This window comes from Theropithecus gelada, chromosome 2 (genome assembly GCF_003255815.1).
Source record: "Theropithecus gelada isolate Dixy chromosome 2, Tgel_1.0, whole genome shotgun sequence".
Taxonomy (NCBI): domain Eukaryota; kingdom Metazoa; phylum Chordata; class Mammalia; order Primates; family Cercopithecidae; genus Theropithecus; species Theropithecus gelada.
Window position 1 is genome coordinate 103,626,398 of NC_037669.1, and position 72,089 is coordinate 103,698,486.

At 42.1% G+C, this 72,089-nt stretch overlaps 1 protein-coding gene across 1 annotated transcript; it reads left to right on the plus strand.

The window, feature by feature from the left end:
• The first annotated feature begins 7,949 nt into the window (after window positions 1–7,949).
• On the plus strand, window positions 7,950–33,214 carry DCLK3 (doublecortin like kinase 3). Its single transcript, XM_025377060.1, has 5 exons — window positions 7,950–8,013; window positions 8,724–10,600; window positions 26,393–26,525; window positions 29,938–30,105; window positions 32,624–33,214. The coding sequence occupies exons 2-5, from the start codon at window positions 9,149–9,151 to the stop codon at window positions 32,815–32,817; spliced, it is 1,947 nt and encodes a 648-aa protein (XP_025232845.1). The 5' UTR covers window positions 7,950–8,013; window positions 8,724–9,148; the 3' UTR covers window positions 32,818–33,214.
• The last annotated feature ends 38,875 nt before the right edge of the window (window positions 33,215–72,089 follow it).

Below are 72,089 nucleotides of genomic sequence, written 5' to 3' on the forward strand. Positions count from 1 at the left end.
GGAAACAGCAGCCTGGCCTGGGAGCCATGCCCTCTTGGAATTTTACTGAGTGAGCAATGAAGCCCCAGGGATGCGATCATGGGTGAGTTGGGAGAGTTGGGAGGAAACATGAAACCCGGGGTGAGACTGAAAGAGAAGCTGTCTCTAAGGAGAGCTCTGGTCAAAGCCAACCAGCATCAGATGTCTCAGAGAAGGACAATGCAGGGGACAGGGTGGCGGCATCTGGAGAAGCTCCCCATGCATTGGCACAAAGAGCTGCAGGTGAAGAGAATCCTGTTGGAAAAGGAAAGAGGGCCAACCTGCTTCAGAATTTATGGAAGAAAAGAAAAACCCAAAGGCAGCATGTGAAAAAATGACTGGAAAGCAGAAGAGTTCACCTGTAGGAAAAGTGGTCAGGTGGTTAGAGAGAAAGGTTATTGTTATGGTTGCTGGCAGGTCTGAGGCCTCACCAGCCTTGGGAGCAAATGAGGCCATGTTAATATTAATGCCTGGTGTGCCCTCTGCCAGTGTCCTCAGAGTCCCCAGGGCAGGATGTTACCTGTGCTCATGTACACTGTGGCTACTGTTCCGAATCCTTCCTCCTGTTCCCTGCCCCTGTGGCCCTCCTGCTGTTGCTATCTCCCCAAGGCCCCGCATCACCCTCCTCTGAAAGAAAGATTTTTTGCCTGTCAATCTGTCTTTTGTCAGTTTATTTGGCAGGGCCTCAATCATTTAACCTAAAGAGTAGAGGAAAAAAGGTTTGTTCCCCTCTAACAGTGGGCAAATTCTAGATCATTTCCTTTGCCACTTCCATTTGCTGTACTCAAAATCTTTTGTCAAGGGAACCATGGCTGGATTTTGTGTTTCACTGCACTGATGCCATGTTTTTATAACATATCACAAATTACTTATTAACTTTATGAAAATAACTACTTACAGGCAACTTGCACTCCCAAAAGGATACTCTGGAATTTCACTATATATCCTTGGTGCTCAGAGTGTGTCCAGGCCCAACAGCATCAGCATCACCTGGGACCTGGTTAGCAATACAGACTGTCAGGCCCCACCTAGACCGACTGAATCAGGACCTGCACTTCAACAAGATTTACAAGTGATTTGTGTGCACATGAACATTTGAGAAGCTCTGCTCTGTAGAACATAGTAAATTGGAAATGGAAGCTTCCAGTTTAACCACTTCAGTAGGATCCTCTAAGGAGACATGTCGGTGACAGCAGGGAAAAATTCAGACCTTGTCTGTCAGTCCTCTTTGTTGTCATGGGGTGTCTGTAGGGTATAACCCAATGTTCTGGGATCTCTGGAAAGAGAGGAAAATGCTTTCTGGTTTGCATGAAGCATGAGGATTTTTCAGACATAATAAAGCCAGCAGAGGAGGAAGTGGTAACTGTGATACAATGATGAGATGGGTGGCCTGTACTAGACAAGGGTGAGTAGGAAAACCGAGGGATGCGGGATGAGGATTATCGAGGGGGTCAGGGATAATCTTTAAAAGTGAGAAAAGGAATGTCCACTTAAAAACACTCTTGTAAACAACTGATGCAGTACATAAAACTCATGATAACCCCAAAGTTATCATGAGATGGAGCAGTCAATCACATCTTTAAATTTGCGAGTAGCTTAGAAAAAAGTATCAGGCATCTGTTAGGTGGGTTAGAACAAGGCCTGGCAAATATCTCTCAGTCAGAGACCATACAGGGTTCTGTGCCAGTATACTGGGGCGACTAAAATCAGGAGATAAAAGCCAACCCTGGACAGAGGCACTTCTGAGATAAGAGCAGGAGGAAGTCTCTTAAATTACTCTGTTTCTGATGTCTCAGTCAATGTCATGTTGGTAATAAAGAGGATAGGTAGTGAGGATGTTAATTAGAGATTGGAGTGTCATCGGTGATGACAGTCAATAAACAGCATGGCAGTTTCATTTTATAACCTCGCTCTTATTAATTTCTACAGCTTTGATCAATATAGACATGGGCCAGGCTTCTGAGTTACAAAACAGTAGCATTTTTGAGGCTTAGTGAGAGAGGCTTCATTCCAATTTTTTATTCGTTTACAAAACCTTCCTTGGGGTGTTGGCATAATCAAATGTAAGTTCACAAATGTTTCTCCGGCCTCATCTCTGCATATGAGCAAAATGAGTTTATTCCCAAACAGCCCCTGGAAAATGCCCAGGACAAATGATTATGCAGTGAAAAGTAAAATTATTTCAGCCAGTCTTTCTCTATCTTCCACAGAAGAAGAGACATGAATAGTCTCTCAGCACTGCATACTGAGGCCACAAGTGATTAATCTGGTGAAACCACAAAGAAATAAAAAGTTGATAAAAGGGAAAGTATTTTCAGGGGCACCTTTCTGCTAGGAAGAGGGCATTAATAATGTGGTGTTAGATGCATTGACCTTTCTTTTTTAGTCATCTTTTTGTTGTATTGAATATTACCAGATAGTTTAAAACACTTAATTCATTTCGTTTAGTACACATAATTTGTAAATGTTTACAGAGAGAGTATGTGTTACTTGGGTCCTATAGCAATTTTGATGATCTCTCATTTATTTTTCTTGTGTTATTATAGCTTTTTAGGAGCCAAGATGAAAATTCTGAAGTTAATACTGACCACAGACATAGGTTTCTTTGCGTTTTAATTAGACACGTGAGTTATTTTAAAATGACTTGGAAAAGGTAAAATCTCTTTAATTGTGATTTAAAAAGACAATATAAAAGAGAAATCTTTAATTTTTTTCTTGATGCTAAACTTGATTAGCAGCTAATCTTATAACAGAGAAAAATAATTATAAGTAATTAGACAGGAAACTGGGTTAATGTGACTTACAGTCACTCTGGTAGCCTTTCTAGCATAATTAAGTGGAGAGCTGATCATCATGGAATCAGGTTATGTTACTTTATCTAAATTGTGGCAGCAGATAAAAGACCCACTTTCTGAGCATCAAACCTATTAGAGGCAATAACGGAATGCCATGCTGGTGCAGTTACTGAGTTTATTGGCTCACCCCAGAATCAGAGCATCCTAGGATCGACGAGCAGAAATTCTGTTTATCTCCCCAGCAGACCTGTTTGCTTAGGTTTGCTGGAGTGTTTCTTTTATTATCCCATCCCTACTGGTTTTTCATTTCAGCCACTATGTGAATGACAAATTCATCCTGCCGAGTCACATTTAGCATCATATTCTCTTTGGCCTTGAGATGTACATCTACTTGGAGGAAATTCAAGGTTACAGGACTTATTTTCTTTATGAACAGGTGAAAAATAAGCACAAGTTGAGTGCTCACTCTAGGCAGAGCAATGCACTGGACATCCTCAGCAATGAGTAAGGCATTAATGCCATTTGGCAGGTGGTGAAACTGAGGTTCATAGGGATTAATTAACTTTCCCATGGTCACACAGCTAATAACAGCTTGTCAGAAGTCCTCTGGCCCATGGTCAGTGTTCTTTGCGCTAAAATGAAGCTTTCTCAACCTGAAGCAATGTACTGCTGTCCCCTACCTGTATTAGCCATTCTTCAGAAATGCTACTTTGTCAAATTTCCTGTGGTAGATGGATGTTTGTGATTATATTTTCTTTTCACCTCACTTATCTAATGTATTTAGGAGGTCTTTTGTGTGACGTTTACTGGTGCTGCAATTAGCAATGCTGTTATTTACAGTGAGAACTGGAAGACTGAAGCTAGATATTTGTGTTTGATGTTAGGGTTGGGAATTTGTTCCCCAAATCTTGTGTGCTTGCTCTCTGTATTGGGGCAGAGTTGGGAGGTTTGCATAAACCCTGGTCTCTGCTTTTGGAGAGCCTACAGTTTAGTTGAGAGGGAGAATGTTTACACCTACTAAGATGAAGTAACAATTAGCTGAGATGTGCAGCAGGCAAAACCACATCTTCCATATTCTGTGGTAGGTGTTGGTCTCAGGCATTCATGCTAAATTTTGCCTTAATGAATGAACAGGTCTTCAGAGGAGGGAGCTATCACTGCGAACTTATGAGGACAGAGAAAGTTTGGGAGTAGAGATGGGTCTTAGGCTTTACAAGATGGTGAGGCTTGGATGGGTGGGGAAATGGAGGTGGAGTGGGTTGGAATTGTGAAGGGCCTTATGTGTCAAGCAGAGGAATTTGGGTTTGGACCTCAAGGAGGCTAATAAGGAGCTACTGTAGGTTATTGAGCAGATGGATGGCTTATCAAAAGCAGTGCTTGCTCTTCTGTATGTGTGGGCTTAGGCATTGAGGAGAGACCCTATAAACATTTATATCTTGGTGTATTGAAGTAGAAGCAGCAGTTTTGTCAAGTCCAGGCCAATTTATGTTGCTGTAGGAAGTTAACAGAAAAATAAGGTGTTAATAAGAACATATTTTCCCTGTGTTACTTCCTGGGACGTGGCTGGCTTGGTGGCTGAAGACAGAATTAGCATGTTTAATTTTTACTATCTACGGCTTCATAAACAATTTACTGTTGATATAGGGACAGAATACAGATTATTATCCTAGATTATACAGGTCAAGTGAGTCTCCCTTATCTAAAATGCTTGGGACCAAAAGTGGTTTTTTACTTTTTTATTTCAAGGAGTTTTTTTTGGATCTTGAAATATTTGCATTATACTTACCAGTTGAGCATCCCAGATCTGAAAATCTGAAGTCTGAAATGCTCCAATGATCATTTCCTTTGGTAGGTATGTCAGTGCTCAAAAAGTTTGCAGGCTTTGGAGCATTTTAGATTTTGTATTTTTGGTTTTCGGATGCTCAACTGGTATGAGGGTGAGCCACATGAAATTTGTTTTTGATGGTTCAAAATTGGTAGAACTACCAGCAATTTCGTATGGTTCCATTTTACTGATTTTGTAAGTAAAGGTATCGCTGGAACTGAGTGGACTCGGGCAGGCCTGTGGCTTTCTAGTAAGGTTGATTGGGGTAGGTTCTGGACAGTGGCGCTTAGTGGGAGACTGAAAGTACTCTGTGCAGTTGTCCTGGGGCATGAGCATGTTCCTGGAGACTGAGCCCCAGGCCTAAAGGATATGCTGTGCTCTCCCTAATGTTCGTTCTCCCTGCCCATGGACCAGGCATTCAGAGTCTTCTTCTTTTTCTCTCTTACCTGTAAAGACTATTTTAAAAGAGGAAAGAGGTCTTGTGGAAGAGAAGATAAAAATCAGTGCATCCCAAGGTTGCATTTTCCTGGTGCTTCCCAGTAGCTTGAAGCAGTCATAGCTAGAAGAAGTGCAATTTCAGTAGGTCCCAGTTATGCTAAGGAGGTGGAGACCGAATTCCCACTTTTGCTGCAGACCAAGGAGCTTTTGAATGAGCTTGTGAATGCCTGGGCAGTGGAATGAGCATGTCTGATGCTGGTGTGGTGGAGGCTGAGCTGTTCTCTCTTTACATCCTTTTACAACATGCCCTGGGGTGGAGGCTGCTCTTATGGAGCCCATTCTTTGTTCAGGGATGGGGTGTTCCCAGGTTGCTCTCTTAACCACTAGGGATCAGGGCAAGCTTTGAGTTAGGGTCTGCTGAGATTGACTGAGCACAGAAATCCCAGAGAGCACATCCCCTCTTCTCCCTACCCAGCTCTGGGTACCATTGTGCCAAGTCATCCATTACCACACTCAGACTCTGTAATTCCAATGTTTGGGAACTTGAGCCTACTGGTCCTATTGTAATTTGGCCTCTTTGTCACTCTATGTCAACACTCAATACATAAAGCCCATTACTGTCAGTCCTGTTCCATGAGCACTGCTTTATGCCTCCCTGACATCCCATCTTGGACCTTTTAGGAGAGTTCAGGGGCTCTTCTGAACCTCATTCTATGCTAAATGTTCAAACATCCTTAAGGTATTCACTGAATGTTCCTTTGTCCTATTGGTTCTCCCCTGAGGATCCCTCTCCTATTTCTTCCCTGTAATGGATAATTCTTCTTTTCCAGGACTATAGATTTTGAAGGTAGAGCTCAGAATTTAGCTCCCCAGGTCTGCTTCAGAACTATGACTTTTCTTCCCTCCTATAACACCTTTCCTTAGCTGAGGCTTATATCATCCGGTGATACAATATACACCCTTGCTTTGCCACTGTCATATAGTGGCTGGCCATTCATTTCTCCATGTTACCAGTGTCTTCATCTCCACGTTGAGTCTTACCTTCATCTGTACTGACCTCAGTGGCCATGTGGACAACTGGTCCAGCCCTATGTCTTGGTTCCTTTGCTATGTACTGGGTGGCCTCCACCTCATCAGGTGTTGAAAGCCCAACTCAAATCTTGTCTTCCTACCACTCTTGGTTGCTCATTCTCCTGGTACTTCATTGGATTTCATTACATCCTCTTTATGCCTCTAGGTTTTCCTGGTAGGTCTGCCCTCTTGTGACCACAGCCAGTAGTTGATCCTTTGGGCCTCCCTATGCTTTTCCCACATCTGCTTGGAAAAAGCTCTGTCCAGGATATAGGCTAAAATCTCTTTCTCTGTCCCTATACTGAGTCTTCTGAGAAAATAATCAGGACTTCATTTACTTAGTCTGACAGTATGTATCAAGGATCCTACTGTGTGTGAAGCACATAAGAAAAACCAACAAGAACACCAGCCCTTTTGTGCACATGAGTTTGACGGTCACCTTCCTTGACACCCTTCCTCAGTTCCCCAACGCAGGAAATACAAGCTAGTATTCCTTCTGTAGCTCTCTTTCTTTCTCTCAACATCGGCTATCTCAGACAAAAATGGAGGCAGATTAATTAAAGAGGCTGTGAGAAGAAAGGGGATAACAGATGTCCATATACAGTTTAACTATAAATGTGATTGTTAAGCTCATAAATTTGTGGCGTGTGGGAAGATCAGTATCAGCCGCTACCTTGTCATCTCATCTGACACCTGCATCTAGATGGAAATCATCTCAGAACAGATTGTACATTATAATTAAAAAACAAAAAACATTCTGTGTAGATTTGCTGGGCCAAAATCCCATCCTGGCACAACTGGAGTTTCTGCTACAGTTGATTCAAGTACACTTATAAATGATTATCTTAAATTTCTTTTTAAAGGAAGCATAAACAGCAGATTCTTCCATGTAGGATATGACATATAGGTCCTGTAGGGTAACTTTAATAATTGTCATCCCACCCTTGTGGCTTAACTGAGTGACACATTCTGTTCTTTTCCAATTTCTCTTCCTGACCTGGATAGAAACTGAGGAAATTAAACCACTCCTGCCTCAGCTGCTTTACTCTGGCTGGGCATAGTCAATCAGGAAATACAAAAGTCTTGTTTTATTCATGTACATTCTCATTATTTAAGCTCTGAACCTTGGTTTCTTTACATTTTTTTTATAAGAAGAGGGAAAGCCATCTGGACAAGGAAATTTTTACACCTAGATTGAAACCTCCTTCAATTTTCCTATACTAACTCTAATGCAAGTGGATCTCAGTCAGAGCTTTAAGAAATAACTACCATATCATGTTGGCCCATGAGTTCTTGTGATGCCAGGTGAAGCTGTGCACAGTAGACTTCTACTTTATTGATAGATTATACTACTAATAAAGTGAAATTATAATATAAAATAGATATTAAAATCATAAGGATGGTGTTAATAACTAGCAACTATTGTGTCCTTACCATGTGTCAGACACTCTCTTAGGTAAGTTGTAATTTGATCATTTATTCTTCACAAAAACCCTGGGAGAGAGGTGTAGCATTCTTACTTTATAAATGAAAAAAAAAATTGAAATACAAATAATTTGCCCAAGTTCGCACAAGTAGTCTGTGTCCGTGCCGGGATTAAAATCCAGATCTGTCTTAAACCCTGTGACCATAACCTCTTCGCATACTACTCAACCTTGCGTGAGTTCAAAATCAAGCTGAAAAAAAACTGTTCTTGGCAAGGAGATGGGTAAGATTGGGTTTTTCAAAGTTCTGGAATGTTCCTGCCTCTTGTTGGTATTTCATGGGCAGCAAACCTGGCCTTTCAAAGTTCTAGAATGTTCCTCTTGTTGGTGTTTCATGGGCAGCACAACTGGCCCTTTTTATCTCAGTTGTAGATCCTTGAAGGTCAGTTCACTTTGGGGTAGCTGGAGTTGTGTTTACAGAGTCAGCCCTCACGTTGAGAGGGCGCCTGTATTAGCCCCTTTTCATGCTGCTGATAAAGACATACCTGAGACTGGGCAATTTACAGGGAAAGGTTTTCTTGGACTCACAGTTAGTTCCACATGGCTGGGGAAGCCTCACAATCATGGCGGAAGGCAAGGAAGGGCAAGTCCCACCTTACATGGATGGCAGCAGGCAAAGAGAGAATGAGGAAGACGCAAAAGCAGAAGCCCCTGATGTAACCATCAGATCTCGTGAGACTTATTCACTACCATGAGAACAGTATGGGGGAAACTGCCCCCATGATTCAATTGTCTCCCACCGGGTCTCTCCCACAATATATGGGAATTATGGGAGTACAATTCAAGATGAGATTTGGGTGGGGACATAGAGCCAAACTGTATCAGCTCCCGAGGTGTGGCCCATCCTGGGGGCCTCTATGAGGCCTACAGGAATCACTGCAGGCCCGACGCTGACTCTGTTCTGCACTGTTGGTGTAGAGGAGACTGGGAATTAGACCTAAGAATAAAGGCTCCGTCATTTCTAAGACTCTCGGGAACCATACTTATAAACTGTAATACTAGAATCAGTCATCTTTAGTAAAGTTTCGGTGAAGGCTGAGGGCTCTCTGAACCCATCTTAACTAACACTCTGTTGTCCTTTTCCTGTTGCAGGACAGCAAGGCCTATGTGACCATTCTCTAAAATATTTAAGCTCGAGAATCACAGAGCGGAAGCTGCAAGGCTCCTGGCTGCCTGCCAGCCGAGGGAATCTGGAGAAACCATTCCTGGGGCCGCGTGGCCCCGTCGTGCCCTTGTTCTGCCCTCGGAATGGCCTTCACTCGGCACATCCTGAGAACAGCCCGCTGAAGCCCAGGGTCGTGACCGTGGTGAAGCTGGGTGGGCAGCGCCCCCGAAAGATCACCCTGCTCCTCAACAGGCGATCAGTGCAGACATTCGAGCAGCTCTTAGCTGACATCTCAGAAGCCTTGGGCTCTCCCAGATGGAAGAATGACCGTGTGAGGAAACTGTTTAACCTCAAGGGCAGGGAAATCAGGAGCGTCTCTGATTTCTTCAGGGAAGGGGATGCTTTCATAGCTATGGGCAAAGAACCACTGACACTGAAGAGCATTCAGGTGGCTGTAGAAGAATTGTACCCCAACAAAGCCCGGGCCCTGACACTGGCCCAGCACAGCCGTATCCCTTCTCCAAGGCTGAGGAGCAGGCTGTTTAGCAAGGCTCTGAAAGGAGACCACCGCTGTGGGGAGACCGAGACCCCCAAAAGCTGCAGTGAGGTTGCAGGATGCAAGGCAGCCATGAGGCACCAGGGGAAGATCCCCGAAGAGCTTTCATTAGATGACAGAGCAAGGACCCAGAAGAAGTGGGGGAGGGGGAAACGGGAGCCGGAACCCAGTAGCAAGCTGCCCAGGGAAGCCACTCTAGAAGAGAGGCACGCAAGGGGAGAGAAGCACCTCGGGGTGGAGATTGAAAAGACCTCGGGTGAAATTATCAGATGTGAGAAGTGCAAGAGAGAGAGGGAGCTTCAGCAGAGCCTGGAGCGCGAGAGGCTTTCTCTGGGGACCAGTGAGCTGGATATGGGGAAGGGCCCAATGTATGAGGTGGAGAAGCTGGTGAGGACCAGAAGCTGCAGGAGGTCTCCCGAGGCAAATCCTGCAGGTGGGGAGGAAGGGTGGAAGGGTGACAGCCACAGGAGCAGCACCAGGAATCCCACTCAAGAGCTGAGGAGACCCAGCAAGAGCACGGACAAGAAAGAGGACAGAGGCCCAGAGGATCAAGAAAGCCATGCTCAGGGAGCAGCCAAGGCCAAGAAGGAACTTGCGGAAGTTCTTCCTGTCACAGAGGAAGGGCTGAGGGAGGTAAAGAAAGACACCAGGCCCATGAGCAGGAGCAAGCATGGTGGCTGGCTCCTGAGAGAGCACCAGGCGGGCTTTGAGAAGCTCCCTAGGACCCGAGGAGAAGAGAAGGAGGCAGAGAAGGAGAAAAAGCCATGTATGTCTGGAGGCAGAAAGACGACTCTCAGAGATGACCAACCTGCAAAGCTAGAAAAGGAGCCCAAGACGAGGCCAGAAGAGAACAAGCCGGAGCGGCCCAGCGGTCGGAAGCCGCGACCCATGGGCATCATTGCTGCCAATGTGGAGAAGCATTATGAGACTGGCCGCGTCATTGGGGACGGGAACTTTGCTGTCGTGAAGGAGTGCAGGCACCGCGAGACCAGGCAGGCCTATGCGATGAAGATCATTGACAAGTCCAGACTCAAGGGCAAGGAGGACATGGTGGACAGTGAGATCTTGATCATCCAGAGCCTCTCTCACCCCAACATCGTGAAATTGCATGAAGTCTACGAAACAGACATGGAAATCTACCTGATCCTGGAGTACGTGCAGGGAGGAGACCTTTTTGACGCCATCATAGAAAGTGTGAAGTTCCCGGAGCCCGATGCGGCCCTCATGATCATGGACTTATGCAAGGCCCTTGTCCACATGCACGACAAGAGCATTGTCCACCGGGACCTCAAGCCGGAAAACCTTTTGGTAAGCCTTGACTTTGGATGATATGGGAGAGGGTGTTTTTAGAATATGGGATAAAATTGGTATCAATTGCTTTATACTCTGTCACCTTTACACACTAGAACTTTACTTTTATGTTATTACAACATACTGTTCCAGTATTTAAAGCTATGGTTATAGGTCATAAGTTGCTGAGATAAATTAGTTTTGATTAACTTATGGAAAAAGAAACCTTCCAATTTAAATAAAATGGAAAATGTCTCCTCATCTCTGGGAGAAAAATGTTTGTCTTGATAATGACCACGTGAACTTAATTTCTTGGTACTTATGTACTGGGATGCCTACTGGTGGCAGCTTCCACTTGAGGCTTTGTGCGCATCATCCACCCTCCCACTGAGATGCCACTTTTGTCTTTTTGAAGATAATTGCTTTGCTGAGCAGCTCAAAAGGTGCAGTGCTGTAAGGGTCTGTGTAAAGAGTGCTGATGAGGCTGGCTCTGGAGTCAGATAACTTGGGTTTGAATCCTGGCTTTCTTAGTTGCTTGCTCTAAGATAAGCCCTTTATCTTGCTGGACCTTAGTTTCATCATTTTGTAAAAGAGAAACGGTAATAGTGCCTATTTTGGAAGATTGCCTGCAGTTTGAGTATGGGAAAAAGAAAAACAGCCCCTGACAGCTGGGAGCTGGCCTGACACTCTTATCTCAGCTATGCCATTCTGTTGAGCGTAAGCAATTTCACAGATCACAACATCAGATAAGGCCACTCTGTGACCATAATGGATCAAGACAAAAGCAAAACCCCTTTATGCTGATGTCCAAAAGCAGATAAAAATAAGAATATTGTCCAAACCACAAATAAGGTCACATGTCCCCTTTGTGGCTGCTGTGAGTGACTGAGTGCATTGCTTCATCCTTCCTACCTTCATGTAAGAATTATTAAGATACCTGATTATAGAATTACCCCCACGTGCTGACACTATCCAGCCCAGAGCAAAACCCTGCTTTCACGAATCCTCCCCCAAATCATCTAACACAGCCCACATATTGTCATGAGTCCTTTAAACACTCTCTTACTTTGATTCCCAAATCCCAATCGTGTGTGTTCTCGCTTATTGCAATGAGTCGGTATATTAATGTGTTTGAGTACAAGTGTGTGCCAGGAGGTCTTTGTCATGATGACACTGTCACCCTCTGGCATGTTCACCCCCTTTCTTCTTTATAGCCCTGATCACCACTTGATAGAGTCTATATTTACCTTTCTGTCTCCCTCCTCTTATTGGAGAGAAAGTTCTAAGACACAATGGACTTTGTTTCATTCAGATTGTGCTCTCAAACCCAGAACAGTTCTGTCACTTGGTCGACATTTAATACGTATTAGTTGTATGAATGCCTAAAGGCCATACCATGCTGCCTGGGAAGCAGCAAGAACTCCATCAGTGGCAGAGACTATCACTATTATGACATTAAAAACAACCCTGATATCAAGGTGAATCTCATGAGTAAGCATTCAAAGTCACATCACTGCGGATAAAGCAATAGTGAATGGACACAGTGATTTTGATGGGCCATATTTTGGCGAGGAGCTGGGAAGGTCCCCTGGGGGGAAGGGATTTATGCTATTTTCTTTAGTTTCCATGGCTTTAGACTCAGCCTGGAGACACCATCCCAGTGCATTCGCCTGTCTGTAAATTGCTCTCACAAGCAGGTGAAACACTGAGTGAGTCAAACTAATTATCTGGTGAAATTAGGTCTACGTTGACCACTAAGTCGAGCAACCTTGTTTTTGTGTTTTTGTAACTCATAGAATTACAGAAGCAATTTGACTGGTTGGATGAGTGGTCTGAATTACTCTCTTTGAACAATTTCATTTTTTGCATTAGCTGGATGTCCTTGTCCTTTCTTTACTCGCTTTTTGATTGTTCCTGTCTTTTGGGTCTGAGCCCCAATATCTTCTATGTGCAATGTACTGTATGCTCTTTATTATGGACACTTTGGAACTGCAACAGAGCAGTGTTCTTTAACAACTCTCTGCTTCTTTCACTGAATAGCCTAAGCAGGAGAGATCCCTTTCGAGGCCTAAGGAGGTCCCCTGAGCTGAACATTTCAGACATGTGCCTACTATAGCATTGTAACAGTTAAACAAGTTCTCAGCTATGTGGAATGAGATCACTGTCTTTTGGAGAGAGTTAGCTTAGTTTGCATTTTCTAACAAGATCCTGGCACCAGTCAGTTGAGTCGACCCATCTCTTGGGCAATAGAAGCTCTCATTTATGTGGAGGGGTTTATCAGCTCTTTTTGAGATGGAGAAAGTCAGCACTGTTATAGATCACATGGAGGGTGGTTGGAGGAAGTAGGAAAACAGCAAGGAATATGTTTAATATGGACAAGCTACTTGCCTCTGGGTAGTTCTTCATCGTTTAAATGCCAGTACGTGCATGTTTTAGTGCTCGGGGGCAGGCAATGGAATTGTGTATGTTTTAGTGCTCGGGGGCAGGCAATGGAATTGTGTGTGTGTGTGTGTGTGTGTGTGTGTGTGTGTGTGTGTGTGAGAGAGAGAGAGAGAGAGAAGGCAGACTACAAAGTGGTGTAATTTTTTTCATTCTAAATGCATGAGTTTTTGTTTATCGGAATTGATCCCAATTGATATGTAGACCCTTTCTTTTTTCTGATTTTGAAGAAAGCCTATATACATATATTTCAAATAAAAAAATCTTTTTTGTGGTGTTATGGCTTCTTCAGAAACTGTAGAAAGCTACATATTTGAGCCATCTTATGTGGAATAGGTTAATATATTTGTTTTCCTGTGGATAATTTGTCAGCTTGCATTTATCAAAATGGACAGGTTTGGCACATTTATAAAACATGTTTATCCTTTTTCTGGGTGAGTAAAGTTTAACATATTGTTATGTCAGAAGTCTAAATGCTATCTGATGTCAGCGCTTTTTGGTTTTTGAGAAAGAGATAGAGATAATGTTGGATTGACAGTTGACTCATCTGGGTTTAGCAAGGTGTCATCTCTAAAGCTGCTGATATAATTACATTGCAAATTTGTTTGGCCTTCTAAGATTTAAAATACTAATAAATATCACATTGGTGACTACTGTCCATAAGTTGGTGTTCTTCAATTGCCTTTAATTTAGTGTTTTGCACTTGTGTTGAGCTTTATATTGTCAAACTAATTGTTTCTGCCTTTAATGGATGGCTGCTGTGTCTGCTAAGACCTGTCTTTGTTAAGCTTTGGGAAGTGATTACGTCAGAACTAACTTTTGATTACACGGCTGATTGCAAGTGTTGCTGCTTTTAGAGACTATCTATATGTGCTAAAAGCTCCTCATGAATATAGCAAGCTTATCATGTTTTAATCAACAGAAATATTTATATCTGATAATTGGGCCCTAGAGTAAAACTTTAGGCCTACGTTACTGAGTTTATCTATTTCTACTGATCACATTTCCTGATAAGATGATGGTGTTCTTCTTCCCTTAGGGTTATTTAGACTCCTGAGATCTTACAAAAGAAGTTTTAATTATAAGAATTTCCAGCTTGCAGAAATACCAGTGTTAATTGCTGCTTCTGCCAGTGTGTGCTCCTAGGAGGAGTTGGAATATGCTGGGTGGTGTTGGCTGGGCTCTGTGGAAGGAAGTGGGGAAGCAAACAGGAGCTGGAATAGTGATGATGATTAGACCAGCTCACACACACGGTGGAAGGGCACAGGCCAGGTTATTTATAGCTGATGGCTGAGAGATTGTATTCAGCAAAGAAAGCTGGGTGAGCGGGATGGGGAAAGAGACTGAGGAGGTGTCAGACATGAGCATTGAGCACGGTCATTTGAGCAAATTTCTTCCAGATTAAGGGGAAGAGAAGGATGTGTTCCTGCCTGGAAATAGAGTGGAAGGGAATGAGTAGGGTGGGCATGCTGCTACACCTCCACTAGCATATAGGGTGCTCATGTCTCTAATTCTGCTACTGCCCCCAGACTAGCTGGTATAGCCCTGGAGTGCTGGGAGCAGAGATCCCCGAAATCCAGGAGAGATGGTGGTGGGGATAGTGGGAACAGGTCTCAGCTTGGTCAAGGACAAAGGTTGTACCCTCTTTCTGGTCTCCTGCTGGTTCTAGGAAGAAACAGGCTTGTCTATATATTTACTGGTGAATGTGACTAGGACAGGGCAGTGACTGGTGTCCCTAAAGGTGGCAGGGAAAATCTAGAAGGATAAAAAGTAGCCAACCCCACTTCCCGCTCATTCTCCCTTTACAATGAACCTGTTCAATCATTTTCTTGGTCTGAATTCTGTAAGTTCTTTTTCCCTTCTACTCTGATATATAAGAAGGACTCACTGATTATTGCTGTGGTAGTCACTGGTTCTGCAATGCATAATTCTCCTTGATCAGCAAGATTTCTCTTCTACCAGCTTCAGTTTCAATCTCCTTTCCCTTAGCTTCTCATAAATAGTCCAAGTATTCATGAATGCATTTATACCCCAATCACATTTAAAAAAAACTAGCAACAACTGTGAAGTATACTTAAGCTCTACTTAATAAAATAAAGAGATATTAATTTCAGTAATAACATGAAATTGCCAAAGAAAAAGTACAGTGACACAAGTCTTTAGGTCATTGGCCCATTTTGATTGGTCATTGAGAATACTGTTACATAAGAGATTGAACTCGAGAGAACTGCGGGGTATATTCTTGTCAGAAATCATTGCAGTTATGACTGTAGGTTTACATTGGTAAGACAGACTCTCAGTATCCATTTCAGCAATTTCCAGGACAATAATAGTATCTGTACACTCAGTGAACTTATGTATTTCCAGGGTTTGGCCACATAGGCAGAGGTTACAGGAAATTTCTCATAGTCTTCAAAATTCTAGGTACTGGGTCATCTTGAGGATTGAGGTTTTCTTTCCTCTGTAAGTTCCTTTTGAAACATCCACCTGAAAGGATAGGTGTCTAGTAAGTTACTGTCTGCAGTAAGTTATCAACACAAAGACAATTTTAAAGTATGATTCCTATTTATCAACTGGGTGGATATCTTCTAAAACTGTGACCTCATTTCATCAAGGAGGCCTGAAGATCTGGTCATTTGGTAAAGGAAAATAACAGCACCTTCCTTTAGTCCACTTAATCCGTGTGTTCATGTATGTTATCACCTCTCTAAAAGAGTATATTCTTGTGAGTCATTTGAGGATCTAAGATTAAGTTTCTTAAACCTCTTTAAGGGCATTTGGAAAATGGTCTTAAGCTGAGGAAACAACTCAGTAAATCTCTTCAAGTTTCTGAGATCTAAGGTCTAGTTGTCTAATTGCAACGGAAACCCTCAGGTTCTGGTTCATCTTCTTGTGGAAGTCGCACATGTTAGGGGTTATGTGAGGGGAGGGAGAAAAGAAGGAGTGAGGAGTCCGCTGCCATGGTCCCAGCAAGAGATGATGGTGGCTTGGTCTTGGGGACTGCAGTACAGATGGGGAGAAGTGGTCATCCTAAGGGTAAAGACAAGACTTGTGAGTGGATTGAATGCGGTGGATGAGGAAAGAGAAGACTCAAGGGTGACAGATGTTTCTGACCTGAAGCTGGATCAGTCGCAGCCCCATTTTTCTAATGGAGGAGGGTGGTTTCTGTGTAGTTATGAGGATGAGAGTCTGACTGAGTTAGGATAGAATGGAAGGTGGAATACTGTAGACAGTGTGTAGAGATGCCTCTTTCAAGGGTGTGTGCGTGTGTGTGTGTGTGTGTGTGTGCACTCATGTAGGAGATCATAGATATGGGACAGTTGCTAAAGAGGGATGCAGAGAAAATAAGGGTTGTGTTTTTTTGAAGTTGAGAGATATGACAGCATCTTTATGTGATGATGGAGCCATTCTCTGAGTTGGGGAACTGTGAGAGAGAAGCAAGGTCGAGGGTTTCCAGCATGTTGAATTTGAGATGATCATCTGATTGGATGACTAGGTGGTGAAGTAAAGTGTGCTGTGAAATATGAGGCTATCAAGTTCAGGAAACACCTACAGTCCAAAGTCCTTCATCAGCTGGGCTGGCCACCTCTGACCAGACACTGGGTTAAAAAGATGTATGAGGGATGTATGAGAGGGGATTTATTCGGGGACTTGGCTCACATGATTATGGAGACTGAGACTCCTATGTCTCACAGTGACTTCTATGCTCAGAGCTGCCATTAGCTTCCCTTCACATTCACATTCAGAATACAAGCCAAGGTCATTTCCATGGCCTGGAAGGTCTTATATGATGTGGACTCCGTCTTCCTCTCAAAGCCACTCTCCAGCCACCCAGCTCCTCACTCGCCCTGCTCCTGCCACTGCTTGCTACATCAAATCATGCATGTCCATCAGCCTTCGCATTTACTGTTTCTTCTACCTGAAAACTTGCTCCTCACATCTTAATATGGCTCACCCCTGCCTTCGTTCAGATGTTACTTCCTCAGTGAGTCCTTCCTTAACCACTTTATTAAAAAAAAAAAAAAAACCCTGCCACTGTCTGTGCCAGCATTGCCAGTAGAATTTTCTGTGATGATGGAGATACAGATTTCCTGTATCTCCACAGCCCAATGTGGTGGCCTGTAGCCACATGGGCAGTTCCTCCTGTCTAAGGAACTGCATTTTAAGTTTCATGTAAAAATCAATAGCCATGTGTACTTAGTGGATACTGTACTAGACAACGCAGCCCTTATCCCACTTTTACTTTTTCAAAACGCTTATCACTGCCTGACATTACATATTTATTTGAATATTGTTCATTAATAGAAAGGAGGCTTCATAAGAAAAATAACTTTATCTGCTTCATTCACTACTTTATTCTTAATATTGCAAACACTGCCTAGCAGATGGTAGGTGTGTAAATATTTGTTGAATGAACATGGGATTTTAATTAAGTAGAAATAAGCGGATGCAATAAACAGACACCAAAAGCATTTTGTGAGCATGCCATGTGACAAGTCCCAGGGAAGACTTTTTCCTCACTGATTTTTTTTTTCAGTCATACTTTTGTATTATGGTATGTTTATGTGTTTGTGTATATATCTATATATAGATATATACACATATATACACATATATATGTAGACAGTGTGTATAGACACCTCTTTCAAGGGGGTGTGTGTGTGTGCGCACGCACGAAGGGGATCATAGATATGGAACAGTAGCTAAAGAGAGATGTAGAGAAAATAAGGGTTGTATTTTTTTGTGTGTAGATATATACACAAGGGTGTTATTTTTTTGTGTGTATGTGTATATATATATATACACACACACACATAAAAGTGTTATTTATGGTGTATGTATATATATTTTGAGACAGTCTCACTCTGTCACCCAGGCTGGAGTGCAGGGGTGTGATCTCAACTCACTGCAACCTCCGCCTTCCAGACTCCTCCCACCTTAGCCTCCCAAGTAGCTGGGACCACAGGTATGAGCCACCACACCTGGCTAATATTTTGGTATTTTTTGTAGAGATGAGGTTTCGCCATGTTGCCTAGGCTCACTTCAAACTCCTGGACTCAAGTGATCCACCTGCCTTGGCCTTCCAAAGTGCTGGAATTACAGGACTGAGCCACTGCACCCAGCCTGTATTATGGTATATTTTGCTGTCGTTGAAATATAAACGGATTTTAGGTATTGGCATTTTAATGTGAATTGGTTTCTAAGATCATTTCATTCTTCACAGCCAGTTGAAAATGGACCTTGGAGGGAAAAAGTACGAGAAACCATGATGGATCAAGTAAGAAGGTGGCAAAGATAAATTAACTTTATCCATGTCTTAATCCTTAAGGGAGCCACTTGTTGTTTGGGCTGGACTCTGCTGCCATCTTCTGTTCAGAGATGAGAATTGCAAGATCACATTTAAATTGAGGTATCGTTGAAGGAGAGGGCAAATTGTTGAGAAAAAGATTCTTCTTGAAACTTTGAGATATCCAGATGTTATCTGAATGCCTATGTAAATAATGTAGATCACTTGGATTCCAAGCATGACACTTTGATGTGGCTGGAAAAGGGTGAGAGATGCAGGCAGATAACAGTCATTACAGTGTCATGTAAAGTAATCTCTTACACACTTTCAGTTAGAGAACAACCGAAAATGAGCCCCCAGCAGGAACATGGCCTAGAGCAGCAAGTTTAGGTAGGCTGCAAAATAGATACAGGGAGATGTAGGGTGAGGGCAAAGTGAGATGTATTCAAAGGGGGCTTTTGTGCGCCCCCACCACACAACCCAGGAAAGCCCTGAAAGGTTTTCTCAGGCAGGGACATTGAAGTGCGTCATTTGATGGGGTCTTTGGCTGTCTTGATGACCACCTGAGTGCCTGGTCAACCGAGAGTCCTGAGGTCCTCTGCTCTGATCAAATCACACCTGCTGTGTGGCATTTGGTGCTGGACATTCTTGGTTAAGAAAGGCATCAATGACATGGGGGCCATCCAGAACTTTACCGTGTACACAGATCTCTCTGAGGTTGTGAGGAAATGCAGTTTCTGGTTCAGGGGCTCTGGGGCAGCTGAGAGCTGTAACAAGCTCACAGGAGATGCTGATGGTGCTGGTCCAGGGTCCAGGGGCTGCACTGGGAAAAGGGATGAGTGAGGGAGGGTGACCAGGACACCAGGTCCTGTAAGGATTCACTAGAGTATCCTTGGTTGTTGTATTAGCCAGAGTTCTCTAGAGAGACAGAACCAATAGGATTTGTGTTTATAGGGATGTATGAGAGGGGATTTATTCGGGGACTTGGCTCACATGATTAAGGAGACTGAGAAGTCCCATGACTGGCTGTCCACAAGCTGGAGACCCTGGGATACCAGTAGCATGGCTCAGTCTAAGTCTGAAGGCCTGAGAACCCAGGGGTTACTGGTATAAGTCTTGGAGCCCAAAGGCTAGAAAGCCTACAGTTCTGATGTCCCAGGAGGAGGGGGAGAAGGGGGTACAGAGAGAGAGAGAGACAGAGACACCAATTGCCTTTTCCCTACTTTTGTTCTATCCAAGCCCCAGCTGGCTGGATGCTGCTCTCATCCATATTGAGGGCAGATCTTCTGCACTTGGTCCACCTGGACTCACACGCCAATCTCCTCTGGAAATACCTAACAGACACTGCCCCGACCCCGACCCCCAATCAATGATGCTTTACCAGTACTAGGTATTCCTTAATCCAGTCAAGTTGTCATCTAAAATTAATCATCACAGAGGCTAGCTTGGAGAAGCCAAAGGCAAGCTGGGGATCACGGTACTTGCTTCCCATCTTTGGAGGGATGTGTTCTTATTCAGCATCACCGGAGAGCGCAGATTTAGAAAACAGGAGTGGGAAAGGAATTCTGAATCAACATAGGGGTGAATCTCCTCACAAGCTAAGTGTGCCATAAATGGGATGAACTACAGCATGGAGTTGTGGAGTCTTTTCCATTTTGAGATTTCATTCAGACATGAACGATAGTCTGGTGGGAGGATGTTTGAGACACGTTTTTTGCTTGGGTGGAGGTTTGGGTTTGATGGTATCAGATGTCCCACAGATTCTGGGAAGAATTATTCTAGGACAACATCACTCATTTAATTTCAAGGTTTAAGATAGGAACTGTTCTGAAGCCAAATATGTGAGGTGCTTGTTGCAAAAATAAGCCAAAAAACTTGCAGACAGTGTGCGACCTTAAAAGTAATTAAGCTGCTTAGGTAGAGGAAATAAATGACAACACTGAAGAATATTAAATAACTCTTGACAGTAGAAGCTGGAGACAGAAGAACTAAAGACATCGGGCCACCTGGGGCCACTTTCTGGAAGGGACAAGTGGCACCACTGATCTTAACCGCCCCCCCAGTTCTGCTTATGCAATTGTTGATACTCAGGGAATGATCCTGAGATTGAAAGAGAAAAGCTATAGCGGGAAGAAACCAGAAGAGGCGTAATATATCTCACATAGATCCATATCATACTCTAAAAACAGATTTGGCATTTTGAAAATATATCATTCAGTCTCTGGATAGTTAACATAATAACTTTTCAAAGTAAAATGTGAGTTTCCAAAACGTTTAATCTGCTACAAGCTCTGTGGAGCCAGGTTTTGGAATTGGAGGCTTCCACGAGGAAGGTAATATTTCATTTATTTCACAATAGGAACACACTTGTTACTCTGGTGTATTAAGTCAGCTGAAAGCTTTATTTAATTTATTTATTTTTAAAACTAATTTGTTTATTTTTAAGACAGAGCTTCATCCTTTCACCCAGGCTAGAGTGCAGTGGCTCGACCTCAGCTCACTGCAACCTCCATCTCCGGGGTTCAAGTGATTCTTCTGAGTCAGCCTCCATAGTAGCTGGGATTACAGGTGCCCACCACCATGCCCAGCTAATTTCTTTTTGTATTTTTAGTAGAGATGGGGTTTCACCACGTTGGCCAGGCTGGTCTCAAACTCCTGACCTCAAGTGATCCACCTGCCTAAGCCTCCCAAAGTACTGGGATTACATGAGCCACCATGCCCGGCCAGTCAGCCAAATGCTTTTAATGCTGCTAATTTATAAATATTTGTGAAAGACATATTTTTCCAGCAGTCACCCAGCAACTATGATTAATGCATATGATCCATCTGGTCATTCTAGGTATCACATTATTTTGTTTTCCTTCCCTTCCAAACAAGGTTTTCTTAAATTATTCTGGTAATTACCCTGTTGTCTCCTTTTGGGCTATGTCAGTTTCTATATGCAGACCAAGCAGAATTTCATTTTAGTTCTAAATTTATGACTTTCCATTTGGTGAGGTTAATTATGGAGACATTGATTAGATTGTCTGGTGGTGACTCGGGCTCAGTAATTAAGACACATGCTGCTTATGGAGATGTAAGCTCACTGACAGAAACCAAAGCAAGTGTGGAGAATTTATTCTGGTCTGGAGAGACAGGGGAAAGGCGGCTCCACCCTGCCATTCTAGGTGTTGCCCATGGCTGTGATGGGTCCCAGGGAGAGGCAGAGTTCCCCTACTGCCCACCTGTCCAGGCACTGGTAGGAGCCTTTGCCCCAGTTCCAGGAGAGATGTGAGGGCATATGCCTGCAGACAAGTTGATAGTGTCTCCTATAGCTGTGGTGGCACTAATGAGTCTCTTGCTTGGATAAGATTGCCCAAATTCTAGTAAGTTTTCACACAGTGGTCTAACTAACTGCTTAGTTCACCTTCGTCTGAGCAATCAGCTTCTACCACGAGAAACAGGGCAGTTACCCTTGGACCTTATGTGTGCAGGTACCAGATAGTCTGGAAGGATGCTGGAGTATTGAATTGTGTCTGATTGTTTAACCTTCCCTCAAACTGGAAAACTTCTTTCAGGCAGGGGCACTGATGCATCTTTTACTTGCTGCGAGATATGCTGGGTTTGCGCCCTCATGTTTAGTTTTTTTCCTGTGAAATTTAGTTTTATTTTCCAGCATAGTGACCTGAATACTTGCCACACTTACCTCTTGAGATTAGTTTCTTTTAGGTTAAGGTCCAGCTTTTCCTAACAGTCATAATCTTATATCAAATCACTTGTTGGGGAAGGAGGACAGAACATACTAACTTGGCAATGGGAATTGGCTTACCAGAGATGAGAAAGTCAGTCACCTGGACTTGTTTGAAGGAATGAGACAGGTGGGATAAGTTTTGAAGGGGAAAAAGGAGGGAGCATTTCAGATTCTGTATTCATTCAGAGTGAAGGTGAGTGTGCCTTTTCTCTATTTTAAAAATTGACCAATTCTACCCTTTTCTAAAACCTGGTGGAAGTCAAACTGGGCCTTTTGGTCACTCTAGAGCTAATACTTTGCTAGGCAGATTGCAGACATTGAATGAAACTCATGACATAAGCCTATTTGCTGGAAACTGTCACTCCCATTCTTCCCTCTTTTATTTTGAGACAGGGTCTTGCTCTGTTGCTGAGGCTGGAGTGCAGTGGTATAATCATGGCACACTGCAGCCTCAACTTCCCAGGCTCAAGTGATCCTCCTATCTCAGCCTTCCACGTAGCTGGGACCACATGCATACATCACCACGCCTGGCTAATACTTTTACTATTTGTAGAGATGGGGTCTCCTCGTGTTGCCCAAGCTGGTCTTGAACTCCTGGACTCAAGTGATCCTTCCACCTTGGCCTCCCAAAGAGCTGGGATTACAAGTGTGAGCCACTGCACCTACCCCACCCCCATTTTTTTTTTAAACAAATGAGAAAACAGAGACTCAGATGAGTAAAGAAATTTGTCCAAGGCCATTCAGCTGCAAGTCTTGGAGTTGGAATTGCTCAAAGACTCCTGGCCTGTTTGATTCTTAATCCCTCACCTCGCCCAATGAGGGCCTGTATTTAACATCTCTCTCCTGCTTATTGGTCTACTTCTTCATTTTTTGTAATTTTTAATTTTTGTGGGTATTAGTCTGTTTTTATGCTGCTAATAAAGAGATACCTGAGACTGGGAAGAAAAAGAGGTTTAATGGACTTATGGTTCCACATGGCTGGGGAAGCCTTCCCACAATCATGGTGGAAGGCAAGGAGGAGCAAGTCACATCTTACATGGATGGCAGCAGGCAAATAGAAAGCTTGTGCAGGGAAACTTCCATTTTTAAAACTGTCAGATCTCATAAGACTGATTCACTATCATGAGAACAGTACAGGAAAGACCTGCCCCCATGATTCAATTACCTCCTACTGGGTTCCTCCCACAACATGTGGGAATCGTGGGAGTTATAATTTAAGATGAGATTTGGGTGGGGACACAGTCAAACCATATTCCACTGTGGCCCCTCCCAAATCTCATGTCCTCACATTTCAGAACCAATCATGTCTCAACTGTTCCCCAAAGTCTTAACTCATTTCAGCATTAACTTAAGAGTGCACAGTCCAAAGTCTCACCCAAGACAAGTAAAGTCCCTTCCACCTATGAGCCTGTAGAATCAAAAGCAACTTAGTTACTTCCTAGATACAGTTGGGGTACAGGTATTGAGTAAATACAGCCATTTCAACTGGGAGAAATTTGCCAAAACAAAGGTGCTACAGGCCCCATGCAAGTCTGAAATCTAGCAGGGCAGTCAAATCATAAAGCTCCAAAATGATCTCTTTTGACTCTGGGTCTCACATCCAGGTCATGCTAATTAATGCAAGAGGTGGATTCCCATGGTCTTGGGCAGCTCCACTTCTGTGGTTTTGCAGAGTACAGCCTCTCTCCTGGCTTCTTTCACAGGCTGGCATTGAGAGTCTGTGGCTTTTCCGGGCGCATGGTACAAGCTGTCATTGGTCTACCATTCTGAGATCTGGAGACAGTGGCCCTCTTCTCAAGATTCCATTAGGTAGTGCCCCAGTAAGGACTCTGTTTGGGGGATCCGACCCCACATTTCCCTTCTGCACTGCCCTAGCAGAGGGTTTCCATGAGAGCCCCACCCCTGCAGCAAACTTTTGCCTGGACATCCAGGCATTTCCATACATCCTCTGAAATCCAGGCAGAGGTTCCCAAACCCCAATTCTTGACTTCCGTGCACTGGCAGGCTCACCAACACATGGAAGTGACCAAGACTTGCATCCTCTGAAGCCACAACCTGAGCTTTATGTTCGCCCCTTTCAGCCATGGCTGGAGTGGCTGGGATGCAGGGCACCGAGTCCCTAGGCTGCTCACAGCATGGGGATCCTGGGGCCAGCCCACAAAACCACTTTTTACTTGTAGGTCTCTGGGCCTGTGATAGGATGGGGTGCTATGAAGACCTCTGACATGCCCTGGAGACATTTTCCTCATTGTCTTGGGGATTAACATTCAGGTCCTCATTACTTAGGCAAATTTGTGCAGCCAGCTTTAATTTATCCTCAGAAAATGGGATTTTCTTTTTCTATTGCATTGTCAGGCTGCAAATTTTCCAAACTTTTATGCTCTGTTTCCCTTATAAAACTGAATGACTTTAACAGCACCCAAGTCACCTCTTGAATGCTTTACTGCTTAGAAATTTCCACCAGATATCCTAAATCATCTCTCTCAAGTTCAAAGTTCCATAAATCTCTAGAGCAGGGGCAAAATGCCACCAGTCTCTTTGCTAAAATGTAACAAGAGTCACCTTTGCTCCAGTTCCCAACAGGTTCCTGATTTCCATCTGAGACCACCTCAGTCTGGACTTTATTGTCCATATCACTATCAGCATTTTGGGCAAAGCCATTCAACAAGCCTCTAGGAAGTTACAAACTTTCCCACATTTTTCTATCTTCTGAGCCCTCCAAACTGTTCCAATCTCTGCCTGTTACCCAGTTCCAAAGTCACTTTCATATTTTTGGGTATCTTTTCAGCAGTGCCCCACTCTACTGGTGCCAGTTTACTGTATTAGTCCGTTTTCATGATGCTGATAAAGTTGTACCCGAGACCAGGAAGAAAAAGAGGTTTAATGGACTTATGGTTCCACATGGTAGGGAGGCCTTCCTACAATAATGGTGGAAGGCAAGGAGGAGCAAGTTATGTCTTACATGGATGGCATCAGGCAAAGAGAGAGCTTGTGCAGGCAAACTCCCATTTTTAAAACTGTCAGATCTCGGGAGACCGATTCGCTCTCATGAGAACAGCATGGGAAAGACCCACACCCGTGATTCAGTTACTTCCCACCGGGTTCCCCCAACAACATGTGGGAATTGTGGGAGTTACAATTCAAGATGAGATTTGGGTGGGGACACAGCCAAACCGTATCAAGGTACATGCTAGGTGCATGTATTTTTGGAGTACATGAGATGTTTTGATACAGGCATGCAATGCATAATCATTACATCATGGAGAATGGGGTATTCATCCTCTCAAGCATTTATCCTTGTGTGATTACTTTTGCACCAACCTAATACAAACAATCCAGTTATACCCTTTTATTTATTTTAAAATGTACAATTAAATTATCATTGACTCTAGTCACCCTGTTTTGCTATCCAATAATAGGTCTTATTCATTCTTTCTAACTATTCTTTTTGTACCAATTAACCATCCCCACCTCCCCCCATCCCTGCCCCATACTTCTTCATTTTCATTCCCAGTCTTTTTCCTTTCTTTTTCACGTCTGCCCAGCCTTTGCATTGCCCAGAGCCATTTTCTAATGCTCATGAAAGCTAGACTGTGCTCAAAGTATCCTTGATCCTTGTTCTTTTTTTTTTTTTTTTTTTGAGACGGAGTCTCGCGCTGTCACCCAGGCTGGAGTGCAGTGGCCGGATCTCAGCTCACTGCAAGCTCCGCCTCCCGGGTTCAGGCCATTCTCCTGCCTCCGCCTCCCGAGTAGCTGGGACTACAGGCGTCTGCCACCCCGGCCGGCTAGTTTTTTGTATTTTTTAGTAGAGACGGGGTTTCACCGTGTTAACCAGGATGGTCTCGATCTCCTGACCTCGTGATCCGCCCGTCTCGGCCTCCCAAAGTGCTGGGATTACAGGCTTGAGCCACCGTGCCCGGCCTCCTTGATCCTTGTTCTAACTCAGTGCTGCCTAATAGCCCTTTCTGCAACAGTGGAAGTGTGTCTATCTGTGTTTCCCAATACAGTAGCCACAAGCCACAAGTGGCTTTTGAGTACTTGAAATGTGCCTAATGCAGCTGAGAAGCTAAATTTTTAATTTAATTTTAATCAATAAATTTAAGTAGCCACTTTTGACAATATGGTGCTACCATATTGGGCGGCATAGTAAATCTAACTCATTGGTTCTCTAATTGAAAATGTGAGCCCTTGTCATTGAGGTCAAGTTAGCTTTGTCAGTGTTGGGCTAAGCTGTAATCCCACATAGGTTTATCGTTTGCTTATCTTGACCTTGCAAGCCTGTTGTTTCATTAGTATCTCTTCTTTGTTCTAATCACAATTTTGGTGGTGGTTTGGGGATTTTGGTTTCTTACAGGTTCAACGAAATGAGGACAAATCTACTACCTTGAAATTGGCTGATTTTGGACTTGCAAAGCATGTGGTGAGACCTATATTTACTGTGTGTGGGACCCCGACTTATGTAGCTCCCGAAATTCTTTCTGAGAAAGGTAAGTGTTACACATAGATCGTGGGACTCTAGTTCCCTTACTAACAAATGTTTCATTTGTAATATTTACTAGTTTTCAATATGGAATAAATCTCAGAGAATTGATGCTTAGGCTTGGATTTGGACTTCAATGAAAATATTTGAAGTAGGCTTGATCAAAGCATGAGAGCTTTCTCCTCATCAGGGCTGCCCTTGTTACAGTGAATGGATCAGTGTGTGTGTGTGTGTGTGTGTATGTGTGTATGTGTGTGTGTTTGTGTGTGTATGTGTGTGTTTAGTGTGTTTAGGCAGGACAGTGAGATGAAAGATGATGGAGAATTGGATGGGGAACTCAAGCAAGCAAGACCATTTGGGCTACTGACCCAAGGCTGTCTCTAACAGGAGAGAATTGAAGCAGTCCTTATGGTACTCGGTTTAAACATTTCTTCACCAACCTTCCATTTAAAGGAAAAGGGGATCCCATTTTCCTCCATGAACTCTATGAATATTTATTACCTACTTGTATATTATGCAAGGATCCAATGAGTTGTTTTAGTGACATACTTTCTAAAACATTTAAAAAGGAAATAATAGTTATGATATGGCTCTAACTATATGAATGACTATTTGACTACTGTGGCACTTCAGGAGAAATCAATTTACCCACCGTTGTAAGATGGGAAGACCTTCATCGGGTTGCAGGGTTGGTGACAGGGAGGAGGGATGGACGGATAGTTTCCCAGCAGCAGAACCATCAGGACAATTAAGAAGAGGAGATGGCCAGGCACAGTGGCTCACACCTGTAATCCCAGCACTTTGGGAGGCCAAGGCGGGGTGGATCACGTGAGGTCAGGAATTCAAAACCATCTTGGCCAACACAGTGAAACCCCGTCTCTACTAAAACTACAAAAAAATTAGCTGGGTGTTGTGGTGCATGCTTGTAATCCCAGCTACTCAGGAGGCTGAGGCAGGAGAATGGCTTGAACCTGGGAGGTGGAGGTTGCAGTGAGCCAAGATTGCGCCATCGCACTCCAGCCTGGGCAACAAGAGTGGAACTCCGTGTCAGAAAAAAAAACAAAAAAACAAACAAAAAAAACCACCAAAAGATGAGGAGATGACATGCATGAGGTCAGGTGTTAGAGACACGGAGAAGACTAGCTTCAGTGGACCAGAGAGAAACACAAGTGGTTGGTGTATTAGTCAGGTTTTTGTGTTGCTATAGAAATAACAAAGGCTGGATGATTTATAAAGAAGAGAGGTTTAGTTGGTTCAGGGTTCTGCAGGCTGTACAAGCATGGTGCCAGCCATCTGCTCTGCTTTTGGTAAGGGCTTTAGGAAGCTTACACTCATGGTGGAAAGTGACAGGGAACCGGCATGTTATATGGTGGAACTAGGAGCAAGAGAGAGAGGGAGGGAGGAGATCCCAGACTTCTAAATAACTAGATCCTAAGTGAAGTACCTGAGTGAGAACTCACTTGTCACCAAGGGGATGGTACTAAACCATTCATGAAGGATCTACCCCCATGATCTAATCACTTCCCACAGGCCCCACCTCCAACACTGGGAATCACATTTCAACATGAGATTTGGAGGGAACAAATATCCAAACTATATCAGTTGGGTAGGTTGAGCTTAAATTCTCCACAAATGGGAAGGCTGGGTAGAGGTGTTTAGACTTGGTGTGGCATCGATGAACTGGTTAAGAGAAGAAAAGAAAGCAAATAGGCAACATGAATTCTTGGGAAAATCACATATTGGTGGTAGCACCAGCTAAAACAGGGTGTTGGAAAGGATAGCTCTTTTGGGAGATAGGGGGATGGGGTGAGTTTAGTTTTGAACACACTGACTTTGTAGAGATATCAGGATGGATAGTGGAGTTGTCCACTTGGCAAGGAGGTGAAGCTGTGAGCTGAACATGTGGCTTTGAGACTCCTCAACAGAGAGGTGGTTGATAATGGGCTCCTTGGTAATGCCAGGAATGAGAGTCAAGGACGTATTCTTGAGGAGGCCAACAGCCCAGAGATGAGAGAAGGAAGGAGGGGTCAGTAGAGAAAAGGGTGGGTATCCCAGAGAGGATCTGGAAAGTGCATTGTCACGGAGGCCAAGGGACATTTCTAGATATTGATGAGACCCAGGAAAATCAGTCCCTCTCAACAGTGAACGGTTGAGAACCGAGAAAAGGTCACAAGGGGTCGTTAGTGACTTATTCTCTTAGTGTTTTCCTGCTGATTTGTGTTTTGTCAAACTTACTCTGGGGCTTAATCATGAATATCTAACTTCTAAATTACAACGGTCAAGTGTTTTCTTTTTCTAACTGTAGAAAGTTAGGAAGTGTTTGAAAATGTATATATTGCTCTGATAAGTTTTGGGAGGACAATGTGTAATATGTATTAATAATCTTTATATTGCTTTGTCTATTTCACTGCTGGAAAGTTATTAGGAATATAATCAGATATGTGCACAAATATTTAATAAATGCTCATCAGAAAATTCCTTACAGTTGTAAAAAAATTAGCAAAAACTTAAATTACAACATAGCAATTTATTATGTAAAGGGGATACTAATAGTTGTTAGAAATCATGTTTGTAAAAAATATTTTTTATATTTTTCATAGGAAATTCTTATGTTGGAAATGCCATTATATAATATTAAGTAAATAAAATAGAGTGTAAGTGCAATGTGATCCAAATTTTCTGTAGAAAAGTAAATAAAAGTGTTATTTAGAAAAGAATACATGTCTCCATATGGGTGTGTGCATATGTGTGTGTGTGTGTGTGTGTTGTGTACCAGTGTGTGCACATGTGGGGATACAGCTAGTAAACATCAGTCTTTTAAAAATCATTTAAAAAGCCAGTAAATGATATTTTTGAAGTGAGAGAGAAGGCAATGGATATATAGGAAGCAGAGATTGCTAGTGTAGACTCAGGCTTCTCTAACTATCTCTGGTGAAGGGTGAAGTTTTAAAATTTCCAGGACAGTGTGGACTCACCGTCCTGCTGCATGTGACTAGAACACATCTCATGCCACATGTGACTCACCACATGTGTATGACAACGCCTGAACTGATGTATGTGCTGTTCAACGAGATGTGCCGTTCAATCATGCAACTGAATGTCACAGTCTTGTTAAATTGCCATAAGCATTTCCAAACACTTGCTTTCAAGTGTTTCTGTGCTCATTTTATTACAGACCAGTAATAAGGCATTGCAAAGTGGCAGTGGTCCATGGACCACACTTTGAGTAACGATGGTGTAGAATCCTTATGTATAGGAGTTAGAAGGGAGCTGTGTTTGGAAGTGGCTCTTGGTTGCTGAGAGCTGGGATCGTCTGTAATTTAGATCTATTTAGAACCACAATACTCCATCATTTATTTCGTCACCTTTGACCCTTCCTGGTCTCAGGTTTGTTTGTGTCTCTGCCTCTGTCTGCACAGGTTATGGACTGGAGGTGGACATGTGGGCTGCCGGTGTGATCCTCTATATCCTGCTGTGTGGCTTTCCGCCATTCCGCAGCCCTGAGAGGGACCAGGACGAGCTCTTTAACATCATCCAGCTGGGCCACTTTGAGTTCCTCCCCCCTTACTGGGACAATATCTCTGATGGTGAGATTTGGGGCTTCCTCACACAGCAGAGGAGGGGATGGATTTTTCAGGTCAGATGTGTAGAGGACCCACCACTGTGCCCGGTGCAGAGTTGGACTGTCACCATGTCATGTCTCATCCTTTACTTCCTCAGTAGCTTCATGTAGGTTTGTGTAGCACTCTGAAAACCTGGAGATTTTAGTGAAAAAATTTAGTACTTTGAGATTTAGTGAAAAAGCCTAACCACCAGTTACAGTCACCAAGTACTTTTCCTTAAGGTAATTCAAGAACCTTAGAACTGAAAAATATCAGAAACATTATAACTCTCCTTTGGAAAGAGAAAGGCCATCTTATATACAGAAGTGTTTGTGAATGGAACAGACTGAAAATGCTTCTTTTACACGTGCATAGCCAAGGGTCCTATAGCAGCACACTTGGAGCACAGGGGCTCTGCAATGAAGATCTTAGTTCTATTTTTTAGTGACCTGGAGCATGCATGGTCCTCCCTGCTTTTGGCCCTTTGTTCCATTTGATTCCAAATGAAATCCTTCCCCTTGTCTCTACGGATTTGTCTGTACTACTCACAGTCCTTGTAAAACTGAGAACTAGATAATTGGGGATTTTGAGTCTTTCGCTTAAAAAGTAGAATAGGAGGCTGGGTGTGGTGGCTCATACCTATAATCCCAGCACTTTGGGAGGCCTAGGTGGGAGGATTGCTTGAGGCCCGGAGTTCGAGACCAGGCTGCGCAACTAGTGAGACCCCTTCTCTACAAAAAATAAAGCAAATTAACCAGGCATGGTCCCAGCTGCTCTGGAGGCTGAGATAGGAGGATCACTTAAGCCCAGGAGTTTGAGGCTGCAGTGAGCTATGATTGTGCCACCACACTCCAGCCTGGGTGATAGAGATCCTGGTTCAAAATAAAAATAAAAATAAAGTAGAATAAGAATGATAACATTTTGTTTTTCAATTTTCCCTAAACATGCTGTTTAATTTTAGTTATTGAACTGCCTCCATCCCTAGCCTCTATTTCCTCACTGGGATTGGAAGATGAGGAAAGGGAAAATCTTCATTTTTCCCCCTCTAAATAAGGTAGGGAGAGGGTGGCTTGTCACAGTAGATGAGGATCTTGAGCTGACAAGGCAGTGGCAACTGGGAATTGAGGGACTAAAAATCATTTTAGAAAGTTCTGTGCAGCATTCCTTAGATTTGGGCATGGGTGGCCCTCGTCCTGGGGCCTGCGCTAGTCACATCCTTCTCTACAGAGTGAGGAGAGTATAGGGCTTAGGGGATGTGCCCCCAGAGCCCAGGTCCCCTCTTCTAGGTCACTTCCTTAAGACCCATGAATTCCCTGTCCAAATGGCCCAAGCCCACATCCAAGGTTTGTGAGACCTCTTTCCAGCCTCTTCCCACTATGCCATAAAGTGGCCGAGGAGTGGCTGTTTGGAGCGGGTAGACAGAGCTTGGACATGTTGGCTGGGGTGTCTGGTTGTCCACACTTGTACACAAGAGTCTGAGGATTCTCAACTTCAATCTGGCCTTCCAGCCTCTGAGTGAGTCATTTGAGGACCCTGAGAGAGTGGTTCTGGCAGTGGTGGGGCTGGGGCTTTTTGTGGGCAGAATTTTCCCAGCTTGAATTGGGTGGTGTAGGAGGAATCTGGGCCTTCTGTGCTCAGGAGGTGGCTGGACATCGGTGTACAGGAGCGGTGATTGGTGGGTGAGCGGCTGGTCTTGAGTAAAAGACAGCCTTCAATAAAGGCAAAGAACAACAACGAAAAAAGTGGATGTTTTCTTCTTGTGCATTCTTGAGTGATTGAAAGAGCAGGCTCCATGAGCCAGGCTGGGAGAGCTGGCAAGCCAGGGGGAAATCTCTTCTGCTTTCTGCCTGCTGCTGTGCCCACCAGTTGGCCGCTCATTTCTCTAAAATTAATCCAGTCATGGTCTTGGGCAGAAAATAAAATTAATTTTGAATTTGCACTATTTACTTTTTAGATTTCTTTACGCGGTTTTCAGTTTTGTCAATGTGAAGACATATGTATTGACTTGGGAAGATTGAACATATTTTATTTAACAATGTGTTAGTTTTGATTTGGAATCTTAAAGTATGTAGATGTATAGCATGTGGTTTCCATTTGTTCCTTTGTCCTGAGTGCCTGGGATGTTAAGAGTGGGCCTGGCCCCATGATTCTAGATAAATGAATGAACGTCCTCTCGAGCTGTGCTGTCCAACATGGTAGCCCCCTCTCTGCTGCCACACATGGCTATTTAAATGCAAATGTAAATTAACTCAAAGTAAATCATATAAATATTCACTTCCTCAGTTTCACAAGCCAGATTTCAAATGCTCAATAATCACAGGTGGATAGTGCAGATAGAGAATGTTCCTGCCTTCTATTGGATGGTGCTGCTCTAGAATATGAAGGAGTCTTTCAGCCAGCCATGGTGCTGACGTGAATGTTTGTGTTCTTATTTCATGTGTGGGGAAGAAAAATTCAGATCCACTTGCATTCATCACATTTTTCCCTTCTCTCATTCCAACAGCTGCCAAAGATCTGGTGAGCCGGTTGCTGGTGGTAGACCCCAAAAAGCGCTACACAGCTCATCAGGTTCTTCAGCACCCCTGGATTGAAACGGCTGGCAAGACCAATACAGTGAAACGACAGAAGCAGGTGTCCCCAAGCAGTGAGGGTCACTTCCGGAGCCAGCACAAGAGGGTTGCGGAGCAGGTATCGTAGTCACCGCCTCGGGAATCTGTTCAGCCCCCAGTTCTGCTCAAGGACAGAAAAAAGGATGGAAGTTTGAGAGAAAAACAATGAAAGAGGCTTCTTCACATAATTGGCGAATCAGAGGGAGAGACACTCAGTGTATTTTAAAGCATATTAAAAAAATTAAGTAAATGTTAAATGTCAACATATTTTTAGATTTGTATATTTAAAGCCTTTAATACATTTTTGGGGGATAAGCATTGTCATCAGTGAGGAATTTTGGTAATAATGATGTGTTTTGCTTCCTCTTTGTAACCAAGTTTATTCTGTACTACAGGAGTGGTGCTTACCAGGGTCTAAACTCCCCCTGTGAGATTAATAAGGTGCATTGTGGTCTTTCTGTGTTAATAAAATGTGCTCTGAATAACAGAAGTGGGCCTGTATTCCAATTACTTCTTTGTGCTGGTGATGACGGCCAGGGAATGAATGATCTCCAGAGGCTGATATGACTACATATAGATGTGAAGGACACTTGATTAGTTGACAAGACCTGTTTGTTTAGGATGTACTACTCTTGGTCTCTAGCATTTCAGTCTTACCAAAAATCAGTTTGGTGCAGTCTGAGACATGGAAAGAAAAAACCAAACTATTGAATCATTCTTGCTCCTGCAATACCATTATACTGCTTTTCAGCCCAATTATCCCTGAGCCTGAGTCATTTCTATGTGAAGTCAGGCACTCAGGCTGTGACTGTGTTAACATTTTCAGATCACGAGGGAGCTTAGTACATTAATATGTCAGAAATGCAGTAAATGGATTACACAGGGACTTGAAGGAGCTCAGAGTTCAAGCACATTCCTACCTGCAGGGCATACACCCAGGACACATTCCAGATTTCTGTGCTGAAATATTAGTCTTTGCAGATGACTCTGGGAGTATGTGTGGGCTGACAGCAAAACATATCCTAATATTTCCCAAATTTACCTTCCTAGATTATGAATGACCTGGTCAGTAGGCCACAAATCCAGTCAAGAGTGTGGCTTTCTCACTTCTACCTTCCCTAACAGTTTTGGAGCCATCTGGGTGGAGGGGTGTATTAGTTAGGAAAACAGGGACAGTACTAGAGAATTCAACATAAGGAATTGCTTAATCAGGTTTTGGAAAATGGAAAAAGCACAAAAGAGGCTCTGGTATAATTTAGAGATAGTAACTGCAGGAAGTGGCTCCCATTCTTAGGTGGAGAACCAAGGGAAGAAGTTGGGGTTATTAGAACCTAAGAGATTGAAGGAGAAATTCCTTGTAGTGGACACTGTAGTATGCCACTTAGGTCCTCCAAGACTGAAGGGAATAAGCTGCTTGGGGTGCTGCTGGATGATGGCCCTCAGCTTTCAACCCTGTACAGGAATTACCCTCCACTGGAAGAGACACCTTTCAGCTCCCTCCTGAAGCAGGCCATATCAAATGACTAGTCCATGTAGGGTATGGCGGCTCAGCTCCTTTGTCCCAAATAGGGACAATACTGAAGGGCCATCCAACTACTGACCTGCTCATGGGGGTTGGCTGAACTGTTGGCTGAGACTGCATCACAGCCCACCTTTTCCCTTGTCCAATCCTGCTTCTTTCCTTTCCCTTCCAGAGGTAATGATCCTGAGACCACTCCCTAATAAGCCTTTTGGATGCTAATCTGGATTTCAGAGTTGGCTTCTCAGGAAACCAAACCCTTGACACTCCCTAGAAACTTGAAACCACATCAAAGAAGTACCAGCTGGTGCTTTAACCTCAGAAGCTTGGAGGAGGGGTCCTGTGGAGCTGGGACTCAGACCCCTGAGGAGAGGGTGCTGCCCAGCAGGCAGTGTAATGGGACTCATTCTGAAAACGTGAAGAGGCTGGAAGCTGGATTCAGTTGCTACTAGAACATTGTTTGATAAAGACACCAGTAACCTTCATTTCACTAAATCCAAAAGAGAATTTTCAATCCTCAAATTAGCATCACTTGACCCTATTGACCACTCTCTCTTTGAGTAATTTCTCCTGTTGACTACCATGATGTCACATTTTTCTATTTTTTTTTTTCTCCTATACCTTTGGATCTCCTGTATAGATTCAGTCTTCCTCCAGTTGCTAAAAGCTGTAGTTCCATCCTTAGTGGCTAGGGAAATGCAAATTAAAATCACTATGAAATATCACCATGCACCCATTAGAATAGCTAAAATTAAGAGACTAAAATGAAAAGACTGACCATACCAACTCCTAGCGAGGATGCAGAGTGACTGGAATTCCCACACCTTGCTACTGGGAGTATAAAATGAGACTTCTCCTTTGGAGAACGGTTTGGTAGTTCCTTTAAAAGTTAAACATGTACCTACCATATGAAATTGCACTTCTAGATATTTACGCAGGAGAATTTCAAGCATATGTCCTATGAAGACTTCACAATATTTATAGGTGCTTTATTTGTAGTAGCCCCAAAGTGGAAACAGCTTGAGTGTGCATGATTCGGTGCATGGATAAACAGATTGTATGGCCACACAATGAATAACAGCCACAAAAAAGGGATGAACTATTCATACACGAACAACATGGATGGACCGCCAAAGAATTAGGCTGAATGAAAGAAGTAAAAAAAGACTACATTTTGATTATTTCATTTACGTACTATTCCAGAAAATACAAGTGAATCTACAGTGACAGAAAGTGATCAGGGGTTTCCTGGAGATGGAAATGGGGAGAGCGGGGAGGAGGGATTGCAAGGGAACACTTGGTAACTTTGGGGATGAGGGACGTGTTCATTTTCTTGAATGTAATAATGGATTTATGGGGGTATATATGTCAAAACTTACCAAATTGTACACTTTTGCTATGTGCAGTTTATTGTGTGTCAATTATACCTCAATAAAGTTGGTAAATATATAGTTGCAAGTCCTCAAAGTTCAGTCCTAGACTCTATTTTCACTCTATTTCACCTGGCAACTTCATTTACACTCACTATCTATTTGCAGATGAGCCTCTCCTTCCCTGCCCCCAGTTATGTTTCCATCCAAGGCTTCTCTAACTTCTAGGCCCACCTTTCCAACTGCCTACAGAACATATCCGTGCACAGCCATCAGAAGTTCCTCTACAGCAGAATCCCCAAGCCTGGTCCTCCTCTATTTCTCCCTAGCTCAGGGAATGGTGTTGTTCAGCAAGTTCAAAACAGGCATCACCCTTGATACCTCACTCTCTGACTCCTGAATCAGTCCATCCTCATTGATTTACTTCCTCAGTGTTGCTTGGATCTGTCCACTTAGTTTCTCTTCCAATGGACATTTAGGCTGTTTCTCAGTAATTATTTATTCTTACAAACATGCTGTATTTACCATCCATCCTATATGCATCCCTCGTGCGTGTGTAGGAGAGTTTCTTTTCTTAGAGAGAAAATCTCCAACTTGATAAGATATTGCCAACTTGATTTTGAATTAATTTATCCTCCCATAAACAGTGATGAAAGCTTCTTTTCTCTCATGGTTTACCACATGGTTTTGCTTTTTATTACCCAAATGATAATATTTGAACATAATTGAGAAATAACACAGAAGCTGTGTTGTTATTACCACAAAGCTGTGTTAAACACGTTGACAATTGGGTAGCACTTAATATAGAGCTCCTGGAGTGAATTCCAGTGTGTATCTCATTTCCACCCAGAACAATGGCACCGCTGGCTATGATTCTCAGCCCTACTTTACAGATGGGGAGACTGAGACGCAGAGAAGTAACCTGACTTGCCTATCATCACTTGGTTTACAAAAAATGCCAGCTACCAGATAAGCACCACAGTGCAGAGCGGCACCATCCCTTCAGTTCCCAGCCTCTGCTCTGTGTCTGATCCTGCAAGGCCAGATCCCAAATGCCTGTGGATGAGCAATACTAAAAAGACTCCTTTTCGCAACAGAGGTACTTTTTCTAGAGGCTCCTTTAACTCCAGCCCCAGTCCTCCCACTTCATGAGACCTGGAAGGCTGTGTTTGAAACCAGTGGCCAGTACTGCGGGGCCAGGGGCATCACATGCAACCCAGTCACCTATGGATTGGTTGGGAGTTGATGGTGAATGTGGAGGTGGCTTAGGAGTCATGGTTGGTCCTTCCAAGAGGGACACTTCCAGTGAAGAAGCCTCTGGGGTGACTGTCAAGTGATGTGTTCTTTCTAGGGCTTGGCTCCAGCTCCTCCTGAGTTGGGCAATCATAAGGCAATTGCTTTGTATTTCTTACCTGCTTTAGGTGGCAGGGGTGTTTCTGATTCTCTCTTCTGAAAACTCATGACACTGATGTGGAGACTCTGGTTGTCTTATCAATCCCTGAAGCACCTGCTATCCTGGTGCTTCCCTGGGCTGAATTGAGTCTCCTCACTCAGTCATATCTTTCTCCGGGGAAGCTCACATCCAATAACTGGTTGAACTGGGTTAAAAAGGTCCAGTCCCCTTGCTTCAACTCAGGACAGCTCCGTAGGGCCACCCTGTAGCTCCATGTGGGATCAGACATGGCTTTTGCTTCAACTAGACCACAGTTAGCTCCTTCTTCTACTCAGTCCCACGCCATTCATACCTTCTTCCCCAGCAGGTGCTGACACAGAACAGTCCCCAGTAAACTTCCTGTGCACACACCTCTCTCTCAGTGTCTGCTTCCTGGGGAAACCAGCCTGTGACTTTCTCATAGCCAGTGAGAATGAGCAGGAGGCCACTGAGCTTGGGGACCATCTAGCCCCTCTTGACTGGAATGGACCTGCCTAATGCTTGGCTGCCCAGACTGAAGCTGATCCCAGAGGACCACGGTACAGATCGGCCCTGGGTCCAGGGCTCTCTGAGTCCCAGGACTGCTGGCTTGGAGGAAGTTTTTAGCCATGTAATCCAGGGCCAGCAAACTCAGAGGGTTTGCAGAAATAATTCTGGTTTTCTTTATTTAAAAGGGGGATTAGAACGAGTTCCAGTGTGTGAGCAAGACTGGCTGGGCCTGTGTGAGTAACTGGGGTCCAGCCCGATAGCTGTGCTGAGGAGTGGACAGCAGCTCACCCAGGTAGTGCTAGATGCTGCTGGCCAGAGTGGGAGGAAGCTGAGCCTACCTGGAGAAATCTGGGGACACGGTGTTCTCCCAAGCAGACCCTGAAACAAGGACATAGGTAGATAGTTTATTTGGGAGGCAAACCCAAAAAGTGTGGAGAGGGAATGGGCAAGTGAGTCCAGGAAGAGAGGAAAGCCAAGAAAGGGTGCATTCACTTGTGAGGGCCGCTGTGGGCAACTGGCGCTCACGTCCATGGGAGCCCTCTAGAACACACCTTAGAACTGTCCCACTGCTGTGCAAGGAAACTGGATTGTATCCACCAACTCCTGTCCTTTGTTCTTTGAGAGTTTCTCTTGGTGTGTGAACTCCCTGCCACTTCTGTCCTGTTTTGAGCCAGGCAAGTTTCCACTATATGCCAGGTCCTTGACATTTTCTCAGTGAATCCTCAAACGACCTCATTGTATAGGCATTATTATCCCACCCCAGCATCTCTTGCATGAATGACCATCATTAGCATGAATTTTAAACAGAAATTCAATCATGTCGCCCACAGCTTAAGATGGCTTCCCAATACATTTTAGAACTCAGTCCGCCTCCTCACCATGGCCTAGAGGAGAAAAATGGCCTGGCTCTCTCTACCTCAATGATTTCATCTCCCACCTTCTTCACATGCTGGTTCTGCTGTAGTCACACAAATGCTTCTGTGGCTTCTCATACACAGTCATCTCCTTTTGGGGCCTTTGCACTGATCATTTCCTTTCTCCAGAATGATTTTCCTCCAGCTCTTTGAGGTCTCAGCACAAATACTGCCTCCCCTGAGAGACGGCCTCCCTCAGATGCTGTCCCATCCCCTTGTTTCGTTTCCTCCAGTGCACTCCCCAGCCTCTGAAATAATCTCGTATATTTTGTTTGTCTACCTGTTTGCTCCCCATCACTCCCTCTTTCAGAATGTAAGCTTCAGGAGAACAGGAAGGAACCTTCTCTGTCTTGTTCCTTTTGTATTATCAATGCCTAGAAAAATGTAAGCTCACAATAAATATTTGTTGTATGCAAGAAGCAATTCCGAATGTATCAGTGAGGGAACTGAGGCTCCAAGTCACACAGGTCATAAATGGCAGAGCTGAGATCTGAACTCATAATTATCAAAGACTATGGATCTTCCCTCCATGCCACCCTGCCTAGGAAACCTGGAAAACTCACCTCTCTCCTTTCCTGTATCTTGATCCCAAGTTTTAGCATCCTGCCTTCAGTCCTGATGTAAAATCCCCCTGGTCATTCCTCTATGGCAGATGCTAATGACTGAGTTTCTGAGATAGAATCTCCATTGCTGTTTTTCCTTAACTGAATGAATATTTTTTCACATTTTAGAATTTCTTCAGTTGGAGTGCCTTTTACTGTTGATGAATGCTTAATATTGTTTCCTTTTCCCCTTGAGAGATCTTATTAAACCCAGGGTGTATCTTACAGTGACAACATCCTAGAATCTGGAAATAGATTGCGGTGAAAACCCTGTAGTTGTTTTCCAGAAAGCAATGGTAGTTGAGATAAATAGTGGAAATTTCTCCCTTTCCCTTGGGTTGTATTCTTTCTGTTTTACACAGGTACTGTACAGAGTAGCATCAGATATTTATTTTGTTGTTAATGGTGTATTTTTTTTTCCACGTCTATCTTCCTGATAGAATCTTGGAATCAAATAATAAAAGAACATAAAGATATATCAAGATTCATTCTGACAAGTTTCATATCTCTGAATATACTCAGAGAGGAAAATTTGACCTTAAGAAAAATTACATTGAGAAATCCAGCTGCTATTATAAAAGTCATTCAGCACAGAGAAAATGATGTGTCTTCCAATGTGGTACCTGTGTAATTTATGTCAACAGAAAGCCAGTAACTTCATCATGATCTGAAAGTAAATTTTACTTGTGAGCTCTTGGTCTCTCTCCTGATCGGATAGAAAGAAGCATGCTGTATACATTCTCAGCTCCAACTTCCCAAAAGAACTTTGGTGGGAGTGAGAGATTGACAGTGAGAGATTTATGCAGGAGCATCATGGAGGTAACTCTGGAAACAGAAAGTATGATTTTAATAGGAATTCTTCCTAAACCTTGGATGTCTTTTTAAATTGACATGTTTAAATTGATATGTTTTTCCAGCAAATATAGATTATCCAGTCTTAAATCAAGCTGCTTAATTATTGCCTAATTTTATTTTCTGTAAATCTAATTATGTTTTCACTGTGTACCTCCATCTTGCTGGCCAGCAGGCGGTGATCTTAGCTGTCATTTTACATTGGACTGCAGTCCCTGCATCTTGAGAAGTGCTAAGTCGTGGGGTGCATCCTTTAGTCACTAGTTCCCTGAGGTTACTACTGACTCACTCACTGTTCCTGCCCAGTGGTTCCCTGCTGCTTGTCTCTTTAGGGTCAAATAATACTTCGTACAACTGCCCATGGCCCTCTTTCCATGGCCACACTGATGATTCCTCCTTGCTGTCCTGACCCCTTGCTGTGTCAGCACTTGGTTCCCTGGGTTTCCAGAGCCTATAGAATTCTTTTTCTCAATTTCCTTGAGCTAGGAAGGCTCTCTTTGGATGGTTTCTGGAGAACCTTTTCTTCTTCTTTTCTCTCTGTAAACTCCTTTCTGTCTTCCTACATCCTCCACAGACCTCCAAATCCTACTCTGGGCAGGGCTGGGATCAGGTGAGGTGAATCAGGGTATCCTCCTCACCCACTATATTTGAGGGTGTGCCTCAAAAATCAGATATCTTTTGGTATTTATCTTGTTTTTCTAAACTATTGCATGAAAATATTACTTATCTTGATTACTGAGTGTTTTGGTAGCTCCTTAAATTTTGCAGCTGAGGAGGCTATGTGCAGTGGCTCACATCTGTAATCCTAACACTTTGAGAGGCCGAGGCAGGAGGATTGCTTGAGCTCAGGAGTTTGGCACCCGCCTGGGAAACTTAGTGAGACCTCATCTCTATAAAAAACAAAAAATTAGCCAGGCATGGTGGTATGTGCCTATTGTCCCAGCTACAGCTACTCGGGAGGCTGAGGTGGGAGGATGGCTTGCCTGGGAGGCAAAGGTTGCAGTGAGCCAAGATCATGCCACTACACTCCAGCCTGGGCAACAGAGGCTGACCCAGTCTGAAAAAAAATTTGTAACTGAGGATAGTGCCTCATTCACCTCACCTTAATTCCAGTTGTGGATTTTGGGAACAAACACAGTAGATCCTATGGCTTATTTCTTGATAGAGTTTGGATGTTTGTCCCCTCCAAATCTCATGTTGAAATGTGATTACCAGTGTTGGAGGTGGGGCCTGATGGGAGGTGTTTGGGGAATGGGGTGGATCCTTCATGAATGGCTTGGTGCTCTCAACTTGGTAATGAGTTCATTTGAGATCTGGTTACTGAAAAGAATCCACTGTCTCTTTCTCTTGCTTCTTTTGTTTTTTTTTTCTCTCTTTCTTGCTCCCTGTCTCACCATGTGACATGGTGGTTCCCCTTGCCTTCTGCCATTATTGTAATCTTCCTGAGGCCTCACCAGAAGCAGATGCCCACACCACACTTTCTGTATAGCCTGCAGAACTGTGAGTCAAAATAAACCTCTTTTCTTTACAAATTATTCAGTGTCAGGTATTCCTTTTTCGCAATGCAAATGGACTAATACATGCCTCCTTTCTCTTTTGCCACGTATCCTAAGAACCAGTTGGAAATGAGAGAAAGGTAGGGGAAATTTAAGGTGGAAAAACCATATAATTACTATCTATGGATGTTATTTAGCCACACATAGAATTAGAGGGATAGGCTTTATCTCAAGAGCTCATTCCTCAAGAGTATATATATATATAATGCTCTCCCACCCATGCTTCTAATACCAGGGAGAGGATGAGGCTGTGTTTGATATCTTGGATAGGTATGTAAAAAGGAAGACACTTGCTCCCTCATCCACCTCAATCATCAGCTGGAATTAAAGTTGCTTTTCAGATCAGATTCATGGCTGTGGAGACATAGCCAGCTGAGACAGTCTCACTGCTGGTAAAGTTACAACAGAAATGACAATGGGGCCGGGTGCGGTGGCTCACACCTGTAATCCCAGCACTTTGAGGCCAAGGTGGGCAGATCACGAGGTCAGGAGTTCAAGACCAGCCTGACCAATATGGTGAAACCCCATCTCTTCTAAAAATACAAAAATTACCTGGGCATGGTGGTGGGTGCCTGTAATCCCAGCTACTGGGGAGGCTGAGGCAGGAGAATTGCTTGAACCTGGGAGGTGGAGGTTGCAGTGAGTTGAGATCGTGCCCCTGCACTCCAGTCTGGGTGACAGAGCAAGACTCCATCCCAAAAAATAAAAAATAAAAAACAAATGACAGTGGCCCATGACCTGCTGGATGTCTCTTAGTTTCATTTTTCCTTATTTCTTTGAGGCTCAACTCCCCACTTTCTGGCTGTCGCCCTAGGCTGATCTGTTCTTCTGGACTCGTTAAGAAACAAAACCAAAAACAGTTTTTCAAGAAGAGCCTCCATTCCCCAAATTGAGATCAGTGAAGTTCGATTCTATTTTTATAAAAGGCTCAACTTCTGCCCAGTGGCTCCAGCTCAGCACTATCATTAAGGAGGGAGCGTGGAGGCTTCAAACGTGAGGGTGATTCCTTTTATTGTGCTTCTCTCTTCAAACTTCCCCTCAGGGAGGAAGAAATCAAAATCAGAGAAGCAATATAAGGTTGTGAAAAGTCAGCAGAGGATTCCAAGAATCCTCCTGGAATCAGAGGATTCTGGGTCTTTGTTCCTGCGAGGCAGCTGCTTTCAAGCTGCCTGACTTGACTCGTTCAGCCCTCATAAAAATCATTGAAGGGCTGAACATCACTCTGTTTCTCTGCTTCGTCTACTTCCTTGAAAATAAATAGAAGCACCATGGGACATTTTGTCCCACATTTGCTGCTTCTGAGGGTTTTTTCTTTTACCAGGCTTCCCAACACAGACTTCTTCCCTTCCATAAGCTCTGAGTGATGGAGTGTTGTCTTCATGGTTCTGTTTTCCCAGGTTGTGCTTTCATGGCTGACTCACATCCCTCTCAAACAGAACAGAAGCAGCAGCCGGGTCTCGTCCCTCACACACGGGTTCCCCTTACCTGTGCTTTGTTCCTTCCCGCTTATGCCACTGTTCCTGACAATGGATCCATGCCTTATGAGCTGCATCTTCATTGGGAATCAGGGAGTTGCCAGAAAGATGAACAGCCCAAACAACTCAGTTGGAAAGGGGGCTTATTGAAAGGTGATGGCGGGAATCTCCAGGAAAAGATCTTCCTGAGAATAAGAAGGTCACCTGCTTGGCTTCTCCAGCCTCGCCGCCCCTCTGAGGCTCAGTGGGCTCTCGGCAAGGCCTTGGAACAGGGTGTTCTCTTGTTTCTCTGCTGCACGCTGGTGTGTTTCACACCGACTTCGTGGGTCTTGTTCACTCACATTTATGGGTGTCATGCAGTGCACTCTGGCCCCCGAGCCTCCATGACCTTACAGCTTGTCTCCTCAGAGCTAACCTGAGTCATGTATGGATCTTTTTTAGGGGAAAGAAATTCTCAGGGTTCCATATCCAAATTCCTGGGAAAGAAACTGGCTCAGCCTGGATCAGGTGTCTATCTCCAGTCCAATCAGCTGTGTCAGCTAGTGGCGGCAGGTCACATGGTACATGGGCTGGCCTTTTTAGAGGAGAGTGAGTGAGGGTAGATTTCAAAGAAGAGGAGGGTCTTGGGTGCGTAGGAAATGGTTAGAGTGTCTAGTGCCATCCCTAAGTGCCACTTCCCTGCTTTCTGCCCATCACTCTGGAGCACAGCCCGGTAAGCTTTCCTTTCAAGAAAACATGATCTTCTGATAGTCTCACTCTCTGGCCTTCTGTTTTGGGTTCTGACGTTGGTAGATTGCTCAGAGAGGGCTTCCCCACACCAAGTTAAATATTAAAACACCCTCCTGTGTGTACACTTATTAAATATTTAAACAGTAAATATTTCATCCATCCAGAATTTTTTTTGGTGCAAGGAGTTAAACAGGGAATCCAGCTCTATTTTTCTCCTCCAGGAGCTCATCACTTGTCCTGACACAATTCTTATCGATCTACTCATTTAAAAAAAAAATTTCAAGAATATCTCATTTATTATATACCACATTTTCTTATGCATTAAATCTATATTTAGACCATATTCTGTTTCATTAACCTGTGAATCCATGTGCCAGAGTTGCAACAGTTTGGTTAGTATGGGCTTCCTCTTTTTTTTTTTTTTGAAACAGGGTCTCACTTTGTCATTCTGGAGTACAGTGGAGTACAGTAACACAATCACTGCTCACTGCAGCCCTGACCCCCTGGACTCAATCAATCCTCCCGCCTTGGTCTCCCCAGTAGCTGCGACTACAGGCATGCACCATCATGCCTGGCTAAGTGTTGTACTTTTTGTAGAGATGGAGTTACACCACACTGCCCAGGCTGGTCTCAAACTCCTGGGCTGAAGTGATTCTCCTGCCTCAGTCTCTCAAAGTGCTGGGATTACAGGAGTGAGCCACCGTGCCCAGATGGGCTGCTTCTTTTGAGCTGTGGAGTCATTTCTCACATCCTGTGATTATTTCCATTGTTCATCTTCATAGACAAGACTGGTCTCATTTGCATAATGCTGGTCACTGGGGCAGGTCCAGTGAGGGTCAGTGGAGGGCTTCCTCTCCATGTAGGGAGGCATTTTACCATAGGAGTGCCACCTTTGAGCATTTTCTCTTCCAAGTTCATGTCAGCAGCCCAAGGCTGCCAAGATCAAGGTCTTCTCACCACCCAGCCCAGTGGCCAACGGCAGGAGTCATTATAGCAGGGCCCATGCACCCTAGGGCTGGCTATCTCCATGTACAGTGTATGCAGGGTGATCGCCAATGAGAGCTGAGGTCACCCTCAGTTCCATTCCATGGGACCTTGGCAGCAGGCCACAGGGCCACTCCTGAAAGGCATTGTTCTCCACTGACTGCAAGCACCATCCACCTCCATCTCTAGTGTCTTTGGTCCCAAGTTCAGGTGAAAGCCAGGTTCCTGGGATCCCATCACTTCATGTCCAGTTGAGCACTTCTTAGACGTCCATGCAGCAGATGGTGAAAAGGACAGCACTTCTTCTAAGTTCCCTATATCAGTTTAACCCCTATTTCAGTTTTTAAGTCTTAGGCTTAAAGCCCTTCTCTGTCTTCCCATTAAGAAGCCTGTCATGATTTAGATTTTTTTTTTTTGAGACAGAGTCTCGCTCTGTCTCCCAGGCTGAAGTGCAGTAGAGTGATCTCGGCTCACTGCAAGCTCCGCCTCCTGGGTTCACGCCACTCTCCTGCCTCAGCCTCTCGAGTAGCTGGGACTACAGGTGCCTGCCATCACTCCTGGCTAATTGTTTTGTATTTTTAGTAGAGACAGGGGTTCACCGTGTTAGCCAGGATGGTCTCGATCTCCTGACCTCGTGATCTGCCCGCATCGGCCTCCCAAAGTGCTGGGGTTACAGGCATGAGCCACCGCACCCGGCCGATTTAGAATTTTTTACCCTAAGTTTATTTTGATGGAGATTTGATGGGGGAAGAGAATAAATTACACGGACTTAACTTACCACTTGGATTGGAGGTTCTACATTTTTTAAAGGAAGTCATGGGAATGTGAATTATTCCTTTCCTTGAAAGCAGTGTTTCTAAAATGTGGATCTGCAATAGATGTATTATTTACCCATGATTCTACCTTTCCACCTCTCCCTCATCCTAGGCAACCTCCGTGGGAGGGAATGTGCTTCTCTACTCCATTGATGTTAGCCATGTGACTGGCTTTGGCCAATGAGATATGAACAGAGGCTTTACATATGTTTGCCTGTTTAGTTTGACCTCTTGTGCTTCCGCCATCTGCATGTCCTGAGAAGTTCTGGTTCACAGATGAGAGACACATGGAGCAGACACGAACCTGGCCTGTAAACTGATGCAGAGTGGCCCTAAGTGAATGGGAGACCTGTGAATGAGAAAAACAAATGGTTATTACTGTAAGTCACTGAAACATTGGGGCTGCTTGTTACACAGCATAGCACTATCTCAGCCAAAACCCGACTAATACTGAGTCATGTATGGATCTTTTTTAGAGGAAAGAAATTCTGGCAAACTCTCTGTGTTGATATCACTTATTAATTCATTTACCAGATAATACTGGGTGTGTGTGTGAGAGATAGACAGTGAGAGAGAGAGAGAGAGAGAGAGAGACCAGTTAGAAGGAATTAAATCATTTTATCCAATGAAACTTAAATATTTCAAACAATACTAGGTATACATTTCTTACCCTTGTAATCAATAATCATAAAGCAAAATAACATTGCAAATTAAGTTAAAACAAAACTACATGAATAATCTGTGTCAACTTAATGGGGTACATGATACTTTTCTTTCATGAAATTATTTTTTGCACTACAAACAAGCTCCTAACTGCTCTGTCTCAGGTTCTTTTGAGTTAGGTGTGCTTACACCCTTGTGAACCCTGCCTCACTTAAGTCTCACATCACTTTTCCATAATCACTGTGGAGCCTGCAGCTGAGTCCTTTGGCTTTTGTTGGTATAAATGCTTCCTCAATGAGTTAGTCCACTTCTGTTCTGTTTCATTAAACTTCAACAATTAAAATAATAGCACCTGACCCGACCCCCTAGCAATATCCTAACAATGCAAAATAAAGTCTGGAATCTGGTTTTATGATTTTTCTTTACTTTATCAGTCTGACAACCTGGCATATGTTTTGAATAACTTTAAAAATGTATCATAAAAATGAAAAATAATGCAACAGATCACACATCTTGGACTTTGAAACCCCAGTATACTCATTCAGTTTGAGACGCTTTCCATTGAAGCACTTTTTGTTGACGTTGAAGAGAAAGGAAGGACAAACCAGACTTTGCACAGCCTGGGCAGCAGGTGGTGCTCTTGACATTGGAATCACACAGGGCCTGCCATTCTGGGTGCGTTGGTCGTCTATGAGATATAATTTACTGGTGTTGCATTGCAGTGGGTTTGTTGCTTTTTAATCTTTTAAAAATACCTTCTGTATGATGACCTTATCTGGGCCGAGTCAGCCAAGCTTAGCCTAGTGAAGCACAAGCAAGTGACTGCTGGGCTGCAGTTTGGTCCTTGGGCTACGTTCTCTCTCTCTCTCTATATATATATCTCCAATGAAAAATGTATATATATACACATTTTTTTTTTCTGGGCTGTAAAAGCAATGCTGGCCCAAGCCTGATAGCCAGTGGTTTGCTGGGGAGACCTTTGTACCTCCTTAGATACAGGCAGGCTGGATCTTTGTAAGCTAGTCCACTCCAGAGCCCCACACTTGTAGGCTAGCGGGTCAATTCTCATGCTAAGGCATAGGTATGAGTCCTTTCTGCTCTAGTCTGCAAACAGTCAAAGCGGCTTTAAAATGCAAATCTGGTGATTTTACCCTTAGCAACATGAAAATCCCAGTATACATTTCTCTTCAACTGTGTGGGATCATAAGACACTTTGTTTTCAATCTGCTATGTGGCCTCAACCACACTAAGGCTTGTTTTTCTATTTGGAATCTTGGAATAACAGCATCTTCTTAAGGATGCTCATTTATAGGATATCTCACTTATATGATTTATAATGAAAGTCACCCTGAGTTTTTCTGGAGATATTAAACGTAGAATCATAAAGTTTAAGATGTAGCTATCATTTTGTTCACCTTACTCCTCTTGCTTCTGGATGTCTAATGCCCAGGAAGGGGAAATAAACTTGCTCAAGGGAGCTGAGTGGATGAGTAACACAGCTTAAGTCTTTTCCAATCCAGTTTTTAAAAACACCAGAATTTTCCCCCCACCATAGTGCAAAACCTATGTACATTGTCATGCTGGCATTGTGCTAGGGGCTGCTCACCTGGGTCTGTCTTCCCAGATAATCCCTATTGTTGAAATAGATTGAACTCATGCTATAGACCAACAATATTATACACATTCAGTCTCCAATAATGTAACTCAAACCTAGGGCATCTTCAAGTGTGGGACTTGTAGACATTACAACATCAGATTGAAGATATCTTTGATGACGTACATATGTCTATGCTTCCAGATTTTAGGGACTCCCATAGCAAGTATGGCTTTTTTTTTTTTTTTTTTTACGTTGAGGGCTAATTAACATAAAATAAAACACACTGATCTTAAGTGTTTAGTTTGATGAGTTTTGACAATTGAGTAATTGCCTTTTGAGAACAAAACTGACTATACATCTAAGTCTTACATAAGGCCTGTCTGGAAAGAAAGACAAAAATCTTAGAGACCCTGCCAGTTCTCTTGGTCTTCTTAAGAAAAATATTCTGATTATGGGTTTCCAGACATTCACCAAACCTCCTATACGTTGCGAGAAACATGCCTGAGCCAATTTTATTTAGAACTCAAAGGGCAAAGTGACCACACACAACAGCTGTAGCTGCTAATCAGAGGCTCTAATTTGTGTTTCCAGGTGCCCCTCACTAAGGATCCAGTCGCTCTTCACTAATGTAGGCCAAACACCAGGTTTGTCTTGGTCCACTATGGGCACTGTGTGTGGCTATGGGTTTTAAATGCTTGGATTTTAATTCCTTAGTTCTGAGTCTTTGTTCTCAGTCTCCATCTTATATTTCCTCCTACTATAATTCTAATAGCAGGTTTTGCAAAGTCTGTTCCTGCCCATGTGTTTGGGGTGGTATAAACCTGAGTCTTTAATGTAAGAGGTGCAGGGAGGATCAACTTTTTTATGTTGTAATATTGTTTTGTCTTTTGTTTTTTTGAGATGGTGTTTTGCTCTTGTTGCCCAGACTGGAGTGCAATGGCACAATTTTGGCTCACTGCAGCCTTTGCCTCCCGGGTTCAAGTGATTCTCCTGCCTCAGCCTCCAGAGTAGCTGGGATTACAGGCGTGCACTACCATGTCCAGCTAATTTTTTGTGTTTTTAATAGAGACAGGGTTTCACAATATTGGTCAGGCTGGTCTTGAACTCCTGACCTCTGGTGATCCACCCGCCTTGGCCTCCCACAATGCTGGGATTACAGGCATGAGCCACCATGCCCGGCCTTTTTATGTTGTAATATAGAAGCCCCATTCTGTCAGGCTGAAAGGAAATTTCACTTCTGGTATAACTGTGGGCATCTCTTCACCCTGGGATTGTTCCAAGGTCCTGGGGGTGCTTCATGGAGATACTCAAGGGGGGAAACCTCTCCAGTCATGAGCCATGGGTCCACATTGGCTAGTGCTGAGACCTGTTTACATTCCACTTGAGACACCATAAACTTTGGTGAGGCCAGGAGGCCTGGTGCTTTGGGTCACCGGTCCAGTCCCCTGACCCTAGTATCCCCTGCAGGTCTTAGGACCTACTTGGAATACTGTCCCCATAAACTCATGGGGTTCATAGACATTTTTACCATCAGGAGTTCTGCCCTACACTCTCTTGTTGCCAGCCTAGGATCCCTCTTTCCACTGTCTTTGGAACACCCAGTATTTCCTCATCAGGGGGTTGTTACAGGGAACAGGAGAACAGGTTTCCGACCACAAGTAGCTTCTGTCTCTGGCTCTGCAAAAATGCCCTAAGGCAAAGATTTACAAAGGCTGCTTGCATGAAATCCAATGAGAGGAAAACAGCACTGAGCAGAACACAGGTTAATATCTCAAAGGACGTATTCTTTGTCAAGTGTTTATGGTACTTTGATGGCCTGCTTTGCTTATCATGCTGCAGGGTTCTCTTTCCTGCTCACGTTCAGAACATTCTGTGTCTCCTTTGTCAGCTAGAGCTCCCCTGGTAAGACTAAGAGTTATCATGGCAGGGACTTCATGAATACTTTTACCTGGAAATAGTCCTTTCCTGTACCCAGCTGGGTGGAAAGAACACATCTTGGCACATTCCAACAGTGGTCCTGGCTCATCTGATGTCTAATGCACCCCAACAAAGAAAATGAATAAATTGCTTTATTTCAAATTGAACTTGTATATGTCTGAGTTTTTTTCCCTGTTATACTCATTACCAGGACCGGATAAATATTGGCAATTGAACAAGAGTGAGCAGGTGAGAGAAAGAATTAAAAAGCAGGGTGAAGCTTTGACTTTTAGGGTATACCCTTTTGGTTTAGGTTTTGCTGGTGTCTTCAGGCTCTGCATTTTGGCACATCATCAAGGAGCCAGGATATGGTGCCGTGGGCAGTATCGTGTTCCTCTCATCCCAGGCAAGGAGAAAATCTATCCTTGTCACCAGGGGACACTGTGTGTCTGGCCTGGGAAGCTAGCTTGGCTGTGATCAGGCAGCAACTGAGGTTTGTTAGCTGCCACAATGCCTCGGCCTGCATCCTGCTCCCTGACCCTAAACCTAAGGGATTGGAGCTATATTGGCTTCTGATAAATGCTTTCCCTGACAATCTGTGTTTGGTATCTTTCTCATTTTATGCCATGCTAGGTTTAGTCTCTCAAAATGGGATATTTCTGTCTGACGAGATAAGGGTTGTGTCATCATAACAAGATATTCTTGCTCATGGCAATGACAAGCCTCATGGATAAGCTCTAAATGTGCAGACCTGGTCCCTGATAACTCACCCAATCTCCTTGGCTTAGCTTCCCTCCATCCCAGAGGTCAGCGAGGGAGAGTGTGGGTGGACCAGGGCCAGGGATGGGCTCATGCTTTGACAGGGAGCCGGAGAGGGATGAGCTGAGGCTGTCGGGGCTCAGAGGATGGGGTTGTTGACAGGAAAGGGCTCAGATGCTGAGTGACGCTGGAGGAAGCTGTGGGGTTGTGGGAGGGGCTTATGCACATTTACAAAAAAGCATAAAAGAGTGGTTTTTACACTTTGATAAGGTCCATTTTGTTATAGATGCTATAAAAGCTAGATTAAAGTCCTGAAAGTTAGAAGGGCTTAGTTAAATTGTTGCTTTGAGATCTTCTGATTCATCCTATGGGCAGTGCCAGCCATGGAGAGCATGTTTTCCGGGATTAACCAGGATGTGAGCTGAGCTGCATCTGCTGTAAAGGGATGTCTGGAAGGACAGGGCCTGGGGGCCTGGAGACAGCTGTGAGGTTGTGGCCACACTTGAGGGTTGCAAAGCACTCGAGGTACATTTCTGCCCCATCTCTGTCTGTGAGAAACAGAAAATTTGTTAGGGTTTGAATGTCAGTCTCTCTCTCTCTCTCTCTCTCTCTCTCTCTCTCTCTCTCACCAGCTAAAAACCTCAATTTCTGGACCAGGGTAGTAATAAATGCATAGGGCTGCTTTGCCCAAGCTTGCCTGAAACTAGCTGTCATGAAGAGAAGATAATAAGGTCTTGGGACTGAAATGTTCAAATTGTACAATTTTTTTTTCTAATAAAGGAGTTGCTGACAGTTATGAGGACTATACCATTTTAACCTTTTAAAATAGTTGAGGTCAGCCAACATTTTAAAATCAGAGAACTAAAATGAGTTAGACATGCCCAGGACATGTTGGCCATGTTGATTATGACTTCAGATATGTGGGTTTGCATATGCTGAAAAAGATCAATTTGTTATAAACCAGATTTCCACTGATATGATGAAAATGTGTTTTTTATGGATGCAAACTGCAAAACCTGAGAAATATTTAGGTTTGAAAGTTGTGTGTGGACGGGTGTCAATGTTTTGGTGAATTATAATATTTACTTTTCTAGGGCAGTTTGCTAGTCAACTCTCTAGGATTGGTTGAACACTTCCCAGAACCCTCTAGAATACTCCTAACTTCTAAGATTTTTTTTTTTTTCTAGAAGGTTTGGGAAAGTTAGGCTGGATCAGATACATCGGAGGGGTATGAGCACATTGTCTCACCCAGAACCATGACTTCTCCACAGTTGTTTCCAGCACTCTCCTGCCCTTCCTTCCACAAAAAGAGGAGAGAAATTCTCCCTCGCCTTAACCTCACAAGCACCCACTGTTGATCACAGAGTGACTAGTTTCCTTGACAAAGTATTCCATAATTTTTTTGGAGGGAAATATGGTAGTATATCAGTCAGCTATTACATGTAATGAGCAACCACAAAAATCTCAGGAACAGACAACAAAAAGCATTTATTTAGCTTATTCATCTGCAGGTTAGTGGACGTGTCTGTTGATCTCAGCTGGGCTTGCCCGTGTATCATGAGTTGGCTGAGGATTGACTGATCTTACACAGCTGAGTGGATCTGCTTTGACTGCAATGGCTGGGGAAGCTCTACTTCTCACTGCAAGTCTGTAGGTCTCTTCGGCAGTGTCTCTCATGCTTCTTGGGCCAGCAATCTATCCAGGGCATGTTCTTATTATGGCAATGGCAGAAGTACACAGGGAATACTCCACTGCAAAAGCTTATTTCAAGCCTCAGCTTTGTGACACATCTGCTCAGATCCCATTGGCAACTTTCAGAGCTGACCCCAAAATCAAGGGTTGGTGAAATACACTCCACTAATGTCAACACATGGAACTGGAAAATCACATGGGAAAGGATGTGGACATAGGGAGCTGTAAAAAATTGGCCCTCAAAATGTAATCCACCACAGTGCATATGAGATACTTCTTTGTATTGCTCAAAAAACCTCAATGGCTTTGCACTACCCTTAGCCTGGCACTCAAGTCTAAAGGCAATCCTTTACCATCCTGTATAACCTTATTTTCTACCACCTTTCAGTAACACTTCCCACCTTCACCTTCCAGCCAAATACATCTTAAACACGCCTACCTTTCCTTAGGCAGCCCTCTCTAGTTGTTTACCTAAGCTCCATTCTTGCTTCATAGTGAAATGTAGGGTCTGCTTCCTCCTTGTAGCTCTTGGAGGGCTGGACAGGTCTATTGTACCTCCAAACCTCTGGCATCCAGCCTGGCACCTAGCATGCTGCTGACTGCTTAGTAAGTTATTTTTAATTTTTAATTTTAATTTTAATTTTTTTTCCAGGAGCTGGGAGTGAAAAAGGAAGGAGAAAGGAAAGTTAAGAGGATCGAGAGCCTCTGCCTCATCCAGGGTACCCTGTCCCTTTCATTCTCACATTGGAGTTAGGACACAGCTGAGACAGAGCAATTCATAGGGTATTTTCAAGTCCTACTTTCATTTCCCTGAATACTCAAACTGATTGTTCTTCTATTCCAGTACCTGATTTTCAGCCTTATTGATCTGCCTTTATTAGTTTATTCAGGGTTGATTAGGTGATGAGACAATTGGCTTGTGTTAACTGCATAATAAAATATATATTTATGAGCTGTGAAACCATCTCCTTATACAGTTGGTCCCATCTTGTGGATCTTATCCTGGGGTTTGTTCATGTTGCTGTCCTCCTGGAATATTTTTACCTTCCTAGAAGTCAAAGAACAATTCAAAGTCCACCTCTTGGGGCCTTTTTTTAGAGTCAGAGAGCTCAAGGGAAATCCTGTCTTCATCACTCTTTAAGTAAATTACTTAATCACTCTGACTCCTGGATTCTTCATTTTTAAAGATTAAACAATATAATGTGCCAAATGTTTAAGATGGGCATCATACACAGTGTCCACAAAAATCTACCCTTTTATAATGAAAAATTTCAGATATATTCCAAAGTAGAGAACATTATAAACTTCTAGGTACCTAAGACTCAGCTTTAATAGCTAGCAACATTTTGCCAATCTTGTTTCATCAGTCCTTCCACTTTTTATGTTTTTGGAGAGTTTTTAAGCAACCCCAAACATTATATTATTTTACCCTTAAATCCATGTAGTAGACTGTTGAAAAATGTTCCCCTTATATTTTCCATTGTCCAGGGATCTTTGGGTTCCTGAAGCTCTCTAGTTTCTGCTCCGTATATTTAGCAATTAATCATGTAGCTTTGCCATGATTTTCCTTTGTTTCCCAAGGAAAATTGAAAGCAAGAGACAGAAGATTTTGCTTAGCCGTGTCCTAATGTTCAGCTATGTACCTATTGTGATAAGTCATGGGGGTGTTAGAATAGGCAGACAGCCAGAAATGAGCAGGCAAGGGAGTCCCTGGGAAAAGAAGTCCTGGAGATGCTGACCACTGACAGCAAAAAAAAGACAATGGCTACACTGGCTGCTTCTGGCCTTGTGGTTGGGCTCTTCTGACCCTGAAGGGGACTTATTGGGCCCTTGCTGGAGATAACCATGGTAGGGAATTTTCCTGCTGTCAAGCATGCACATTTCTCCAATAACTCACCATAGAGTACCCTTTTGCCCATTATAGTAAAAACACACCCCTTGGTGGAGATTTTAAATGCTAGTGAGACATGCAATGTGTGTACTAGCACGTACAACCACAGAGCATGCATGTCCAAGGGGACTTCCTAAAACGTGCTTGCAAGTGACACCCTCTCATGCCCTTACATGAATAATCATGTAGGATTCTCATAAAGAGAGTCCTGTGGCACTAGCTGCTACTGGCTCAACCTCTCTTTCAGGCAGCCCACTCTGACTCCTTTTTGTACTGTCTCTTTAAACACTTTCTTGACGACACTGCTATTGCTATTTTTCCAGCTGGGCCAGCCTGAAGCTGTTTTGCAGCTGCATCAGCCCAATCCTCTCTTGGATTGTACTCTTATGTCTTTAATAAACCTTTTGCTTGCATTACTAACTGTCTCTTGGCTGAATTCTTTCTCCCAAATCTCCCAGGATCAAGGACCCTGCACCCCTGCTGGTAGCAGGGGGACAAGACAATGTATTTCATCAAATAAACAATAAAGGAGAGTAGGTGTCACAGCAGTGTTACTGATGCATGGGGACTATCAAACAGTTGAATTTTGTATTTGAAGGATGAGTAGGATTAGCTGTGAATCATGTTAGCAGGGTTGGGGTTAACCTTCAATCAAAGGTTGATATATGAAGTATTTCTACAATATAATAAAGAAACTGGAATCCCAGAGCCAAAGGAGTACCATCTCATAGATAAGACAGCAAGACTCAGAATGGTGACATAACTAGCTCAGTGTAACAAGCTGATATAGGTCAGGCTGGTGTAGGCACCTAGATCTCCAATATTCTGTCATTTACTCTTGATTTACTTCTGTGCTTTGTAGAGTCCTGGGCATTCCTGGAGGGGTCTCAGAAGCTGGCTGAGGCCATGGGGTATGTCTCAAATAGGGGAAGCTCTGGACTTTCATCTCTGCTATGTGTCCCTCATAAGATTCCCCCTGAAGAAGAAAAGTGTTCCGCGACTAAAAAAGAGTTTGCAAACCATTGCTCCATGTGATTCTGCATGTTCCTTAAGATGGCTTGCAGTAACTGGTAACTCACAAACACCATTCTACTACTTGACAGGGTGAGAAGTAGAACTTAACACATTCCCTCTTATTTATAATGTCATAGAAATGCATCTAACAAAAAGAGCAAAAATGCATCTCTGGCAGAAAAATTTTAACAACAATTTTTTTTTTTTTCAAGAGAGGGTTTCACTCTTGAAACCCAGGTTGCCCAGGTTGGAATGAAGTGACATGATTACAGCTCTCTGGAGACTTTACTTCTTAGGCTCAAGTGATCCACCTCCCTCAGCCTCTGGAGTAGTTGGGACTACAGGTGCACACCACCACACCTGGCTAGTTTTTGTATTTTTTGTAGAGACAGGGTTTTGCCATCTTGCCCAGGCTGGTCTCAAACTTCTGGCTGAAGCCATCTTCCTGCCTCTGCCTCTCAAAGTGCTGGGATTACAAGTGTGAGCCACCATGCCTAACCTCAGCAATGTTGTTTTTTTAATATTGAGCAAACAGCTATGTGATTCTAGTTCAACACTTCTAACCTCTTTGAGTCTTGTTTTTTTGTGTCTGTAAAATCAGGATTATCATGAGTACCAAGACACCTGTGGCAGAAGTTTGCACTGCACCACACTCCCTTGGACCACCTAGTATTGGGACATGTCTGGTGGATAGTTCCATGCACTTCATAAGATCCACAATGAGTATACTAAGAGCACAACTCAAGGTGTTTCTCTGTGTTGCTGTCCCTGGGAGTCCTCCAACGCTGTGAAAGGTTACTCAGCCTCATGCAGGCACAATCCAGAAATGTAGAGGAGTTAATGCCCCAGGAGCAACTTTCAAGTAAAGAAGAGTGGTAGTCCAGATGTATTCTTCAGTCTCTCCTTCTGGTGGCACAATTCTGGGATGTGTTCTACGCAGTTTCTCAGTGGTCCACATGGGATTGATTCTCAGTTACCCACATTGGTGATTCACTCACTAATACACTCACGAATACACATTGGTATAAATGTCCATCAGCCAAAGGCCACAGGACCTATCTGAAGTCAAACAACGTAAGGGTTTACAGTTTGCTGCAATGAGGGAGAACCATACCATGGGGAGCTGTAATAAAGAGTTAAGGTAGACTTGTGCTGGGTGATTTTGAAGAGGATTGTAGGAAGTAAGTTTTTCTTTCCCCTGAATTGAGTGCTGAATGGGGTATTAGGGGAATTTGATGACTGGATATTTTAATAATTTTTATCTAAGAGGCAGGACTGATGAAGTGGAGCTAGGGTTGTTGTTGATAAAGAGGCAGAGCTCATTCATATTAGAAAGAAGATGTTTGATTATTTCTGTGACTCCTCAGTGTCCTTGTCTTTGCGTTCAGTCATGATTATGGGTCGCCTTGCTTTTATTTTGTTCCACTATAAGTGGCCAGTCTGATTATTTTTGATATTCCGTGGAGATTGTTATCAGCTACCAGTTGCCAGCTATCAGGCCCTTTTACCCTGCTTGCTGTTGGCTTTCCCCTTTCTCCTGCCTCCCTCGCTCCCTCACTTCTGCTTCCTGGGATCACCTCCCTAAAACACTATGCTCCCAGGTCTCATGCTTTGCCCTCCTGAGAACCCACGGTAATCCCACACCCTTTTCAGAAGCTTGATTCCTTGGGTTCTTGGAATGGCTTAGAAAATCTTAGGTTCCCAGTATCTTAAGGCATTTTTAGAATGTCATGATAACTATTACATCATGGAAGTCTGGATGTAGTTACCTCCTTCTTACCTCAGAAGTATTCACTCATGATGATACACAAACACATTAAAAGACAAAACAAAACGTAACTGTGAGCATGTCACAGACCCTCCGAATTTCTGCTGACTGCTGGGGATACTGTCAGGGAGGCGTCTTCTTGCCACCATGGCCTTTGCCCTTCATTTAGAGGTGTTTCATAGGAGGTTTACTGCCCCCTTTTTCATTGAGTTCTTAGTATCTTGTGACACTCAGTTGTAGCTGGACACATTAGCATTGGGCTATCCCCATGCTTGGCATGTCCAGATCAGCCAAATAGACCCAGCTACAATGTGTCCTATACCTCCGATGGGAGAAGGGCAAGATGCGCTCCAAGGCAATAAAGATGGGTGGGTGCTCAGTGTGTGGCATTATTATCACCATCATCATATTTATAATCAATAGGCTGTTTTTTAGTACAGTTTTAGATTTACAGGACACTTGAGCAGATAGTAGAGAGTTCCATATACTCATCCTTCCACTCCCCTCCACCCAAAGGACACAATTTTCCTACTAGGAACACCTTGCATTAGTGTGGTACATATGTTACAATTAAACCACTATTGATACATTACTATTGACTATAACCCATAGATTACATTAAGGTTGACTCTTCGAGTTGTACAGTTCTATGGGTTTTGACAAATGCATAAAGACATGTATCTCCCATTACGGTTTCATAGAGGATGGTTTCACTGCCCTTAATATCCCCTGTGCTTCACCTATTCACCTATTTATCCTTTCCCCACTTCCATCCCCCAAACCTCCTTGCTGTATTTTGTTAAATAAACTAAGTAAGGCAGGATAACCTTCTATGACCCTGGAATATTAACCAGGGTGGCTTTGCCTCTTGATGCCTGTTTCATTAAGAAGGTCGGTGGCTCCTTCTGTCTATATCTATCCTTCGGGGTAATATAGAGAGTCATCTTTCATGAAGGAAGGTGTGTAAAGTGCCCAGCATGAGGCAGGAGGCTTGGTGCAGGTGATCCCTCTTCCCCCTGCTTCTACTGCAGGCTAGTGGAGGCTCTGAAGTTGGAGAGAAAGGTGAGGCAGGCCTAGGAACCCAGGTAATTGAATATTTTTTGTAATAATTCTTTAGCCTGCCTGCATCCGGAGGGGTTGAACAATGGGCTTTCTCTGTCCCCAGGCAGGGGAGGAATCTAGTGGGAAATTTAATTTTCCTTGTGAGTTTACAGGAGTCAGAGGCCAAGACTTCATTAATCATCGTGAGAATCCTCCTCTGCCCAATTACTTGTGGGCATCACCTATCCTGAACTATCTTCTTGGGGTCGGCCATTCAGAACAACCCAAATTAACCTCTTGCAATTGGTTCTGACCCTCCCTGACACCGCCTGCTGAAGGCTGGCTCCCTCCAGCCGGGCCTCTCTGCCACCCCTATTCTGTTTTTATGTTGGAATAGCTCTTCTTTTATGCAGACTCTGCCCTCTGTGGCAGGATCTCACAATGTAGAGCTCTTTAAAGTTTCTCTTTAGCACAAGCTTTCATAACGCAAATTGGAAATGATGGGGTAGATTAATTAGGAAGCCTAGTATGCAATGTGGAGACAGATATTCATTCTAACTTGGAGCTTCCTCCATGAACATATGAAAAAAGTTGTTGCTTGCTACTCAAATACTTTGTTGAAGTGGCTTCGTGCTCAGTTTGTCTTAACAGTGGTGGATTGGTCAGAGTCCTGCAGGAAACGGATGGTGCATGCAATTATAATTTAGGAGAATTTAATGAAGAGGTATTTGCAAGGGCGTAGATAGGATGAAGGGCACTAACAAAGAGTAGCAAGGCACTGTAGGATCAAAATCATTGGGAAGACATTGCCTTTCCTGACAGGCAAAGGGTTAGTGGTGATGTGAAATTGGCAAGAACTATAGCTGTTGGAGAGGGCCTTCTCAAAAGGCAATGTGACCTTGGGTAGAAAAACAGAGACCATGGCTAATTATTGTCTAGTGTAGGGGGAGCCACGGAATAAACATAGAATTTCTTCCCTCTGACCTTCAGTTGCTTGCTGGTAACTCCATTTGTCAAATCCAACCAGAAGCCAGAGGGCAAACGAACCTGGGAAATGCATTCCACAAAGGTCAGTCTGCTGGGGCCCAGAGCAGGTCAGAGAAGGGTGGACAAAAGCTGGAGAGGAGTAAGTGGAGCAGCACAAAGTAGATTATAAGCAGGATAAAGGTGATAAGAATGTGTGAGAGATCAGGTCTAATAAATGTGCCAGTAGTGAAAGGAAAACATGCAGTAGTCTTGTACAATAGACAAGTGGAATCAAAATCTTCCATGTGCTCAGTGATGTTTGATTTTGCAGCTATATGATGTAACTGTGAAAAAAAACTTACTAGGTGTCACCCTCCACCCCGGTGTTTTCTCCTACTTAATTATTTAAGGGAATATCAAGTTGTGGTATATTTTTTTTCTTCCTGGATTTTATTTTCCTTTTTTTTTTTTTAAAGGACAAAAAGAATGATGTAAAAATAAACTTATTATTTTCTGCTACATGCTATAAGATTATGATAAATATTTTCAGTTCAAATAAATAACTGGATTTTTCTACCTAAAAGCCACTGTGTATTAAAATATCCAAGGAAGAGTAAGTTGTGAATCTAAACTTCTCGAGGCCCCACCTCTTTACCATCTCTTCCCCTATTACCAGGGCAATAACTGTTTTTTAAATTGGGGTATCTCATTGTTGTTTTAATTTCTGTTTCTCTAATGACTTATGATGTGGAGCATCGTTTCATATGCTTATTTGCCATCTGTGCATCTTCTTTGGTGAAGTGTCTATTAGAGTCGTGGCAATACTTTTAAATTGGGTTGTTTGTGTTCTTATTGTTGAGTAGCTTTGTTATGTTTTGAATGACAGTCCTTTATCAACTATGTCTTTTGTAAATACTTCTCCCAGTCTGTTGGCTTGTTTTTTCATTCTCTTGACAGTGTCCTTCACACCAAAAATTTTTAACTTTAATAAAGTCCAGCTTATAAATTCTTCCTTTCATGGATCATGCCATTGATGTATCTAAAAAGTCATCACCCAACTCAAGGTTATCTAGATTTTCTCCTATGTTATCTCATAGGAGTTTTATAGTTTTTCATTTTAAATTTAGGTCTATGAGCCATCTTGAGTTAATTTTTGTGAAGGGTATAAGGTCTGTCTGTAGATTCATTTTATTTTATTTTTTGCATTTGGATGTTCAGTTGTTCTAGCACCATTTATTGAAAAGACCATCTTTCTCTATTATACTGTCCTTTCTCCTTTGTCAAAGATTAGTTACTTGTATTTATGTGGGCTTATTTCTAGGCTCTCCATTCTGTTAAATTGATATATTTATCTGTTCTGTCACCGATACCACACTGTCTTGATTACTGAAGCTTTATAATGTCATGAGGTCAGGTAGTATCATTCTTCCTTTAATATTGTGTTGGCTATTCTGTGTCTTTTCCCTCTATATGTAAACTTTAGAATCAGTTTGTTAATAGCTACAAAATAACTTCCTGGAATTTTGACTGTGATTTCATTAAATCTATAGATCAAGTTGAGAAGAAGTGACATCATGACACTGCTGGGTCTTCCTACCCGCCAAAACTAACACATCTCTTCATTTCTTTAGCTCTTTTGATTTGTTTGATCAGAGTTTGGAAGTTTTTCTCATATAGATCTTATACATATTTTATTAGATTTATATTTAAGTATTTTATTTTTTAGAGGTGCTAATGTAAATGGCATTATTGTTTAATTTTTAATTTTACTTGTTCATTGCTGACATAAAGGAAAGTGTTTGACTTTTTTGTATTAACCTTGTATCCTGCCACTTTGTTAAAATTGCCTTTTGGTTCCAGGGTTTTTTTTTTTTTTCCAGTGAATTCTTTTGGATTTTCTTCATAGACAGTCATGTCACCTGTGAACTAGTTTGACTACTGCAGCTTTGAACATGCTTTGAAGACAGGAAGTGTGAAGCCTTCAGCTTTGTTCTTCTTTCTCATGATTATTTTGGATATTTGGGGTCCTTTGAGAGTCCATATTAATTTTAGGATATTCCTTTTTTTCCTACAAAAATTATTGAACTTCTGATAGGGATTGCATTGAATCTGTAGATTACTTTGGGTAGTATGGACATTTTAACAAAATTAAGTCTTCCAATTCATGAACATAGGACGTCTTTCCATTAATTTATGTCTTCTTTTATTTATTTCAGCAAGACAGTTTTATTTATTTATTTTTAATCATTGTAGCTTTTATTTCCTGATGTAAGAGTTCATCTTCATTCTTTTTCATGTAGATATTGAATTTTTAAACTACTATCTGTAGTTAGTTATTTCCTTTTCTTATCTCATTACATTAGTTAGGACTTCCAGTACAATGCTGAAACAGAATGGTGAGAGGGGACTTTCTTGGCTTGTCCCTGATCTTAGTGAGAAAACTGCCAGTTTCTCACCATTAAGTATGTTAGCTGTAGAGTTTTTGAGGAAGTTCTACTCCTAATTCACTGAGAGATATTAAAAAATCATGAATGGGTGTTGGGTTTTGTCAAATGCTTTTTCTACATCTATTGTGTGTTTTTCCTTCTTTAGCTGGTTGATATGATGTATTGCACTAATTGCTTTTCTATTGCCAAACAGGGTTTGCATACTTAGAATAAATCTCACTTGGTTGTGATATATAATTCTTTTTATACATTATTAGGTTTGATTTCTTAATATTTTGTTGAGGAATTTTGCATCTATGTTCATAACAGATATTGGTCTGTAGTTTTATTTTCTTATGTCTTTGTTTTTTGTATTAAGATAATGCCGACCTCATAAAATGAACTAGGAAGTAGTCCCTCTGCTTCTGTCTTCTGGAAGAGATTGTAGAGAATTGGTATTCCTTCCTAAATGCTTGCTAGAATCCACCAGTGAACCTATCTAGGCCTGGTTCTTTCTGTTTTGGAAGGTTATAAATTATTGATTTAATTTCTTTAATAGATAAAGGCCTGTTCCAATGGTCTATTTCTTCTTGTGGGAGTTTTGACAAATTGTGTCTTTCAATGAATTGATCCACTTCATTTAGGTTATCAAATTTGTGGGCATAGAGTCGTTAATAGTACTCCTTTATTATTATTTTAATGTTCGTAGGATTTTTAGTAATGTCTTTCTTTCATTTCTGTTATTAGTGACTTGTGTTCACTCCATTTTTTTTGTTAGTTAGCCTGGCTAGGAGCTTATGGACTTTATGTATCTTTTCCAAGAACCAGTTTTTGGTTTTGTTGATTTTCTCTACTGATTTCCTGTTTTCTATTTCATTGATTTATGACTTAATATTATTATTTATTTATTCTTCTTATTTTGAATTTAATTTGGTTTTCTAGTTTTCTGCCTCTTAATTTTAAGTGTACATTACATTATTGTTAATTGTATGCATATTTTTGTAAACAGATTTCTAGAACGTTTTCATCTTGCATGACTGAAACTCTATACTAATTGAACAGCACCCTATTTCCCCCACCTGCAATCCCTGGCAACTACATTTTCTTTATCCATTCATCCGTCATGGACCTTTAGGTTGCTCCCACATCTTGGTTATTGTGAATAATGCTGCAATGAACATGAGTACACAAATACATCTTTGAGATCCTGTTTTCAAATGTTTCCGATGTGTACCTTGAAGTGGGATTACTGGGTCATGTGATAGTTCTTTTAATTTTTTGAGGAATGTCTGTACTGTTCCAGACCAGTCATACCATTTTGCAGTCACACCAACATTGTACAGGGGTTCCAATTTTTACACATTCTAACCAACATTTATTATTTTCTATCCTTTTGATAGTGACCATCCTAATGGGTATGAGGTGACATCTTATTGTGGTTTTATTTACATTTCTTTGATGATTAAAGATGTGGAGCATCTTTTCATATGCTTATTGGCTATTGGCATATCTTCTTTGAAGAAATGTCTATTCAAGTCCTTTGATTTTTTTATTATCAAGTTATAGGAGTTTTAAAAATATATCTAGATATTAAGGCTTTGTCCAACATATGGTTTGCAAATATTCTCCCCCATTGTGTAGACTGCCTTTTCACTCCTTGACTTTTCTTTTTGCTGCACAAGTTTTTAAGTTTGACGTAAACTCATTTATCTATTTTTGCTTTTGTTACCTGCACTTTTGGTGTCACATCCAAGAAACCATTGTCTATTCCAGTGTCATAAAGCCTATGTTTTCTTCTAAGAATTTTTCAGTTTCAGGTATTATGTTTAGGTGCTTAATCCATTTTGAACAATTTTTGTATATGATGTAAGATAAGAGTTCATCTTCATTCTTTTTCATGTAGATATTGAATTTTTAACTACTATTTGTTGAAGACAATATGCTTTCTCCATTGTGTTGTCTTGGCACCCTTGCTATGATTTGACCTATGGATTTATTTTCGGGCTTTCTTTTCTGTTCCATTGATCTATATGTTTGTCTTTATGTAAATATTTGATTAAGTTATTATGATAATGTACACTTAAAATATTATGTAGATATTTGATTACCGTAGCTTTGTAATATGCTTTGAAGTCAGGAAGTGTGAAGCCTCCAGGTTTGTTCTTCTTTCTCAAGATGATTTTGGCTACTTGGAGTCCTTTGAGATTCCATAGAAATTTTAGGATATTCCTTTTATTTCTGCAAAAAATGTGATTAAGCTTTTGATAGGGATTGGATTGAATCTGTAGATTACTTTGGGTAGTACAGACATTTTCACAAAATGAAGTCTTCCAATTCATGAACATAGGATGTCTTTCCATTTATTTATGTCTTCTTTTATTTATTTTAGCATTGTTTTATAGTTTTCATTGTGTAAGTCTTTTGTCTCCTTGTGTTTTTTTGTTTTTTCAAAAGAAAGGCAGACTGTCACATGCAGCACCTCACTGGGAAGTGTCTGGAGTCTTGGAAGCTTGATTACTCTACATTCTCCTGCAAATGAACCTTGAGAGCTTGTTTGGAGATTCTAGCAGGGGAATGCAGCTTTTCATATACCCTTGACCAAAGACTGGTACTTCTCTATGGGGGTTGGTCGTCCTCTTCGACCAGTGCGCAGCTTCAAAGGAGCAGCACATGGAGCAGTGAGGGAGAAAGGAGACACCCGCCTATCCAGCTGGACCAGTCATATCAACCCTGGCAATCAATGGGGTGACGGATGTTGCAGCGAGATCACCATCACATCCTTTTTGTCTCCTTGTTAACTTTATTTCTTTTTGATCCTGTTGTAAGTGGGATTGCATCGATTTTTTAAACATTTATTTATTTATTTAGTTAGTTTTTTTAATAAGTTGTTGGGGTACAGGTGGTATTTGGTTACATAAGTAAGTTCTTTAGTGGTGATTTGTGACATTTTGGTGCACCTGATTGCATCAAATTTTGGATGTGTGCCCTAGAGGTAGCATTGCTAGATCATGTGATAGTTTTATTTGTAATTTTTTGAGGATGTCCATACTGTTTTCTAATTTTGTTTTTGAAGTGATAATTTCCTAATTAAAAAAAATTTTATTGCTTATTTTTAGTGTATAGAAACACAATTGATTTTTGAGTGTTGACTTTGTATCCTGCAACTCTGCTGAATTTTTTTATTTGTAATTCTAACAGTATTTTTGTGTGGAATCTTTGGGATTTTCGATATATAAGATCATGTCATCTATGAACAGAGATAATTTACTCCTTTCTTTCCAATTTCCATGTCTTTTATTTATTTTTTCTGTCTAATTGCTCTGGCTAGAACTTCCAGTAGTATGCTAAATAGAAGTGATGAAAGTGGGCATCCTTGCCTTGTTCCTAATCTTAGAGGAAAAGCCATGTTTTTCACCATTGCATATGATGTTAGCTGTGGGCTTTCCTATGTGATCTTTATTATGTTGAGGTAACTTTCTTCTATTACTAGTTTGATGGTTATTTTTTATCATGAAATAATTTTTAACTTTGTTAAATGCTTTTTATTCATCAATTGAGATGATGAGTTTGCTAGTATTTTGCTGATGTTTCTGCATTAATATCCATCAGAAATATTGCTCTATAATTTTCTTTCTTGTGGTATCTTTGTCTAGCTTTGGTATCAGGGTAATTCCAGTCTCATAAAATCAGTTTGGAAATTTTCCCTTCTCTTTATTTTCAAGAGTTTGAAAAAAATTGACATTAGTTCTTTAAATGTTTCATAGAATTTTCCAGTGAAGTCATCTGGTTCAGGGCTTTTTTGTTGGGAGGTTTTTGATTATTGATTAAATTTCCTTATTAGTTATAGATCTGTGCAGATTTTTTATTTATTCATAAATCAGTCCTGGTAGATTGTATATTCTAGAAATTTATTCATTTCTTCTAGGTTATCTAATTTGTTGGTATATAATTATTGATAGTAAGCCCTTAAAATATTTTTTATTGCTGTGATATCAGTTGTAATGTTTCCTTTTTCATTTCTGATTTTAGTTATTTGAGTCTCTCTCTGCTTTTCTTAGCTAATCTAGCTAAGGACTTACCAATTTTTTGATCTTATAAAAGTCCAGCTCTTAGTTTTCTTGTTCTTTCTTATTGGTTTTCTGTTCCCTCCTTTATTTCTGCTCTAATTTTTATAATTTTCTTTCTTTTGCTAACTTTGGGTTTAGTTTGTTCTCTTTTTTGCTAGTTTCTTGAGATGTAAAGTTAAATTTTTGATTTGAGACTTTTTTTCTAGTTTAAAGTAGACATGTTATAAACTTCCCTTCCAGTGCCACTTTTGCTGTATCTTGTAAGTTTTTGTATGTTGTGTTTTTGTTGTCATTTGCCTCAAGATATTTTCTTGTGATTTATTTTGACCCATTGGTTGTTAAAGTATATTGTTTAATTTTCACATATTTGTAAATTTTCCAGTTTTCCTACTACTTTTTATTTCTAGTTTTATTTTGTTGTAGTCAGAAAAGATACTTAATTTGATATCAGTCTTCTTTAATTTGTTAAGACTTGCTTTGTGGTCTGACATATAATCTATCCTGGAAAATATTCCATGTGTGCTTGACAAGAATGTGTATTCTTCTGTTGCTGGATGGACTGTTCTATATATGTCTGCTAGGTCCAATTGATCTGTAGTTTTATTTAAGTCTTGTGTTTCCTTATTGATTATCCACCTGATTATTTGATCCATTGTCAAAAGTGGTGGGGTATTGAAATTTCCTATCATTGTGTTACTGTCTATCTATCCCTTCAACTTTCATTAATTTTTGCTTCATATATTTGGATGTTGTAACATTTGTTGTCTATATATTTATAATTGTTTTATCTTCCTGTTGAAAGACTTTAATTCTTATATAATAAAATAATAATATAGTGTTCTTCATTGTCTCTTGTGACAGTTTTTGACTTAAGTTCTATTTTGTCTGATATAAATATGATTACCCTTTCTTGTGGTTTCTATTTGCATGGACTATCTTTTTTCAACTTTTCACTTTCAGCCTGTATATACATTTAAGGTAAGTCTCTTGTAGACAGCATATACACAAATCTTGTTTTTCTTTAATTCATTCAGTTATTCTGTCTTTTGATTGTGGAGTTTAATTAATAATTTACATTTCAAGGAACTACTGAGAAAGAAAAACTTACTATTGTTTCTATCTGTCTTGTAGCTCTTCTGTTCCTCATTTCATCTCTTGATACTATATTTCGTGTTTTGTTGATTTTTTGATTGTCATGCTTTGATTTCTTTTTCATTTTATTTTGTGTATTTTCTATAGGCATTTCTCTGTGGTTACCATGGACTTTACATGAAACATTTTATAGTTATAACATTCTTACTTTAAGCTGGTAACAACTCCAATTGTGTACAAAAACTACTCTTTCACATCTCTCTACCTTCACTTTATGTAGTTAATGTCATAAATTACATTTTTATATATTGTGTACCCATTAACATAATTTTATAACATAATTAAAAATGTTATTGTCTTTTAACTTCTATACCAGAATTAAAAGTGCTTTATGCACCATTGATATGGTTTGGGCCTGTGTCCCCACCCAAATCTCATGTCAAGTTGTAGTCTCCATGTGAGAGGTGGGACCTAGTGGGAGGTGATTGGATCATGTTCCCCCTTAGTGCTGTTCTCATGACAGTAAGTGAGTGCTCATGAGATTTGGTTGTTTAAAAGTGTGCAGCATCTCCCCCCTCGCTCTTTTCTCCTGCTCTGGCCATGTAAGATGTGCCTACTTCCCCTTTTGGCATGATTGTAAGTTTCCTGAAGTCTCCCCAGCCACACTTCCTGTAGAGCCTGTAGTACCATGAGCCAATTAAATATCTTTTCTTTATAAATTACCCAGTCTCAGGTATTTCTTTATAGCAGTGTTAGAACAAGCTAATACAGAAAATTGGTACCTAGGATAGGGGCATTGCTATAAAGATATCTGAAAATGTGAAAGCAGCTTTGGAGCTGGGTAACAGGCAGAAGTCAGACAGTTCGGAGGGTTCAGAAGAAGACAGGAAGATGAGGGAAAGTTTAGAACTTCCTAGAAACTTGTTGAATGGTTTCAAACAAAATGCTGATGGTGATATGAACTGAGATGGCCAGGCTTATGAAGCCCCAGATGGAGATGAGGAACTTATTGGGAACTGGAGTAAAGGTCTCTTTTGTTATACATTAGCAAAGAACCTGGCAGCATTGTGCCCCTGCTCTAGGGATCTGCAGAACTTTGAGCTTGAGAGAGATGATTTAGGGTATTTGGCAGAAGAAATTTTTAAGCAGCAAAGTGTTCAAACAGTAGCCTGGCTGCTTCTAAAAGCCTATTCTTATATGCATGAACAAAGAAATGACCTGAAACTGGAATATATATTTAAAAGGGAAGCAGCAAGTAAAAGTTTGGAAAACTTGTAACCTGGCCATGTGGTAGAAAAAAAAACCATTTTCAGAGGTGGAATTGAAGCAGGCTATAGAAATTCGCATAACTAAAAGGAAGGGAAGTACTAATAGCTGGGAAAAAGGCCCTGGAGGCATTTCAGAGAACTTCACGGCAGCCCCTGCCATCACAGGCCCAGGGGCCTATGAGGGGAGAATGATTCTGTGAGCCAGGGCACTGCCCTGCTGCCCTGAGCAGCCTTGGGACATTGCTCCTTGCATCTTGGCTGCTCCAGCTCCAGCTGTGGTGCAAGGGGGCCCAAGTACTTGGGCTGCAGCTTCAGAAGGTGAATGACATAAACATTGGCAACTTTCATGTGGTTTTAAGCCTGCAGTTGTGCAGAGTCCAAGAGTTGAGGCTTGGGAGCCTCTGCCTAGATTTCAGAAGATGCGTGGAAAAGCCTGGATGTTCAGTTAGAAGCCTCCTGTAGGAGTGGAACCCTCATTTTGAATCTCTATGAGGGAAGTGCAGAGGGAAAATGTGGGGTAGGAGCTCCCACACAGAGTCCCCATGGGGGCACTGCCTGGTGAATCTGAGAAAAGGGCCATCATTCTCCGGGCCCCAGAATGGTAGATTCATCGACAGCTTGCACCATGTACCCGGAAAAGCTGCAGGCACTCACCAGCAGCCCATGAAAGCGGCTGTGGGGGCTGTACCCTGCAGAGCTACAGGGACTGTCTAAGGCCTTGGGAACCCACCCCTTGCATCAGTGTGCTCTAGATATAAGACATGGAGTCAAAGGAGATTATTTTGGAGCTTTAAGATTTAATCACTGTCCTGCTTTGTTTTGGACTTGCATGGGACCTGTAATGACCTTCTTTTTTCTAATTTCTTCCTTTTGGAAAGGGAGTATTTACCCACTGCCTATACCCTAATCGTATCTTGGAAATAACTAACTTGTTTTTGATTTTACAGGAAGAAACTAGTTTTGTCTCAGATAAGACTTTGGACTTTTGAGTTAATGCTAGAATGTGTTAACTCATTGGGGAACTGTTGGGAAGACATGATTATATTTTCAAATATGAGTCAAACATGAGATTTTAGAGAAGTCGGGGCAGAAAGATATAGGTTTGGTCTGTGTCCCCACCTAAATCTCATGTCAAATTGTAATCCCCAATGTGGGAGGTGGGGCATTGTGGGAGGTGATTGGATCTGGGGGTTGGTTTCCCCTCAGTGTTGCTCTCGTAGTAGTGAGTGAGTGCTCATAAAGTTTGGTTGTTTAAAAGTATGTGGCACCTCCCCCATCTCTCTCTTCCTCTTGTGCTGATCATGTAAGATTTGCCTGCTTCCCCTCAGCCTTCCACCAGGATGGAGTTTCCTGAGGTCTCCCTAACCATGCTTCCTGTAGAGCCTGTGGAACTGTGAGCCAACTAAATGTGTTTTCTTTATAACTTAGCCAGTCTTAGGTATTTCTTTATAGCAGTGCGAGAATGAACTAATACAACCACTAATAAAGTATTATAGTATTCTGTATTTTTTATGTATTTATCTTTCCCAGCAAGCTTTATATTTTAATATACCTTCATGTTTCTCTCTACAGTAGTCCCCAATTACCCACAGTTTCACTCTCTACAGTTTTAGTTACTTGCAGTCAACCACAGCCCCAAAACATTAAATGGAATATTTAAAAATGAACAATCCATAAGTTTTAAATTTCACTGTTTTGAGTAGCATGATGAAATATTGTGTCATCTTGTTCAGTCCTGCTTGGGGTGTGAATCATTCCTTTTCTCAGCGTATCTACACTGTACATGCTCCTTGCTGCTTAATCACTTAGAAGGTGTCTCAGTTGTGATAATGACTGTCGTATTGCGGTGCTTATGTTCAAGTAATTCTTATTTTACTTAATAATCGCCTGAAGCACAAGAGTAGTTATGCTGGCAATTCAGATTTGCCAAAAAAGCTGTAAAATGCATTCTTTAGTGAAAAGGTGAAAGTTCTCAACTTAATAGGAAAAAAAATTGTACATTGAGGTTGCTAAGATCTATAGTAAGAACAAAACTTCTATTCATGAAATTGTGAAGAAGGAAAATCAGATCTGTGCTAGTTTTGCTGTAGCACCTTAAATTGCCAAAATCATGGCCACAGTGCATGAGAAGTACTTAATTAAGAAGCAAAAGGCATTACATTTGTAGGTAGAGGACATGAACAGAAATGTGTTCAATTGACAGCAATAAGATTTGTTACTATCCATGGTTTCAGGCATCCCCTGGGCATCTTGAAATGTATTCCCCACACATAAGGGGGAACTACTGTAGAAATCTTATATTTAAACTAGTAGGACTTCCTGTGGCATTTCTTGTAAGGCAGATCTAGGATAATAAACTTCCTCACATTTTATTTATCTGGAAAAATCTTTATTCATCGTTTCCAATGGACAGTTTTGTTGGATACAGTATTTGCTAGCATTTTTTTTTCTTTCAGCTCTTTGAATATATTATCTCACTCCCTTCTTTCCTGTGAGGTGTCTGCTGAGAAATCCATCGATAATCCTACGGAATTTTCATTGTACATCATGAGTCACTTTTCTCTTGCTGCTTTCAAGAATCTCTCTTTATCTTTGACTTTCGACAATGTGATTATAATGCATCCTTGCGTGGACCTCTTTGGGTTCATGTTAGTCATTATCCTGGTTCTTTATGTTTGGATGTCTATTTCCTACTTTAGATTTTGGAGATTTTCAGCAGCTATTTCTTTGAATAAACTGTCTGTTCTTTCTCTCTTTCTCTTCTCCTTGAATTCCCATAAGGTAGATGGTGTTCTGCTTGATGGTATCCCATAAGTTTCTTAGGAGTTTTCATTTTTCTTTATTCTTTCTTCTTCTGTGACTCAATAATTTTTTATGGTCTATTCTCACATTTGCTAATTCTTTCTTCCTTCTTGATCAAGTCTGTTGTTGTATGCCGCTAGTATATTTTTCAATTCAGTTATTGTATTTTTCAGCTCTATAATTTTTGCTTGGTTGTTTTGTATAGTTTCTACCCCTTTGTTGACATTTTCATTTTGTTTATGAATTGTTTTTCTGATTTTGTTGTTTATCTGTGCTGTCATAAATAATTGAACCTCTTTAAGACAGTTATTTTGCATTACTTGTCAAGGAATCAATAGATCTCTATTTCCTTGGGGTTGGTTCCTGAAAATTTATTTTGTTTCTTGATTTGGCTATGTTTCCCTGTTTCTTTGTATGTCTTGTGATTTTTGGGTTGGGGGGACATGGGAGCTGACTTTTATGCATTTGAAAAAACAGTGACACTTCCCAGTCTTTATGGACTGGCTTTATTGAGGAAAGAACTCACCAATCAGCCTGGCTATAGATTCTGGGGGGCCTCTGAAACCTTTTTTGGGGGATGTGACATTTCTGGGCTTGTGCACAGTTTCCCAACTAGAGAAGTTTGCTAGTTTGTTTTTCAGGAGCTTGTAATTTCTTGCTTTTTCTAGTGTCTGTCTGTGGTACTGCAGGTTCTCTGTTGCAGCAATGAGCCACTCTCTTCTCCTTTGTTCTCAAGTTCCCAAGCATCCAAAGTATGACAGTTCCCTATATGCACATAGAATCAGGTGAGATAGACACTAATCTTTTAGGTAGCTCTCTGCAAAGTTGGAATGCCAGACATATGCTTACTCTTCTCACTACCTCCGTAGGGGGAAGCCATGAGTTTGGTGCCTTCTTCCGATTGTATTGAGATGTCTCAACTTCTCTATGTGGTCCTGTAGGCTCTTTGGTGCTGCAGCAAGCTGCCTCATCTTTTCCTTGCTTCAGTGGCTCCCAGGCATGCAAACTATGTCAGTTCTGTTAGTGCTCCAAGTTAGTCAAGACTGAAACCTGTCCTTCAGGAAGCTCTCTGAAAATATTAGAATATTGGACACACATTCTACTCTTCTTACCCACCCCCGAGAAGCTGTGAGACAAGTTGAGTTGTGTTGGCTTGATGGAGGGGAAATTAGGAATAAAGTGAAACAGGCTCTTATTATCTATAGCAATAGAGCCATTCTAGGCCTTTCAATCCCTTGGGGCTGCTGCATGTCTTCATTGGTTTCTGGAGTTCTCATAAAAGCATTTTGGTCTGCATATTGTTAAGTTGTATTTTCTCTGGGGAATAAGGGCTGGGACTTTCTATTCTGCCATTTGTCTCTGAAACAACTACTTTTATGCCAAGATTTTATTTAATTTAAGATTTTAAAATAATACTATACTTTAATTTATTTTAAGCCACTTATCCCTGAACTAGTTTTTTGAGATATTTTAACCAAAGAAGGTTAAATGACCAAGTAAATTTGGGAAATGCTGGTTTAAACAAGGTTAAATCGATTTCCATTTTGAAAAAAGACCCAGAATCTTTAATATGCTAATAAGCACTGTGAATCTCCAAGAGGGCAAGTAGTTTCACAACCCTATTTGATTGTGGAAACCCTTTTCTTTTTCTTCCTAGAGC

What these genes read in the sequence shown, in the direction of transcription:
- DCLK3 (XM_025377060.1), top strand. Translation starts at nt 9,149, where the DNA reads ATGGGCAAAGAACCACTGACACTGAAGAGCATTCAGGTGGCTGTAGAA. An exon ending in TCAAGCCGGAAAACCTTTTG is followed by an intron (nt 10,601 to 26,392) that starts GTAAGCCTTGAC and finishes GGTTTCTTACAG; the next exon opens with GTTCAACGAAATGAGGACAA. An exon ending in CGAAATTCTTTCTGAGAAAG is followed by an intron (nt 26,526 to 29,937) that starts GTAAGTGTTACA and finishes CTGTCTGCACAG; the next exon opens with GTTATGGACTGGAGGTGGAC.